Source organism: Hyperoodon ampullatus, assembly GCF_949752795.1.
Source record: "Hyperoodon ampullatus genome assembly, chromosome: 14".
Classification (NCBI taxonomy): domain Eukaryota; kingdom Metazoa; phylum Chordata; class Mammalia; order Artiodactyla; family Ziphiidae; genus Hyperoodon; species Hyperoodon ampullatus.
The window spans coordinates 37,711,805-37,783,893 of record NC_136927.1 but is presented as its reverse complement, the minus strand read 5'-3'; the positions used below and the strand labels follow the sequence as shown (position 1 = coordinate 37,783,893).

The 72,089-nt window shown below is 39.6% G+C and overlaps 3 protein-coding genes across 5 annotated transcripts; 2 read left to right on the top strand and 1 right to left on the bottom strand.

Moving 5' to 3' along the window:
• Positions 1–2,435: 2,435 nt before the first annotated feature.
• On the top strand, positions 2,436–4,638 carry DCUN1D3 (defective in cullin neddylation 1 domain containing 3; the record flags this gene model as incomplete). Its single annotated transcript, XM_079720126.1, has 2 exons — positions 2,436–2,866; positions 4,155–4,638. The coding sequence occupies 2 exons, from the start codon at positions 2,436–2,438 to the stop codon at positions 4,636–4,638; spliced, it is 915 nt and encodes a 304-aa protein (XP_079576252.1).
• An 8,631-nt stretch (positions 4,639–13,269) lies between these two features.
• Positions 13,270–55,601, bottom strand: REXO5 (RNA exonuclease 5; the record flags this gene model as incomplete). Of its 3 annotated transcripts, XM_079718320.1 has the most annotated exons (20): positions 13,270–13,312; positions 14,917–14,994; positions 17,896–18,014; positions 18,932–19,116; positions 19,363–19,579; positions 20,211–20,303; positions 23,495–23,632; positions 24,130–24,234; positions 34,661–34,781; positions 35,540–35,643; positions 38,277–38,379; positions 39,325–39,419; positions 39,562–39,700; positions 41,073–41,188; positions 42,360–42,448; positions 44,775–44,918; positions 48,133–48,229; positions 49,519–49,645; positions 50,617–50,726; positions 55,461–55,601. In XM_079718320.1, the coding sequence occupies 20 exons, from the start codon at positions 55,599–55,601 to the stop codon at positions 13,270–13,272; spliced, it is 2,364 nt and encodes a 787-aa protein (XP_079574446.1). The 3 variants fall into 3 exon arrangements, with proteins under 3 accessions (XP_079574446.1, XP_079574447.1, XP_079574448.1); XM_079718321.1 differs by lacking the exon at positions 13,270–13,312 and having other exon boundaries at positions 14,680–14,994; XM_079718322.1 differs by lacking the exons at positions 13,270–13,312; positions 20,211–20,303 and having other exon boundaries at positions 14,680–14,994.
• A 516-nt stretch (positions 55,602–56,117) lies between these two features.
• On the top strand, positions 56,118–69,496 carry ERI2 (ERI1 exoribonuclease family member 2; the record flags this gene model as incomplete). Its single annotated transcript, XM_079718323.1, has 9 exons — positions 56,118–56,155; positions 58,364–58,431; positions 58,518–58,601; positions 59,140–59,267; positions 60,168–60,324; positions 61,702–61,802; positions 62,271–62,352; positions 67,861–67,949; positions 68,165–69,496. The coding sequence occupies exons 1-9, from the start codon at positions 56,133–56,135 to the stop codon at positions 69,494–69,496; spliced, it is 2,064 nt and encodes a 687-aa protein (XP_079574449.1). The 5' UTR covers positions 56,118–56,132.
• Positions 69,497–72,089: the final 2,593 nt, after the last annotated feature.

Below are 72,089 nucleotides of genomic sequence, written 5' to 3'. Positions count from 1 at the left end.
AAATACTTTTTTCTGGCTTGAGACCACAACTTGCTTCAAAGAAAAGGACCAGAATGGAAGAAAGGGATCCAGCCTTCTGGCACTTGCTGATTGATCATCTGTCTAAATTGATTTCCCCCTCCTTTTTTTCATCTGCTGGGCAAGTAAAATGCCTTCAGGTTTCAGCTGGTACTGCTGTGCCAGGTCATCAAAGATGCTGTCATGTGGAGGGCTGGTTGGGTAAATGGATTAGGGCCTCTTGGGAGGCCCATCTGTTCTGTCCCTATGTGAAGGCCTTGGCGCCAGGATTTGGAGGAAGCTGATATAATGCAGCATCTGTCCAATGGGGCAGGGGTGAGTAGCCTGGGGTAGGTGGGTCAGTAGGAAACCAGGAAATCCTCTTATCCTGCCAGGTACCTGGGCTTCCCTCAGCAGCGGGAGCTGAGCAGCAAAGCCTGGTGAGTCAGCGTGCCTGGGAATTAGAGTTGCCAGTCTGTGAGCATGTGGGATCTGTGTAAGTTTGGGCCTTTTGTTTCTTTCAGCATTTTAGTCTTTAGAAACACAAATCTGGAAACCAGACCCTCCACATGGTATAGTCCTGCTTGTTTTGAGATAATTCAGCTTGAACAGTTGCTTCCCTTGTATGCTGGTCTTCTAAGAATTAACCCCTTACCTTTTAAAATTGTAACAAGTTGTGCTTATGGCTTACTAGCTATATTCTAAAAGCATAAAAAGGCTTTAAAAAACTTACTTGGGTCTGTCATTTTCCACACCAAAACCCTTCTAAGGGTTTTAGCGTGTTTTTGAAACCTAAGTGAAACTGCAAGTCTTTTTTTAAGGGCGTGTATAATCATGTCTGTCATGTACTCTTTGAAGGTGGACAATGGGACACACCCCGATACAGTGTGATTCCGGTAACTACAGGAATGATTCTGGTCTTCATTTTAAACTTGTACACTCAGAACATACCCTTAGAATTCCTTTTGAAGATAACTGAATTTATCCAAGCACTATTTGGAGGAAGCTCAAGTTCTTTAGGTAAAGTTTAAAGCTCCAGCCTTCCATTAAAAGCACCCTTCCGCCCCACTGCCAGTCTTCTTAGAGCTTTGAATTTGGATTGTTGAGGTCTCTGACCCTAGAGCTGGAGAGGCGTGGGACTGACATTGATTTGGTCTGCTTTCCCGACTATACTTCTGGCTCCTGGTCTAAATTTCTATTAACATTATAATTTCAGAGGCTGCAGTTATTATAGCAGGTAGCAAACCTTTATAAGTACTAAATTTTAGAGGGATCTTCTAGTGGACTAGTTGAAGGTAAGAATAAGAGTCTGAGTAGATAGAGTCTTCAGAGAAATCACCTCATCCCTGGCCCAGAAATTTCTAGCAATTCTTTAAAAAACACTTTTTCGTTACTTAAGTAATAAATAAATCACTGTGATGTTTGTTATGTATCAGTGCAGGCTTTTCTTCACCTAGCCGTTATTCTGTCATTTAGACTGTATTTGGGTAAATCAGCCCTTCTTTTAAAATGGAGACGCTACCTTGGAAGAGTAAGCCTGCAGGCCCTACAGGACATTCACATTTAGTGTGAACTTGACTTTCCTCTACATACCACCTTGCTGGGGGTGGGGGTTAGAAAAGAAGCTCAGCGATTGGGACCCTTGGCGTGGAGAACAGTCTTGGTGGATGGCTCCCATAGGTGGATAGAGGAAGGGCGGAGAAAGGGCATTTCACCTACTGTGTGGGTGGGTCCCAGAACGGAATTTGAAGAAATCAAGACAAATTTTACTCTGTTATTTGGCTAGGACTCTGCCGTTAGTCTTGACTCTGCAAATTCTTTATCTCATCTTTAGGCCATTATGAAACTATATAGTTGTTTTGGATGTGGCTACCCCTTCTTCCTACTCATCCTACTTAAAAAGAACATCTGAGAGTTTTGACATTAGAGACTAGAAGATGAACCTTTTATTTGTACCTTCTGGGTTAATACAGATCCAAATAACTTTCTTATGTGATGGCAAGTTGGCAAGACAAATTTCCTTTGGAATATTTCTGGCAAAACCGTAGTCTTCCTTGATGCATTCTGCACATGAATCAACTTCTTTGTGATCTATGTTACCTTAAGAATTTTAGGAATTTTCCTTATTGGTTCTCCATATGTGCTCTAACCACTGCATTTCCAAGGTGAAGGTATAGGCTTGCGAGGGAGATGATGATGAACTTGGGGTATTTCCCCTCGTTCATGGTTAGCTCATTGAAACAGAGTGGTGTTCCACTGTGCAGTCCCTGGAGGGAAGCTTGCATACTCCTGTCTCCCTGTCCAGCAGTGATTGCTCTCTAATTTCCTTCCAGGTTGGCTGGCTCCTCTGGCTGATGGCATGTTGAGGCACGTGGGCCAGTGGCAACAAGGGCATCCAATCCAGAGGGGGCCACTCTAGAGGCCAGGCCACCAGCATCATGGGCCAGTGTGTCACCAAGTGCAAGAATCCCTCATCAACTCTGGGTAGCAAGAATGGAGACCGTGACCCCAGCAGCAAGTCACACGGGAGGCGGGGTGCAGGCCACCGTGAGGAACAGCTGCCAGCCTGTGGCAAGCCAGGTGGGGATATCCTTGTCAATGGGACCAAGAAGGCAGAGGCTGCTACTGAGACCTGCCAGCTGCCAACATCCTCAGGAGATGCGGGGAGGGAGCCCAAGTCAAATGCCGAGGAGTCTTCCTTGCAGAGGTTGGAAGAACTGTTCAGGCGCTATAAGGATGAGCGGGAGGATGCAATTTTGGAGGAAGGCATGGAGCGCTTTTGCAATGACCTATGTGTGGACCCCACGGAATTTCGAGTGCTGCTCTTGGCTTGGAAGTTCCAGGCTGCTACCATGTGCAAATTCACCAGGTTAGTCACAAATACTTCATGTCACCAGGTGATCAGAGGAGGAAAGAGCACCATTGAGCAGTGGTGCCCAGCTATGATAGAACTAGGTTGACTTCATAGGGTTTTGGGTAAATCTTATTTTCTTTTTCTGACCAGTTTCTCTAAAGCTATTCAGCCTCTGAGGAACTGTGTACCAACCATCCTTGCCTGAAGTTAAATGAGGAATAATCCATGTTGCCACGCTGCTGCCCCGCCCCACTGCTGTTTGACTTTTATCTTTTCTTTCACTCCTGTACTTGTCAATTCACTCACTTCCTCACTCGATGTTTATTGTACACCTATCATGTGTTAGGCATTGAGTGCCAGTATAGTGAGTGCCACTGGGGATGTGCTTCAGTAACTGCATGAAGCCAGTTGCCCCTTCTAGCTCTCTGCACATTACCCTTAGCCAGCCTATGTGCCAACAAGGACAGCTGGCCCTAGTTATCAACTAGTAGTTGTGTACATTGTCATGGTCATGCATCCCTATAGAGGTTGTTTGTGGGAGACAACATGGCAGGGTCACTGCAAGGTGTGGTTTCCTGAGCACTGGGTTATAAGTAAGTAAGAAGAATTGACTTTGAGAACCCCTCGATACAATTTTTAGTCCCTGGGTAGGTTACTCGACAGACCTCAGATGTTCTATCTTCAGCAGTTGCAGAAATCTCTGAGGTGATGATCAATGTGAGACCATGTTGTAAGCTAAAAGTGTTATATAGATGTTAAAAATACATACTCAAGTTTTGTTTTTTAATAACGGAACTTTGATCTCTGGTGGCAGAGTTACCCAGGTTCATCCAGAATCTTTGGCTCCAAAAACTTCCCTTGGCAGTCACCAAAAATATTCCAAAAACAAACAACCCCTAGAGAATCAAAAGGAAAACAGGAAGACACTCCCTATCTTGGAGGAGAGTCTACAGCTTAATCACTGTTGCAGAATGGGAAGCAGAGCATGGAGCAGGAGACTTTGAGTTTAGCTTTGGAAAGATGAATAGATGAGTGAATGAACCATTATCAGCTGTCTACCATGTACCAGGCACTATTAGAAGCAGCTGACATATTAACTAGTTTAGTCCTCACCAGAACCCTATGAAGTAAGGTAGTATTCTCACCATTTGGCAGATGAAGAAATAGGACTACAGTTAGCGGAGGAGTTGGCATTCAAATCCAGACAGCCTCACAGCTACCCTCTTAATTATGATACTATATCGCCTCTCAGTAAATGATACCGTTTACAATTATTAATTGTGCCCCCTCCTTCCTGTTGCAGGAAGGAGTTTTTTGATGGCTGCAAAGCAATAAGTGCAGACAGCATTGATGGGATCTGTGCACGGTTCCCTAGCCTCTTAACAGAAGCCAAACAAGAGGATAAATTCAAGGATCTCTACCGGTTTACATTTCAGTTCGGCCTGGACTCTGAAGAAGGGCAGCGGTCACTGCATCGGGAAATAGCCATTGCCCTGTGGAAACTAGTCTTTACCCAGAACAATCCTCCAGTATTGGACCAGTGGCTAAACTTCCTAACAGAGAACCCCTCGGGGATCAAGGGCATCTCCAGGGACACTTGGAACATGTTCCTTAACTTCACTCAGGTGATTGGCCCTGACCTCAGCAACTACAGTGAAGATGAGGCCTGGCCAAGTCTCTTTGATACCTTTGTGGAGTGGGAAATGGAGCGAAGGAAAAGAGAAGGGGAAGGGAGAGGTGCACTCAGCTCAGGGCCCGAGGGCTTATGTCCCGAGGAGCAGACTTAGTGGCTCTGTCTCAGGAGCAGCAGCAAGGATCTGCCCGCTGCCCTGCAGCCAACCAAGGAATTGGACCTTTCTGGAAATTACTGAAGATCCGGATATTTTCTACTTTACACCTTTCTCTGCCTTGTATCTGAAAGGGCTCTAAAATGCTGTATCATGTTTTAGGCACTTTCTTCACTTTTTGGATATTTTGGTTATTTCTTTTTTGGGGGGAGGGTCCCCCAAAATATTTGAACCTGGCTACATGTTGTGTATCCCTTTTTTTTTTTTTGAAGCCTTCAGATAGACTAAGCCTGCCACTTCTTGCACAAATTAGATTTTTTTGGGGGGGTGGGGGAGGGTGTAGAGCAGGGAGGGGGGAATGGGACAGTTAGGTTGGATTATCATTACAAAACGATACAGTGCCAGATCTCAGTTTTGCATATTCTTGTTTTTCAGGGCAGGTCTGTACTGTGTGTAGTGCTGTTTACATCGTTGAATTTAGGTTGTAATAATTATTTTTAAAGATTTACACAGAGTTGAATAACAGTGTTAACTGTTAACCACATTGCATTAATTCCCAGGCGATTTAAAGCTCTTGGAGAGCCAAGGCCAACCAAGAGCATTTGTAGTCTGGTGACAACCCCCTTTTAAGCTAATTTATCTGGAACCCTTATTTTCCTCACTTCTTGCTCATTCCTTCTTTGACCTATTGCATTTCATGTTGAGTTTATCCTTCAACATGCTGCACCTGTCAGTCAAGTGAGCGGTTTTTTTAGAACACATTGTACTGAGAACCACTTAAGCATTGAATGCAGAGAAAGCAGTGCTACCTCAGTTTTGCTGGAAGTAGACTTTGATAGTTTTCTTTCTTTGATGAACTTTCTGTATTTTCACGTTGTAAGTGGAAATACTTTTTTTTTTTTCATTTGCCTTGGAGCCAAAGTTTCTGTTCCTGGTGGTCAGAAAACTGTGCCTGCCGGCCAACTGACTTGAAGGAAAACTGTGGTATGGAGCTCTGCTTGAATTTTTTTTTTTTTTTTAATTGAGTATCATCAGCTTACTTGTCTGGCAAGTGCAGAAGCCTGGGCTGGCTTGAACTCTGCCAAACAAATATAAAAATGTATTTAATAGTTAAAACATGTGCCCTTTCCCTTCTTGCTGCACCCATGTTGTCACTTAACCCCCAGAAGTTATTTATTTTCTTCTTTGTTAATGTCAGGCTCATTTGGGGTAATGTGATGACTGTTTAGGTTTACATGACCCACCTCTCCTTTTCCTACCCCCAAATATGTATATATACATATATAAGATATGTATATATTTTACCTATATAAAATATATATGTATACACATATATGTATCTATATTTCTTTGTTTCTTTGCCTGCTAAAACTGGCTATAAAAGGGAGCCTTCAATATATATAGTATAAGAAGAGTGCCAGGGAACATCATAATGGAGGCTTTTGAATCAGAATTTGGACCAGTTTCATTAAAGAGAAGATTAATTTTCTCAGCCTTTTCCTCACAAGAGGGAGTCCCAGTTCCCCAGACTCCTCTGCGTGATCGCTCCGTTAAGGCCAGCTTTGGCCAAACTGCCATACAGGAGCTGACTCTGGTCCTACCTGGTTTCAGTAGAGGGTCCTCTTGTTATTTTTCCATTAAAAAAAAAAAAAAAAGTCCTCATAAAACTGTACTGGAAGGGTGGGTGGCAGGAACTTGTACTGTTCAGCTTCCAACACTTTGGAACAGAGTGAAAAGGGAATCTTTTAAATAAAAAAATATTTACACTCTTGAGGTAATGAAGAGTTTGTCTATTGAACATTTGGAGTTTTCTCCCCCAACTTATCCCCATCTCCCTCCCAGGTATATGTTTCTCAGCCTGGGCAGGAATCACTTATTTTGAGTTCCTTTATTAGTAGCCTACAGCTCTGGGCTCCCATATTTACAAAAATGATTTAAGGAGTTTCTGCAGTCGATGTTTTTCTAAAATTGGTATTGACAATAGGAAACATACTTGGAAGTTAGATGTTCTTTTCTGAATCCTAACCCTGACAGTTGCCCCTTCTTAGAGGGATGGATGGGAAACTTTAGAGTCAGCCACAGTAGGTTGGCAGTACTGCTGGAAAGCTGACGGGGATCCCAGTCCAGATGTCTGGCTTTGTTCTAGCCTAAGACACAAGATCCTTGTATAAAGAGTTTCTAGAGGTCCTAGCAGGTTCTGTGGCTCAACTGTAGTCAGGGCATCTAGAGTGAGGTGCTAACAAGACTGCCTTTTCATCCAGCCAGTGTGCAACCCCCAGTTTTTCCCAATTCTGGATTGGGTAGAGGTTGAATAAGGGCAAAGGCAGGCTGCTCCTAGCCAGGTAAGGCTTTTTCTGTCTCAGATCAGAAGGGTGTATGGAGAGAAGGGCACAAAAGAGGTAGATGCTGAATATCCTGAAGACTGGAGGAACTGGATTCTTTCCCCAGCCTATAAGAAGGCATGATTCCATGCATTAGGTGTGCTATGATGGGTGGTTTTTTGTTTTAATTCAGCTCTTCAGCTTCCTCAACAAAAGAACCATTAAAAAAATTATTTTGGGTTATATATTTAATGGTCTGTTTGTTGCAAAAACGCAAATTAGAAGCCTGAAAAGAGAATGGTCAGGGAGGGAGTTTCCTTCCAGGTTTGAGTCCTTAATGCAAGGAATTCAAGCTTCTACAGTATCCTGGGCCAGTGCTTATTAACTTTCTCATGAAAAGCAGTTTTCTGCAAAGGGATCCAAGGTAGTATGTGTGTGTAGGGTTTGCAGTTGCACTTGTGGGAAATGCAAGGTCCCTGTTCCTCTTCACCTAGAGATAGGTTTGCTGCTTAATGAGTGAGCAGTAATTGCTCACTCAGTGAGTTGAAGAGGTCAATGCATGCCCCTCAAGTAAGCCAGTGCACCCTTCACTTTAGCAATATGACACCAGAGTGGTGTGGTGGTGTGGAGAGGGGCAGGATGTGGATGCCAGTTTGAAAATAGGCAAATATCAGAGTGGCTACAACAAACTGAATATGTTGGGAAATTGCTTGATTTTTGGCAGTGGTTTTGTGTGTGAGCTTCTGTGATATTTCTTTAGCAATTGATTAGAAAGCTGTATGAGATGAAGTGTGCCTCATTGAATTGCTCTTCCCCTATCCCTGCCAAATTTGAATGTATCATTCTTAGCCCTGCCTCCTGTAATGACACTTTGCTATGCTTCAGCTAGTTGCCTCAGCAGTTCTCCCTGCCAGATGTGCTCACATGTGTGAGTTGGGTCCAAGATCCCATTTCAACCCTTCTGATAAGAAAAAAATCTAGAGCTGGGTAAAGATCCAAATTTCAACCAAGCCCTCAGGCCCAAGGAAATCCAATAGAAAACGTACAAGGCAGTGTTTTCAATATTAAACTTCCCTAAGGAAGGCACAAACTAGCCTTCTTGGAAAGGAAGAAAGATTAAGCCACACATTATTTTTGGTCCTTTAAACAGTACGGATCTCCCAAGGACTGGTGGCAAAATTCAGTCCTCAGTGCTGGAGCCTGCAGGGTGTGGGACTCCACAGTTCACGTGATGGCCTCATATACTATATACCATGCCAGATTTAAACAACGGTAGGAAATTACTGGGATAAAGACCTGGTATAGGTTTAAAAAACAAAACAGAAGATCTGTATTTAGGACTGTGTTTAGTTTGCCGCATTTAAAGTAAAGTCTTCAGTGCAGTGAAGCCCAAAGGTAGACCCAATTACACAATTATAAGGGCTGGAAGAAAGCTGCTGTTTTGCTGTAGTAGCCCGCTTTGCTATTTCTGTCTTATGTTTGGTTAGTGATGACCTGAATATCTTGGTAATTGACAAGGTCTTCCTTGGGGGACTCCAGCAGTATCTTGTTTAAAGAAGATGGACTAAACGGACTATTAAGTCATTAAAGTGTTAATTGGGACTCATTTGAGAACACGTGACGTTGATCTTCCTCTTAATCCACAGTCTGTTTTCTGATTCATATAGAGGGGTTCCCACCCACTTCCCCTTCAGAGTTTACTCCTTTGCTAAGCTGTAATTATAGCATATATCCAGGTTCACCTTGACTGGCACTGCCTTACAGTGAGGATCTGCAGTTGTTTTTCCTCACTGAAAGACAAAATTGAGTAACCATCAGATTCTGCTTCTGATTCAGGTGCTAGGGCATCACATCCTCCTCCCTATTTCTCTTCTTGGAAACTGAGCCTGCTCTTCCACCACCCACCTTCCCTAGTAGAAACTTTCAACACAAACCTTGGATATTGCCAAAGCCATTCAGCAGCTGCTGTGGTTTTATTTCCAACACACATTTATTCTGGGAGAAGTGTCTTCCCTCTGACCCTGGTCCCAGCCCCCTGAGTCTGTTATTAATTGCGCTTACCTGTTGCACTAACGAATATGATTCTAGGTTTCAAAGGGGGAATTTGAAGCAGTAGGCAAATGGGGCTTGGATAAATTGGTCCTACAAATAAGATACCCTGCCTTAACCCACTGAGGTGATGAGTCCACTACTCATGTGACCCTCCACCTTTGTAGATTCCTCTTGGTTTGTGACCAATGTGTCTGTTTCTTGAAGTTGTACTAATTTGTTGACAAAAGTCAATGCTTTGATTTTTATTCTCTGCACTGTTGCACTCTCCAAATGGCTCCTTGAATTTTTTTTATTAACTTGTTACACATATTACTGTCACTTTTTTATTTGGAAGGTAATCTGCTATTGGACTTAATAAATTTGTTTACTTGACTATTGACAATTCTGCAAAAAACAAAAACAAAAAACCAACCCCCAAACAAACAAACAAAAAACAGTGACTTCATTCTGGGGTGAGCTTTACCCACCAGGAGCCTCTTCCACCAACCTACTGGATGGCAAATCCTGTGCTTTGTAAAATAATCCAGATGGTACAGGATCCCCAGCTACAAACATGGATTGTTGACCTCCCACTCACCAAACTTAATGGCTTTTGGAGTCCCAGGACTTGTAGGCAAGAAGCAAATGAGTCCTCACAGGGCCACTACCTAAACAGTCTTACCTTAGCAACTGATGTCGATTCCCTCGAAGAATAAAAAGTGAACACTGTTCTAAATGGTTCGCTCCTACATCTATTAGGTTGGCAGTGATTAAGGCAAAGGAGGCAAGCTGAAAACTGTCAAGTGCTACTGCTCTGTGACCTTTGGCAAGTTAAATTCTGCGTTTCCTTTTAGCCATCTGCAAAATCAAGAGACTTATTTCTATCAGTGTTAGGATTTAGAAGAACATCTGTGATTTATAAAGCACCTAAGACACATAAGTTTAAGGTTTCCAAAAGGCTGTTAGGTGAGTAATGCAGGGACTCCAGAGAAGAAGGTTGGCATGGTCACACACAACCCTTCACAAGTCACTGCCCCTCTTGGGGGCTCAACTTCCCTCTGTGCCACATTGGGAGGATGGGGGGCTTAGACTAACATGATCCCTGATGGCTCCATCTGGCTCTTACATTCTGGAAGTCTAATTGTGGTACATCTTAGCTTCCTTTCATTGTATTTTTCTGTCTAGTTATTGTTTATGCTCAGGAAAGCTATTGGCTAGCCATCTTAAAGGCTAGGTAGGGCCTTTGATGCAGGCCCTAGTGGCCTTCCCAAAGATTCCCAGCCAGCCTCATATAGGTATCTTCTAAAAATAAGTACAGTGGTGGCATGAGATGTGCTTTTATTTTTCTTTTCAGTTGGAAAGGGCTTAGGAGTCATGACTACCTCCTCTTTCTAGCTAGGAGAGGGTTATAAGGTTTCCTCAATGAACTGGAATTTTTCTTTTCTTCTCATATTACCAAGGTCAGCATCAGATGGAGGCTGGAAGGAAATCTAGGGGGTGACTTTCCTCACTTAAAAAAGTAAACCTTCAAAACATGTACTTATTTTCCCAGTTGGCTCTTGGGCTTGTGTCTTCTTTGGCTCTTCTGAGCTACTGAGCCCAGCCAAGGCCTTACAAATAGAGGTGTGGGGAATAATAAAGTGAAGATTACTGATTTGGGTGCTTATATAGAACATGGAACTATTCAAAGTATTGTCTTGGTGCTGTATGGCTAAAATCCAATTTTTGACTAGATGAGGGATAAGCAATTAATTCACACTATCACCAGATAAACATAACAGTAGTCAACTCAGCACTGGCCTCTTCCTTCCTCCCAAATCCAGCTGCCAAAGCACATGGCTGGGTTAGCTCTAGAAGTCATTCTTTAGCTCTGGATTTTGACCGAGGTCCTAAAGAGTTAGTCTGCCTGGGAAGTTAAGGCAAGAGAGCCAGCCTAACCCCTCTCCCACTTCCTTTCCTTTGCTATGACTTCTGAGGATGCCTGTCTTATGAAAGCCATAAGGCTCTTATGTGGGTTTAACAGTCTTCCTATGTAATGTTCCAACCTTGATTCTCTTCTTACCTTAGGGGTGCTAAGAAAGCCCCAGTGGAATATGGCAGCAATGCAGGGAGCAGCAGAGCACCTAACTCTGCATAGTGTTCTCTAATCCATGCTGATGAGGACTTTATGGGCCCACGTTTATCTGGGGTGGTGCTGCTGAAATTGCTAGTATATTACAATACAGAGCTACAAAATAAAATGGTACTAGTGTTAACACACGACAGAAGAACACATAGACACAAGGCTCTTGTGTACACAGACTTACATAAATAATGCAGCCTCCTTTACTGAGTAAAGATAGATAATTGGATAAAATCTAAATATTTGGGGGAAAGTTACATATATCAAAATAAGTTCCAGGAGGAATAAGGTATATGTGTAAAAAATCATTAAAAAAACAATATATGTATGTGATATATATTATCAATGGGTATTAAGTTGATCTCTGGATCAGTCAAAATGTTTTAAGCATAAAAGCAAATAGAAAAAAATGAAAGACAAGAACAAACTTCTAATACTACCTTAAAAAACTAGAAACACTTTTGCAATAATTGACAAACGGACACTATACTTAATGTGTAAAGAGACCTTAAAAATTCAGAATGGGAAATTCATTATGGAAAAGACAACAGAAACATGAGCAAAGGATATGGACAACTCTCTAAAGAAAAACAATTGGCCAAAACCTTCTGGAAAAAATAGCAGATGACAATCTAAAGGGTATTCAAATAAACAGAAATTAAACCTATAATGAAAAACTTTTTTAATCTGTCAAATTAACAAAGATTTGAAACAAATTGATGCTAGCAAACACAAGGTAAAAACTTTCCTGGAATTAAAAAATCCTTCAGTGTTCATACTTTTTAAAAAAGCCCAGTAATTTCACTTCTAGGAATTTTTCCTCAAGAAATAATTATCTGCCAAAGATGTATGTGCAAGGATATGATTGGCAGCATCATTTGGGAACAACTTAGTGCCAACCATAGGGGACTGTTTTAGAAATTATGGCACACATCAACATGTTGGAATATTATGCAGCTATTAAAAACTGCTTTTGAATAATGGAAAAAGTATGATAGAAGATTGTAAAACAGGGGCAGTCATTGACTGAGTGGTGGGATTAGATATGGTTTTAACTTTTCTAGATTTTTCAAGTTTCCATTAATGGATTTCCTTTATAATAGGGAAGAGAATTTACAAAAAGGGGGACAAAAGGAAATGAAAATGACATGGCTGAGTGTCCTACTAAACAACCCCACTATGAGTGAGGAGGCCAGAAAGTTGGGGAGTAATATGTTCAAAGCCTAAACCAAGTGTTCTGTGAAAACCCTTCAAGTTGCCTTTCCCCCCCCAAATGAGAGGCTGCTCCTGCAGCTGCCTTGGCAGCTCTGCATTGGCTGCCTAGAAGGGTGTGGGAGGAAAAATGCACAAACGCACTTATGAGTGGAATGTGTGTTTTGCAAGAGGCCAAGTTGGCAGGTTTGGCTTCCAAAAGGTGGGAGCATCAGCTGAAAGAACAGTGTGTGCAGACCGGGGCCTCAGAGACCTTATGGTCCAGGCCTATCTCTGTAGATTTCTAGAGTTGGGGGCCCGTGGGGAAACTTCCACCCCCACCCATCCAGGAAAAGGAATGGCCTTGGCTGTTCCTAGGAGCAAAGGGAGTGCTCTTGGCACAGGGAACCTTCATCTGCTCTGTGAATATGCAGTTGGAAGATGATCCTCAATAAAATGTAGGCTTTCCCTAATTTAATGCTCACAACAACCTTATGAAGTAGGTACTCTTGTTGCCATCTTTAAAATGAGGAAACTGAAGGGAGCTCCCTGGTGGTCTAGTGGTTAGGATACCAGGCTTTCACTGCTGTAGCCAGGGTTCAATCCCTGGTCGGGGAACTGGCAAGCTCAGTGGCATGGCCAAAATAAAAAAAATAAAAAATAAAATGAGGAAACAGGCTCAGAGAGGGCAAATAATTCATACATATCCCACTATTTGGTCATTTTCCACAAACTGAATCTTTAAATATTCATAATAATCCTTAAAAGTAGATACATCCTCATTTTATACAGCTGTAGAAATGGACTCAAACAAGGTTAAGTGACTGGCCCAGGAGCACAGCTGAAGTGCCAACGTAGACAGACACTTATTTTGTCTCAGGACTGGAGTCTCAAGAGGTAAACAGCAGCTGAACTCCCACAGCTTTGGAGCTCAGCTGCAGGGGGAAAGAATCCAGCAACATTGTTTCAAGATGTTCTCAAGGCCTTGCAGCTGAGGTCAGCAGTATACCTGGGGAACTTCGCTCTTTACAGGGGAACTTCATCCAAAATCACAAAATCAAGAGCTTCAGTTCTGGCTCCTGGTTCCCAACTTCCAGATCGTATAGAAGTTGCATTTAAAGGATTAAACACTGCCTCAAATGCCCAACCTTGAGAGTTATTTTATTTTTTTCTAACTATGAAAGCAATATATGATGACTTAAAAAAAAAAAAACGGCCTATATACAGAAGAGCATTTGGTAAAATCGAATCTGCCAATCCCACTAGCCAGAGACAAATACTGTTCATATTTTGGTATATAGCCTTCCAGGTTTTGTTCCAAGGCTGTGCATATCTTTGTATAGTTTTTTCTGCTCAAACTATACAGATTATCCTGTAACTCTCCGTGCTTTATACAACCTATAATATACTATAAATGCACAATCTCATCTTCACAACAATCTTATAAGATGTATACCATTATTTTGTACCAAGCACAGAGATGTTAAATAATTTACAGTAATTCAAGCTCACCTAACTAAAAAGTAGGAAAGCTGGAATTCAGAGTCTAGCAGTTTGGATCCAGAGGTCTACTGCTGCTTCTTGTAGATCTCTTTCACTAGAGATTTTATTTACACACACATGTGCATGCACACACACATAATTTTTAAAAATAGCTACCTAGAATTCCATTGAATAACCCCATGACATCTCCTCCATACATGTTTTTGAGGATATTACTCTAGGAGTGGAATTGCAGGGTCCCAGTGTAGACAGAAATTTAACAAGATTTTTTGTAATGATACATACTACACGCCAGATTAATTCATCTCTTCTGGAGGGCAGCTAATATCTCTATCAGTTTTGGAACTGTGTGTGCCTGTGCCCATGTCCTTTCCAACACAGAATGTTGACAATTTGAGAGTTGATAAAAAAAAAAAAAGCAAAGGCTTTTACTGAAATTAAAGCTTCTAAGGGGGAGCTCTGGTGTGATGGAGGCACCTGTTGGTAAAGGGTAACACTGCAGTCTCACTCCGAAAGGAAGGAAGCATTCCTGAAAACTGAATTGAAAGGGGGCTTCCTGGATTGGTTAAAAGCTAAAAGAGTCAGTCTTCAACTTTGCTCTGGTGGACCTGCCAGATTCGCAGTCAGCCTATCTTTTTCCTTCAATGTTATAAAAGCCATTAAGAGAAAACAGTTTGCCTTACAGAAATTTGCTTCACAGATGTTACCACTTTGACAAACTACGTAATACCTGGGTTTTCTCCACAGAGAAGTCACTCCTCCTGGTTTCCTTACCTATATACGGTATACCATTTAATAGGAGTGCTACATGAAATAAGCACCTGCTGTAATACCTGCGTATAAACCCACTGACACAAAGAAAGTACAAACTGGTTTCCTCCCCTCACCTTGTCTTAAGATGAGGAATGTCTGAATTTTAGGCATTTATTGAAAATTTGTACATGTCATATAAATGGACTAGACTCCTTAAGCTGGTACAATGTTTCCACAAACTGTCTACTATATAGAGGTCTGGCAGCCTCTGGAGTGCCTGCAGCCTGACCAAATTCTCTGCCATTGCCCATGAGGGATTAAGAAATGTGGCACATGGAAAATGGTGGGCAGACTCACAAACACTTGTTTGGGGTGTTGCCTTCCTCTTCATCTTTTATTCCCATCAGTCCTAGGCCAGAGAGTGATCCATGAGTGCTGCAACAGATGAGGAGTAACGATAGTTTTTGTCGACAGGGTTGAATGAATAGTTATAGACTAAGAGGAAAAAGGTGGTTTTTTTGATATGCGTATGTGCCATGGGGCAGGGGGCAGGCAGGTAGACAGCTTATGGAAAGCTGCCTGCTGAAAATGGTCCAATGGAAAGAATATTGACTAGTCCCAGATGCCTAGAATCAAATCATAGCTCTGCCACTTAACAGATGTGAGGCACATCTCAACTAAGGGTGAATGATCTCAAACTAAGACTCAGTTTCTTCAACTATAAAGAAATATTAAATATTTAAATTACTATCTCACAGGGCTTTTGTGAGGACTACAGACAATAATAGCTAACATGTTAACATATATGGAGCACCTACTGCATGTCAAGCAGTTAGGACTCTGTATGTGTTCTCATTTAATCCTCCAAACAGCTAGTGTACCTTATATAGATACTGATATAGATACAACTGTTACATCCACTTTTCAAATAAAAAAAGAGGCTTATAGGCATGATATAACTTGCTCAAGTCACACAACCATTAAATGACAAAACCAGGTAATAATGGCAGTCTGTCATCAGAATCCTTTTAAACTGCTATTAGAATTTTGTTTGCTTTACTTAAAACACTTTTGTAGCACCTATCACGTGCCAGGCACTGTTTGAAAAACTTTACAAGACGTTAACTTTTAATAATGTATGTTGTAAAACACCTAGCACAGTGCTTAGAATTTAGGAGTCATCCGGTACATATTAGTTCCCTGCCACCATGTAGTGAATATTCTTGGAATTGGGTTAGAGCGCTGAGGTGCTCTCCAAGGCAAAGGAGGCAGAAATGAGCAAAGACAAACACAGAATCTGTCTCCACCTGATGTCTGAACTTAAGCTAACAAGCCACAGGCCTTTTGGCTATGGAGGACTGGAGCTCTAAGTGCTGGAGAGTGGCTCTGGACCTAGAGACCATCAGAATTCAAATATTAATTGTGCACTTACTAGCTGGGTGACCTTAGGCAAGTTGCTTAATCTGAGCCTTTTTCTCATCTTGTTAAATGGAGATTCAACAACCTTAACCAAAACCGCATACAAAAGCACTTAGCAGTACTTGACACATTAAGGGTTTAATGAATTATGGCAATTATTAATATTTTCAGTATTAATTTTAGCAGTCGCCAGAAGTATAAGGATTAAGAGCTGAGTCAGGCTCCCAGCACGAGGAAACCTTCTACTCTCCTTGCTACTCCTTCTTCCTGAGCCGCTTTTACCCTTTCCCAAGTGTTATCTGCTGGCATCATGGAGAGAGGTGCACAGATGAGGCCCAGAGAAGTCAGTCACACAGCAAGCTTATAGTCTGGGGAAATGCATGCTCCTGCTGCTGGGTTTGATCATTATGGCTATGGAAATCAGAGTGCAACTTTTAAAACAAAGGAGTAACAGCAGGTTTTGTTACTACAGGATTTGCTATTTCCAGAGTTTTCTCCTGACTTGTCAAAACATGCCTTAGGACCTCTGCCTCAGTCAGAACCTAAGCCTTTTTTGCTCCCTGACCCAATGCTCCTTCCTCTAAGCCCTCATCCCCTGAGAACATCCCAGCTACTTCTGGAAGAAGAAAGCTTTGGCGCTCTCTTGGCTTAGTTTACCTACACAATGGGGAACTACACGCTAAGTATTCCACTAGGTACACGAAAACCCGTATTTTACCCCTACCTCCATACACTGGCTCTGAGAAGTTTTATCCAGGCAAGTTTGCCCCTCAGGGTCCAAGCTCTTAAACAAAAAGCTTTCTTTTTTCTTTCTTTGGCAATTTTTGGTCACTTTTAAACCTCTTGCTGTTAAGTCTACCCATAAGCCTGTTTGAAGTATATCAGTCTAAGATTTTTTTTTTTTTGCTGTAAAACCTAGTACTTATTTCTGTTTCTCAGAGACTGTAATTCTCTCAAGCTGCCCAGCAGGTAGCCTGTTTCACTAGTGGCCCTAATACATGTTACAAGAATTTTATGACAGGAAGTTAACTTCTGATCCAGGCTTCAAGGCCTGAGGCATTCATGTTTTGCCACCTGGGACCTTGGGCCTGTGAAAGAATCCTAGAATGTCAGAATTTTAAGGGACTTTAGAAATAATACAATCCAGTGATTTTCAAACTGTGCTTTTGTCAGAAAAAGCACTCTTTCCCTCTCTCTCTCCTCCCCCAGCATACACATTCATTCATATACCTACTCATCCATTTCAGAATTGCTCATCTTTATGCCTTAGTAAAGATTTAACATCAATTTTTCTTTTAAAGAAAGGGTTTTATAGTTTCAAGCATTTGAAAATTACTGATTTACTCCAAATCCCTCATTTTACCAAAGGGAAATTGAGATCCACAGTGGGAAAGTGGCTTGGCCACTACTTGTCAGCAGAGATAGGTGATACAGCTGTGACTGGACCCAGAGTCCTGCTCCAGTATTCCTCAGGCTTAGAAACAGAAAAACAGGCCCTATCTCTTAAAAGTTAACAGAAAAGGTAAAGGGGGCAAGGGCAGGGAAGGCAGGAACACACTCCTGATATGTGGCAAAGGTAGGTTATAGTCACATCTAAGCCTGGGCCTTGCCCTAGAACTTCTTGACCATTTTTACTCAAGTGCCTCTTGTTCCAGAGAGGCTGCAGGACCTAAGACTTCTGCCTTTAAACTGGGATGAGCTGTCTCCTTGAGGGACCACTAAGTGTAGTTATAAGAGCAAATATGAGTAACATGGGGATACAGTACCTCTCTCTTAGAGCTGTGAGAGTTAAGAGATGATTCATTTCAGTTTTCGTTTATGTGCCTGGACGTCAACAAAAGGCTTTTCTCCAAGAAAAGCTTAAGTCCAGAGAGTCCAGAGGTCAGAATCATGAAGGGGCAACCCTTCAGTCCTTACCTCTCAGTTCCTGGCAGCAGGATGAGGCAGAGGGTGCCTGAGCACAGGCTGTGGTAGAGCTTTCGTATCTTCCTGCCCCAGTGCCAGACTGCTATCTTTGGGTGGTCCACCTTCAGCATCTAGAATCAAAGCCAGGTGTTGACACTCAGTCGGAGTACCCACCGCTGACCTTTGGAGGGACTGCAACATTCCTCCTCAGGCTCCCGGGAAAGGCTCTGTACAAATCCTCAGTCTGAAGCCAGAGTCTATACTGCAGGGTTCCTTGTCCACTCCAGCATCCCCAGACCTCCAAGTCAGTTTAGGGTCCTGAGTTAGGGAAACCAAATCACTAAGGAGAGCTCTAGTCTGGCCTCTGACATTAAGTATCTCTGTGACCTGGACAAAGTCACTCACCAGCTCTGGTGTCTATTTCTCATCTGCTAAGTGTGGGACGTTAGACTACGGCAGGGCTTCCCAAACTTAAATCATTCACCTTCTATCTTCACCCTTCTGTTGCATATTCCCTAATGGTTTTCTTTATCAATTTCTTCCTTAGCTTCGTCTAAGTAATACTATACATGAAATCACGCATTCAATGTGGTGGTTGCATACTTTAATGAATGTTAGAAAAACAAGTTCGTAACAATAAAAGTGAAAAAAAGAGGTCCATCTATGACCACCAAAAATCATATTGTGTATGTATGTACTCAGGAAACCCTAGATCACTAAAGACTTGTCCAGCTCTCCAACTTCCTGTATTAACCTCGCAAAGTCCCTTGGAGAGACACCTGGAAAACCTGATTTTAGCAAGTTTGGAGGGCACAAAAGTATAAGAGATCTTGGAGAAAGAAAGGTGTGTCCAGGGCTGGAAGACACTGGAGAGTGAAGTAAGACTAGTGGCAGGGCAGGAAAAAAAAGATTGAAGGCTTAAGTGTTACTTGAGCAGGACTATCCTGTCTAATTTCCATAAACATCAGAAGGCCAACCACCAGAGCCAGCAAACCAAGGTAGCTAGCTACCTTTCCCCGCTAACCCCAGGATACATTTAATCACTCACCTGCAAGGCCTCCTTCTCCGAGGGGGGAGGTATGACACGAAGCCCTGGGGGCCTTGATTCAGGAGGTAAGCCCCTGAGCCATGAATGGAGGTGCCTGGGGGTTAGGGCATGTCTGCCTTTCAGCTTCCAGTTCTTGCCTGTGAGAATGCCAAGGGCCCTCTGGGCATTGCCAAAAGTTTTGAATCCTGAAAACAAGAATACCCCCTTCAGTTATTAAGGACCAAAACCAAAACCAAAACAAAAACAAAAAAACCTGATCACCATCCAAGCTGGAGCCCATCCAGAGCCAGGGGAGAAGGACAAAATCAGGAGATGTTGACCTGGTCCAGCCCAGGAGGGATTACTTGTTGAACATTTCCTTTCTCTGACCTCATGTTACCACCATCTCTAATCTCTTTCCCCAAGGCTATATTCGATGGCAATAGACTTACTCAAGAAACAGAATTTTTTCTGCTTTCCATTTTTAAGATCTTTAGGCAAGATCGCAGCTTCCAGGCCCAGGAAGAGGCTGGACTGTTGCAACAGGTGTTCCTTGAAGGTTTCACTCACTCCAGACAGGTATATAGTACCTCGGTTCTCAGAATCTTGTTCCAGCTCATTCACAAGGGTGTCACAATCAAGGGTGAGCTCTGTCACAGGCCTCTGTACCTAACCAAGGAAAGATGGCATTAATGGTAGAAAAGTCACCACTTCAAACCCCAGGCCTGTTACATACTAGCAAGTAGCTTAATTCTGCAGCTTCCTTATCTATACAAGGAACCTAATGATAACTGCCCCAAAGGACTATGGTAGAAACTTAATAGATAAATAAATACAAAATGTAAATATTTTTGTGTAAATAATACTCTCTTCCCTTTCCTTCTCTCCCCCACCAACTGCAATCAGTTCTCTGCCTTCTACACCAATGAAATTGTTTAATTGCATAAGAAACATCAAAATACCATTTGATTCCCCTGAAAGCTAAAGGGCAACCACAAAAAAACCACCCTGAACAAACCATTTGGGGCCTAAGTAGTGATAAAGAGTACATGGAAGATGTAGCCCAGGCTGATTTTGACAAAAATGAAAAGCTATCATGTCTTAGGTCACCACTATAAGAATGCCGGCCTTGGCTGAAGGCTTTCCATAACAGAAAATCTTGTGTCTTAAGCCTCTCGAGGGTGCTTGCCTAAGCTGTTATGTCTTAGGGTGCTGTAAATACAGGCTTGAGTAAATACAAGTATTGAAAATACAGGATTGAGTGAAGTGTACTACTTTATGCTTTCTCTGGCAACCCTACCTTGATGCAGGTACCTTCTACCAGGCTGCCATCCAAAGACTCTATGGCCAGCTGGGCACCTTCCAGGACTTCGTATTGTATACAGAGATGTGGCTGCAGAAAAATCAAGATTTCCTTACTTTTGCTTTCCAGGCTCAAACTGCCAGAGACGGGGCTAGGAACGGGGCCCACCTAAATTACAGTGGCCAGAGCCACGAGAATGGATGTTCTTGATGTGTTGGGCTAGACAGTGATCACAGACCATCAATTTTAAGTGGAATCATCATGGTTCAGGGCTTGGTTTCTCAGAAAATAATCTTGTCACTTAAAATTGAAGGCTTCTCTCCCTAGGTGGTATGGGGAAAGCACTAACAAATTCTTTACTACCCAACTTGCTGTTCATACCATTTATTATTATTATTATTATTATTTTTGCGGTATGCGGGCCTCTCACTGTTGTGGCCTCTCCCGTTGCGGAGCACAGGCTCCAGATACGCAGGCTCAGTGGCCATGGCTCACGGGCCCAGCCGCTCCACGGCATGTGGGATCTTCCTGGACTGGGGCACGAACCCATGTCCCCTGCACTGGCAGGCGGACTCTCAACCACTGCGCCACCAGAGAAGCCCCCATACCATTTATTATTAATCACTAAAGTTACCGCTGCAAGTCACAGGTAGAGATTCCCATTTGCCTTATTAGCTTAATTTTAGACAAGCAGCTTTCCTACAAGCTTGGGGAGGTTAAGTTCTTCCACTGGATTTGCATCTTCAAATTGACTGCTTTTGCACTTGATTAACACCAGAGTATCTAAATCTATGTGACGGTCTGAGCCACAGCATCATCATGGAGATTAAAGTGCTCCCATAGAAAAGCTTCATCTTATTGGATTTGGCAATGATTTCCTGAATATGACACCAAAGGCACAGGCAACAAAAAAAATATGAGAAGTTAAACTTTATCAAAATTAAAAGGTGTATCAGAGAACAACCATCAACAATGTCAAAAGGCAGCAGAAAGAATGGGAGAAAATATTTGCAAATCACGTATCTACTGAAGGATTCAGATATAAAATATATAGAGAACTCCAAAAACTCAACACAAGAAAATCAACCCAATTAAAAAATAGGCAAAGGACTTGCATAGACATTTCCCCAAAGAAGATATACCAATGGCCAATAAGCATACAAAGAAATGCTCAACATCACTAATCATTAGGGAGCTGCAAGTCAAAACCATGAGATACTACTATTAATACTTCACATTCATTAGGATGGCTACTATCTAAACAACCCCCCCCAAACCAAAAACAACAACAAAAAAGCCAAGTGTCAGGGGAATTCCTGGCGGTCCAGTGGTTAGGACCCCCTAGCTTCCAACGCAGGGGGCACAGGTTTGTTCCCTGGTCAGGGAACTAAGATCCCACATGGGGCGCAGCCAAAAACAAAAACAAACAAACAACAAAAAAGACAAAAACAAAAGAAACCCAAGTGTCAGCTGGAATATGGAGAAGTTGGAACCCTTGGCGTTGCGGGTGGGAATGTAAAATGGTGCAGCTGCTATAGAAAACAGTATGGCAGTTCCTCAAAAAATGAAATGAATTATCATTTAACCCAGAAATTCCACATCTGTGTATATCACCCAAAAGAACTGAAAACAGGGACTCAAACAAATACTTGTACATCCATGTTCATTTCATAGTAGCATTATTCAGGATGGCTAAAATGTGGAAACAATCCAAATGTTCATTGATGGACGAATACATAAACAAAATGTGGTATAATCATACAATGGAATATAATTAAGCCTTGAAAAGAAATGAAATTCTGATACATACTACATCATGGGTGAAACCTGAAGACATTATGCTAAGTGAAATAAGCCAGACACAAAAGGACAAATATTGTAGGATTCCAATTATATGATATACATAGAGTAGTCAAATTTATAAGACAGGAAATACAATAGTAGTTAATAGGCCTGGGAGAAACGGGACTGGGGAGTTACTGTTTAAAGGGTACAGAGTTTCAGTATGGGATGATGAAAAAGTTCTAGAGAGAATGTACTTAATAACACTGAACTATATGTAAAAATGGTTTAAAAGGCAAATTTTATGTATACTTTACAAAAAGAAAGAAAAAAAGAAAGAAAAAAAGACAAGACGACTTACAGGAAGGAGTTACAGTCCCTTGAATACCCTTTCCCATCCCTCAGTCTATGTTCCCAGGGATGATCTTTTTATTTCTGTTTTTAGGTGTAGGAAAGACAATAAAAGATTTGGGGAAAGCACATTTTAAACATCTAGGATTCTGCAGTTAGATCGCTTTGGAGACTTTAATTTTTGCTTCACTTTAATAGTTACTAAACCTAATAGTTATTAGTTATATTATTAGCTATTACACATAATAGTTTAATGCACCAGATTAATAGTTGCCTATATCAAAATTCTAAAGGTATAAAAAAATTTACAGTGAAAAGTCTTCCCCTAACCCCTGTTCCCAGTCACCTCCTCTCTCCCTGGAGGCCTTCATTGTTACCAGTTATTGAATATCATTCTACAGATATTCTGTTATAAGTTTTTATTTTCAATTCTTTTCATGGCTTCCTGTCTCATAGTGTTTATAATGTTGTTATTGCTTCATATAGTAACTTTAGTCTTTATCTGACTTCCTGCTATGACCATGAAGATAGAGGCTTACTCATTACATCCTTTTAAAAAGTATGAATTTTTTAAACCATATACAAGTATTATTTCTTAAAAAGTAAAAATAATTAAACTCTTTATAGGGTTTTTATGTAAGTAACAAACTAATAAACAAAACTTACTCCAAGAGATTGGAGAGCTAACAGCAACAACAACAAAAAGTCCTACTCCTCTAGTATCTTAACCCAGCTATGAGCCTACTTTGGATTTAAGCCCTACAGACTTCCTGGCACATGGAAGCTACTGCTGTTTTTGAAAGGGCATTTTATCATTTAAAGCTGAAGTCACAAGCATGAAGCCCATAAACTACATTAAACCACTAGACATATTTTTTGTCTGGCTTACATAATATTTAAGAAAATTGGAGCCAACAACATGAAAATTGGCAGATTTCTCGATTCTCAAAACAAAAAAATCAGAAGATCTGGCAATATGGGGCACACATTCTTATGGGTCAACACTGTTCCCATGAGACAGAGCATGTCTCACATTCCAGTTGGTGACAATCAAGCTCAAATCACTAATACTTGAAGGACCCTAGAAGGCATCTGACTTTCCCACACTAGATTAGAAGGTCAAAATCTAAGTTTTCTTGTCTCATTACCTGGTGGGTTTCAAGAATAAGAGTCACTGACCGGACTGGACCAAAACTCTTAAACAGCCTCTTCAGAGCAATAAGGTTACAGTATTTGCTAAATGGCCCAGCATAGACTGTTGACATCTCCATCCACTTGATCTTCATCTATAAGAAAAACAACAGAATATAGTAAGGAGGTGGATGTGGAAAGAGAATTAAGTCAAATCTAAAGAAATCATGAGTCAAAACATGGGATAATTCCTTTCAAGGAATTTCTTAACACAAACACTTGCCAAATGTACAAGGATTTGTATACAGGGATTTCATTGCATCATTATTTGGAATAGCAAAAATTTATAAAGTGCAAATGCTGAAAATAGGTATATCATACAATGGAAAACTATGCAGCACAAGGGAAATAAGATTATATAGTGTTATGAACAGATGTGTAAGATATACTGTTAAAGGAAAAAATAAAGTTGCAAAACAGTATATATAGTCTGATTCCCATTTTTATAAAAATGAAAATGGTAATATATTGATACATACAGAAAAAATTTAGAGAAGTATACAGTAAACTTAATGAAGTATGTATTACTTTCCTTAATGGGGGGAGATTATAACAGGTCAAATAAATCATCTAGCAGAACCCGTTCACTTACTGTTTTGCTCATCTCCTCACTGAGGTTGGGTGGAAAGGGTTCAAAAGAGAACTGCACGATGCTGAAGGTAAACAGGGGGATTTCCACTCTAGCCTGCTCAAGAACCTGCAGAAAACAGCACAGCCTGGATGAAGCAGGAACCTAATAGTCTACTGTGGCTCATGGAGGTGAGCCACAGTAATATAAACAATGGTTGTCTTTTTACCCATATTAAAAAGCAATATGAGGCTGACTTCAACGTCCAGAAGAAAATGGTGACACCACACAGCCTTGTAGAAAAACCATATAATCAGGAAAGAGAATAAACAGAATCACATATGACCCAGATCTTTAGCATTACTAAGAAGCAGGCTACTACAATCTTCAAATTACCTCTAAGTAAAGAAACAAGTTAAATTCTGCAAGCCTGTGAATAAAGAGAGGGAGGAGAGATGCAAGAGACTCTGGGGGGGAAAAAAAAATCAAGGGGCATGGAAGACTTGGATGAAACAAACAAAATCAGCCACAGAAAGTACGACAAAATGCCAAAATAATGAACACAGGTCACAACTTTGATAGTTCAAGCACTTAACTACAAGGAAGAGACTTGACAGCCTCAGAGAAGCAGTGCTTCTGGGGAGAATCAGATATACAGAGAAAAGGCAATACCCTGCTGGAGACACTGCAGTGAAGGAAAAGAAGGAAATAAAGAAATCAGGAGGGAAATTAAGGATCCTGCGGGGGAAAAAAAAATAAAACAAATACCAGTCCCTCCCAAGAGCATTATAAACTTATTTTTCCCAGCACATCTTTCTCAAAAAAAACCCCAACACTTTAAAAAAAGAAAAAGAGAGCATGACATCAGCAAGATAGAGTACAAGGAAGCTTTAAGCCCTCAGTTTTCCATAGACACCGAGTTAACACTATATAGACCAGAATACCTTTGCAACAACTCTAGAGACCAGTCGAGAAGTTACAGCACCCAGAAACAACAACAACAACAACAACCAGAAGGGACTCCAGCAAAAGGGAAAGGAAAATATGTAGTTTTGTGTACCCATCTGTCCCTTCCCCTATCTGACCCAGCAGGGCTCGACACAGAGGAAATTTCCCACACTGGGGATCTTCCCTCTGGACAGAAACAAGAGTGGACCACGCAGCCAATGTCATGGCTAGGCTGGGCACTGCCTGAGAGACTAGTTTCTGTCTCACCTGACTCAGAGCACTGATAGGACTGGCAGCCTTGTTTGGAAGCCACTGAAAACATATGCCAATCACCATAGCACATTAGAGCTGCAGTTACAAAGGCAGATGTCAGGAGGAGCAACAGATTGCAAGCTCTGAGGAGAAACAGGGACAAGCTGCTCAGGGAATATGAGACAACTAAAAGCACCTGCACAAGCTCAGAGAAGACACATCCTCAAAGTATGTTTGAGAGGTCCTGAAACCTCAGGCTGAGCTGATTAGTGAAAGTCTACCCTTCCACCATGCCAGGCACTAACAATTGGAGAGGTAGTTGACAAAAAAAAAAAAAAAAAAAAAAAAGAACTAAAAGAGAACAAAGATAGACAGACAACTAATGAAATCAGAAAATTATGCATGAACAAAATGAGTATTTCATTAAAGAGACAGCAACTATAAAAAAGAATCAGACACACACTGTGGCGGTGGAGGCAATGGCGGTGGGGCGGAGCGGCCGGCCGAGCACGGGCCAGCAGGGCCACGGGCTGCCAGTGTGCAGTGCCACCAATCCGCCTGCCTGCCCTCTCCTCTTGGAGTGGTGGTGGGGAGGTGAGAAACAGCTACTATTATATGTTGTAAAATGGATGTCTCCTAAAAATTTCCTGAGAAGATGGTGGAGTAGAAGGACATGTGCTCATCCCTCTTGCAAGAGCACCGTAATCACAACTAACTGCTGAACAATCATTGATAGGAAGACACTGGAACTCACCAAAAAAGATAACTCACGTCCAGTCCAAAGACAAAGGAGAAGGCACAATGAGATGGTAGGAGTGGCCCAATCACAATAAAATCAAATCCGATAACTGCTGGGTGGGTGACTCACAAAATGAAGAACAATTATACCACAGAAGCCCACCCATGGGAGTGAAGGTTCTGAGCCCCACATCATGCTTCCTAACCTGGGGGTCTGGAAACAGGAGGAGGAATTCCCACAGAATTAGACTTTGAAGGCTGGCGGGATTTGACTGCAGGACTCCGACAGGACTGGGAGAAACAGAGACTCCACTCTTGGAGGGCACACACAAAGCAGTGTGTTCATCAGGACCCTGGGAAAGGAGCAGTGACCCCATAGGAGACTGAACCAGACCTACATGCTAGTGTTCGAGGGTCTCCTGCAGAGGCGGGGGGGTGACTGTGGCTCACCCCAGGGACAAGGACGCTGGCAGCAGAAGTTCTGGGAAGTACTCGTTGGCATTAGCCCTCCCAAGAGTCGGCCATTAACCCCACCAAAGAGTCTGTAGGTTCCAGTGCTAGGTTGCCTCAGGCCAAACAACCCACAGGGAGGGAACTCAGCCCCACCCATCAGCAGACAAGCAGATTAAAGTTTTACTGAGCTCTGCCCACCAGAGCAACACCCAGCTCTACCCACCACCAGTCCCTCCCATCAGGAAGCTTGCACAAGCCTCTTAGATAGCCTCATCCACCAGAGGGCAGACAGCAGAAGCAAGAACTACAATCCTGCAGCCTGTGGAATGTAAACCACACTCACAGAAACAAAATGAAAAGGCAGAGGACTTTTTACCAGATGAAGGAACAAGATAAAATCCCAGAAAAACAACTAAATGAAGTGGAGATAGGCAACCTTCCAGAAAAAGAATTCAGAATAATGATAGTAAAGATGATCCAGGACCTTGGAAAAAGAATGGAGGCAAAGATCAAGTAGATGCAAGACGTGTTTAACAAAGACCTAGAAGAATGAAAGAACAAACACCTAGAAGAATGAAAGAACAAACAAACAGAGATGAACAATACAATAATTGAAATGAAAAATACACTAGGGCTTCCCTGGTGGTGCAGTGGTTGAGAATCTGCCTGCCAATGCAGGGGACACGGGTTTGAGCCCTGGTCTGGGAAGAACCCACATGCCGCGGAGCAAGTAGGCCCGTGAGCCACAACTACTGAACCTGTGTGTCTGGAGCCTGTGCTCCGCAACAAGAGAGGCCGCGACAGTGAGAGGCCTGCACACCGTGATGAAGAGTGGCCCCCACTTGCCGCAACTAGAGAAAGCCCTCGCATAGAAATGAAGACCCAACACAGCCAAAAATAAATAAATAAACAAATAAGTAAATTTATATATATATAAAAAAATACACTAGAAGGAATCAACAGCAGAACAACTGAGGCAGAAGAACAGATAAGTGACCTGGAAGACAGAAAGGTGGAATTCACTGCCACAGAACAGAATAAAGGAAAAAATAATGAAAAGAAATGAAGACAGCCTAAGAGACCTCTGGGACAACACTGAACGCACCAACATTAGCATTCTAGGGGTCCCAGAAGGAAAAGAGAGAGGGAAAGGACCCAAAAAAATATTTGAAGAGATTATAGTTGAAAACTTCCCTAACATGGGGAAGGAAATAGCCAGCCAAGTCCAGGAAGCACAGAGAGTCCCAAGCAGGATAAACCCAAGGAGAAATATGCCGAGACACGTAGTAATCAAATTGACAAAAATTAAAGACAAAGAAAAATTATTAAAAGCAACAAGGGAAAACCGACAAATAACATACAAAGGAATCCCCATAAGGTTAACAGCTGATTCCTTAGCAGAAACTCTACAAGCCAGAAGAGGGTGGCACAATATATTTAAAGTGATGAAAGGGAAGAACCTACAACCATGATTGCTCTATCCAGCAAGGATCTCATTCAGATTGACGGAGAAATCAAAAGCTTTACAGACAAGCAAAAGCTAAAAGAATTCAGCACCACCAAGCCAGCTCTACAACAAATGCTAAAGGAACTTCTCTAAGTGGGAAACACAGAAGACAAGGAGATACAAAAACAAACACAAAATAATTAAGAAAATGGTAACAGGAACATATCGATAATTACCTTACATGTGAACGGATTAAATGCTCCAACCAAAAGACACAGGCTCACTGAATGGATACAAAAACAAGACCCATATATGCTGTCTAAAGAGACCCACGTCAGACCTAGGGACACATACAGACTGAAAGTGAATGGATGGAAAAAGATATTCCATGCAAATGGAAATCAAAAGAAAGCTGGAGTAGCAATATTCGTATCAGACAAAATAGACTTTAAAGAATGTTACAAGAGACAAGAAAAGACACTACATAATAATCAAGGGATCAATCCAAGAAGAAGATATAACAATTATAAAATATATGCACCCAACATAGGAGCAACTCAATACATAGGGCAAATGCTAACAGCTATAAAAGAGGAAATCAACAGTAACACAATTAACAGTGGGGGACTTTAACACCTCACTTACACCAATGGACAGATCATCCAGACAGAAGATTAATAAGGAAACACAAGCTTTAAATGACACAATAGACCAGATAGATTTAATTGATATTTATGGGACATTCCATCAGAAAACAGGAGATTACACTTTCTTCGCAAGTGGATACGAAACATTCTCCAGGATAGATCACATTTTGGGTCACAAATCAAGCCTTAGTAAATTTAAGAAAATTGAAATCATATCAAGCATCTTTTCTGAGCACAACGCTATGAGATTAGAAATAAATTATAGGGAAAAAAACGTAAAAAACACAAACATGTGGAGGCTAAACAATACGTTACTAAATAACCAAGAGATCACTGAAGAAATCAAAGAGGAAATCAAAAAATACCTAGAAACAAATGACAACAAAAACACGACGATCCAAAACCTATGGGATGCTGCAAAAGCAGTTCTAAGAGGGAAGTTTATAGCAATAGAAGCCTACCTCAAGAAACAAGAAAAATCTCAAATAAACAATCTAACCTTACACCTAAAGGAACTAGAGAAAGAAGAACAAACAAAACCCAAAGTTAGTAGAGGGAAAGAAATTGTAAAGATCAGAGCAGAAATAAATGAAAGAGAAACAAAGAAAACAGTAGCAACGATCAATAAAACTAAAATCTGGTTCTTTGAGAAGAAAAACAAAATTGATAAACCTTTAGCCAGACTCATCAAGGAAAAGAGGGAGAGGACTCAAATCAATAACATTAGTAAGGAAAAAGGAGAAGTTACAACGGACACCCCAGACATACAAAGCATCGTAAGAGACAACTGCAAACAACTCTATGCCAATAAAATGGACAACCTGGAAGAAATGGACAAATTCTTAGAAACATGTAACCTTCCAAGACTGACCGAGGAAGAAACAGAAAAAATGAACAGACCAATCACAAGTAATGAAAGTGAAACTGTGATTAAAAATCTTCCAACAAACAAAAGTCCAGGACCAGATGGCTTCACAGGTGAATTCTATCAAATATTTAGAGAAGACCTATCCTTCTCAAACGCTTCCAAAGAACTGCAGAGGAAGGAACACTCCCAAACTCATTCTACAAGGCCAACCATCACCCTGATACCAAAACCAGACAAAGATACTACAAAAAAAGAAAATTACAGACCAATATCACTGATGAATATAGATGCAAAAATCCTCAACAAAATACTAACAAACTGAATGCAACAACACATTAAAAGGATCATACACCATGATCAAGTGGGATTTATCCCAGGGATGCAAGGATTCTTCAATATATGCAACTCAATCAATGTGATACAACATATTAACATACTGAAGAATGAAAACCATATGATCGTCTCAATAGATGCAGAAAAAGCTTTTGACAAAATTCAACACCATTTATGATAAAAACTCTTCAGAAAGTGGGCACAGAGGGAACCTACCTCAACATAATAAAGGTCACATACAACAAACCCACAGCAAACATCTTTCTCGATGGTGAAAAACTGAAAGCATTTCCTCTAAGATCAGAAACAAGACAAGGATGTCCACTCTCGCCACTATTATTCAACCTAGTTTTGGAAGTCCTAGCCACGGCAATCAGAGGAGAAAAAGAAATAAAAGGAATACAAATTGGAAAAGAAGACGTCAAACTGTCACTGTTTCTAGATGACATGACACTCTACATAGATAATCCTAAAGATGCCACCAGAAAACTAGTAGAGCTAATCAATGAATTTAGTAAAGTTGCAGGATACAAAATTAATGCACAGAAATCTCCTGCATTCCTATACACTAACAATGAAAAATCAGAAGAGAAATTAAGGAAACAATCCCATTCACCACTGCAACAAAAAGAATAAAATATCTTGGAATAAACCTACCTAGGGAGACAAAAGACCTGTATGCAGAAAACTATAAGACACTGATGAAAGAAATTAAAGATGATACCAACAAATGGAGAGATATACCATGTTCTTGCACTGGAGAAATCAATATTGTGAAAATGACTATACTACCCAAAGCAATCTACAGATTCAATGCAATCCCTATCAAATTACCAATGGTATTTTTTATGGAACTAGAACAAAAAATCTTAAAATTTGTACGGAGACACAAAAGATCCCGAATAGCCAAAGCAGTCTTGAGGGAAAAAAATGGAGCTGGAGGAATCAGACTTTGTGATTCAGACTATACTACAAAGCTACAGACATCGAGACAATATGGTAGTGGCACAAAAACAGAAATACAGGTCAATGGAACAGGATAGAAAGCCCAGAGATAAACCCATGCACCTACGGTGAACTAACCTATGGCAAAGGAGGCAAGGATATACAACGGAGAAAAGACAGCCTCTTCAATAAGTGGTGCTGGGAAAACTGCACAGCTACATGTAAAAGAATGAAATTAGAAAACTCCCTAACACCATACACAAAAATAAACTCAATATGAATTAGAGACCTAAATGTAAGACCAGACACTATAAAATTCTTAGAGGAAAACATAGGTAGAACACTCTGACATAAATCACAGCAAGATCTTTTTTGATCCACCTCCTAGAGTAATGGAAATAAAAACAAAAATAAACAAATGGGACCTAATGAGACTTAAAAGCTTTTGCACAGCAAAGGAAACTAGAAACAGGATGAAAAGACAACCCTCAGGATGGGAGAAAATATTTGCAAACAAATCAATGGACAAAGGACTAATCTCCAAAATATATAAATAGCACATGCAGTTCAATATTAAAAAAACAAATAACTCAATCAAAAAATGGGCAGAAGAACTAAATAGACATTTCTCCAAAGAAGACATACAGATGGCCAAGAGGCACATGAAAAGCTGCTCAACATCACTGATTATTAGAGAAATGCAAATCAAAACTACAATGAGGTTACCACCTCACACCGGTTAGAATGGGCATCATCAGAAAATCTACAAACAAATGCTGGAGAGGGTGTGGAGAAAAGGGAACCCTCTTGCACTGTTGGTGGGAATGTAAACTGATACAGCCACTATGGAGAACAGTATGGAGGTTCCTTAAAGAACTAAGGATAGAATTACCATATGACCCAGCAATCCAACTACTGGGCATATACCCAGAGAAAACCATAGTTCAAAAAGACACATGCAACCCAGTGTTCATTGCAGCACTCTTTACAATAGCCAGGTCATGGAAGCAAACTAAATGCCCATCAACAGACGAATGGATAAAGAAGATGTGGTACATATATACAATGGAATATTACTCAGCCATAAGAAGAAACGAAATTGGGTCATTTGTAGAGAGGTGGATGGACCTAGAGACTGTCATACAGAGTGAAGTAAGTCTGAAAGAGAAAAACAAGTATCATATATTAACGAATATATGTGGAATCTAGAAAAATGGTACAGATGAAGCAGTTTGCAAGGCAGAAATAGAGGCACAGGTGTAGAGAACAAACGTATGGACACCAAGGGGGAAAAGCAGGTGGTGGGGATGTGGTGGTGGGATGAATTGGGGGAGCTGGGGATTGACATATATACAGTAATATGTATAAAATAGGTAACTTATATAAGAACCTGCTGTATAAAAAAATAAATAAAATAAAATTCAAAAAAAAAAAAAAAAAAAAGAACCAAACAAATTCTGCAGCTGAAAAACACATTAAGTGAGTTGGAAGATTCACTAAAGGGATTCAACATCAGACTTGATCAGGCAAACTTGAAAACAGATCTTTGAAGTCATTAAGTTAAAGCAAAAAAAAAAAAAAAAAAAAAGAATGAAGAAAAGGAAACAGAGTCTAAGAGCCTTTGGGACACCATCTTTAGGACCAATTTACAAATTATAGGAGTCCCAGAAGAAGAGAGAAAGGAGCAGAGAGCTTATTTGAAGAAATAATGGCTGAAAACCCTCCATATCTGAGGAAAGAAATGAACATACAAATTCAATAAGCTGAGAGATCTCCAAGAAAGATAAATCCAAAGAGACCCACACAAAGACACATTACAATCAAATTGTTAAAAGTCAAAATTAGAGAATCTTGGAAGCAGGAAGAGAAAAGCAAATCATCACATACAAGGAAGCTTTCATAGGATTATCAGTGGATTTCTTAACAGAAACCTTGCAGGCCAGAAGAGAGTGGCATGATATATTCAAAGTGATAAAATAAAAAAACCATCAACCAAAAAAAGAAGACAAAAACAAAAAACAACCATCAACCAAGAAAACTGTATCCAGCAAAACTATGCTTCAAAAATGCAGGGGAAAAAAAAAGTTGAGAAAGTTTATTATCACTAGGCCTGCTCTTATAAGAAATGCTAAAGGGAGTCCTTCAAGATGAAAGGATACTAGACAACAACATGAAAAAGTTTTCCGGTTAAGGTAATACATGGACACATATAATAACCTGTATTAATGTAACTTTGGTGCCTAAATTCACTTTTAATTCTTATTCAGAACTTAAATGACAAAAACATGAAAAAAATAACTATATGCCTATGTTAATGGGCATATAACATATAAAGATACAATCAATGATATCAGTAACAAAGGAGGGGGTGGAGCTTATAGGAGTACAGTTTTTGTATGCAATTAAACTGCTATCAGTTTAAAATGGAATGTTATAATTTTAAGATGTTTTATGTAACTGCAATGAAAATATCTATAGAACATACACAAAAGGAAATGAGAAGGGTATCAAAGCATGTCTCTACCAAAAAAAAAAAAAAAGTAAAACTCAAAGGAAGACAGTAGAAAGGAGAGGAGGGACAAAAAGCTGTAAGACATACAGAAAACAACAAAATGGAAATAGTCCTTCCAATCTAGTGATTATTTTAAATAGCAAAATGTCAGCAAACTGAATTCAACAGCACATTAAAAGTATTATACACCATGACCAAGTGAGATATATTCCTGGAATGCAAGGATGGTTCAATGTATGAAAACAATTCCATGTAATATACCACATTAACAGAATGAAAGACAAAACCACATGATCAATGAACTGATGCAGAAAAAGCATTTGACAAGATTCAAACTCTTTCAAGATAAAAACACTCAACAAACTAGAAATAGAAGGAAACTACCCCAGCATAATAAAGGCCATATATGAAAAGCCCACAGTTAACATCACACTCAAAGGTGAAAAGACTGAAAACTTTCTCTAAGATCAGGAACAAGGATGCCTGCTCCTGCCACTCTATTCAACACAGTATTGAGAGTTCTAACCAGAGTAATTAGGTAAGAAAAGGAAACAAAAGTCGTCCAAATTGGAAAAGCTCTCTCTGTTCACGTAGGACATGTAGAAAACCCTAACAATTCTACAAAAGCAATGTCAGGACTAAACAATGAGTTCAGCAAATTTGAAAGATTCAAAATCAACACACAAAAAATCAGTTGTGTTTCTACATACTAACAACGAACAATCAAAAAAGGAAATTAAGAAAAAAATCTCATGTACAATAGCATCAAAAAACAATAAGATACTTAGGAATAAACCGAACCAAGGAGGTGAAACACTTCTATGCTAAAAACTACAAAACAGGGCTTCCCTGGTGGCGCAGTGGTTGAGAGTCTGCCTGCCGATGCAGGGGACACGGGTTCATGCCCCGGTCTGGGAAGATCCCACATGCCGCGGAGCGGCTGGGCCCGTGAGCCATGGCTGCTGAGCCTGCGCATCCGGAGCCTGTGCTCCGCAATGGAAGAGGCCACAACAGTGAGAGGCCTGAATACCACAAAAAAAAAAAAAAAAAAAAAAAAAAAGTACATATATATATATATATATATATATGAAAACCAAAAAGATATAGTCAGGCTAAAAACCAAGATAAACATCTCCATGAACCAGAAAAAAGAACAGAAATTCAAAGTGGTGTGCAAGGGCAAAGCCACAGGCCTGCTGGAATCTGGAAACAGACACTGGCAGCTGACAGTTCTGTTCCTATGGGGTAATTGAGACTAAAAGTGCTCCACACAAAATTTGAGATAGAAGCCAGACTGGCTAATGGTAGCCAAGGTTGCTGATGAAAAAAAGCTTGATACTTGCATGGGTTGCAAAGGGTTACATTACCCTCTACTCTGAATGCAACCTTCAAAGAGATCCTGGGTCACTCACCTCTTTATTTGAAAAGCACTTAATAGTTTGACAGTTTTTGGAAGAAGAAAGTTCAGTAGCATCTGCCTCCTGAGTCAAGAAAAGGAGCTTCTGGCCCATTGAGTCCAAGCATTCTAAAACACTGTAAAGAAGGAGAAGAGATCAAGGTAGAAACAACAGTTTTCCCTAACCCAAGAATTACTTCTCTATACTTGCACTGTCTAACCTGGTAGCCATTAGCAACGTGTGGTTATTTAAATTAAAATTAAATAAAATAAAAATTCAGTTCCTTAATTGCACTAGTCACATGTACTATAAGGTCCACATGTATGGACCTTATTAGACAGCAGAGATATAGAACATTTCCACCGTTACAGAAATCATATTGAACATTGTTGCTCTACATTTAGGGAGTGGAAGGATAAACAAAAAATATACTCAAAACTCTTTATCAAAATTTAGGCTAGATTCTAAGCATCTGATACATTTACTATGGTATAAAGACAAACCTCTTCTGAGTCTGTTTTTTGTTTGTCTTTTTCCCAATCTGGGCAATACATCAAGGCTATAGCCGACTCTTCTAATCAAAATACTCACTAGTCTATCATCTCCCCTAATGCCACTTAGTTCAATGTATTCCAATGTCTTACCTTTTTTGTAAAATGAGTTATTTTAAGACCAATCAATAGATTCAGAAAATTAGAAAAACAGATGGTATTTAGGGCAGTAGGTGGTATTTTTCCATCCATGGTTTTTCTAATGCAAGAATGTTACTCATATTATTGGTAACCATTTCTCAATAGACTCAAAAGAGGAAAAAAATATTCCAGGTTTTGTTGTTAAATAAGAAACCAGATACTCCATCTGTCTTTGCAACTATTTAGAACTGAAAAATATTACCTTGTGTTTAGCTGCTGAACTACTTCTGCTGTATCTCTCGGCTCTAGGCCTGCTGCTTCTAGTGCTTGGTGACTAGCTAGTGCCTCCAGATTTAGTTCTGCAATCTGAAGGAAAATAAAGTGGTAAAATCATTTAATATCTTGCAAAGTATTTGAGGCTAAAAAAAAAAAAAAGAAACCAAACAAACAAAAAATCACCCAAACCCCCCAAAAATCCAAGAAAAACCCACTCAAGCGGTGTTCTCTGTTTCTGTAGACAGTGACTTTGCTGTTGCCACGGTCCCAGGCTGGGTTCAATAGTTACCAGATGGTTTCTGCCTGCTTAGCCAAGAATGGCAATCTGTTACCAGCTGCTGATGTTGTGACATGAATATGGGAAAGGGCCAAGTAGGGCTAAGTGAAAAGCAATGGCAATTTTGGCTCATCATTCATTCCAAAGTCACTTAAAACTTACTTCTCTGCAAACATGCAACTTTTGGAAATTAGAAAAGAATGGCTTTCATGGCAATATGAAAAAAAGACTTTATTGGATTAACACAAAATCATGAAAAGTATTCTAGTTTATTCTCTTTCCATAAAGTGGGAGCCCACTTGGGAGTTCTGATGTGTAGAGATACAGGTATTTTTTTTACTTAGAATCATTTTAGATTTGCAGAAAAACTACAAAGACAGTACAGAGTTCCCACATATATCCAACTACCATTTTCAACTATTATTACCATCTTAATTAGTATGGTGTATTTGACTCAATTAATGAACCACTATTGATATGTTATTTTTTTTCTTTTTAAAATTTTTTATTGGAATATAGTTGATTTACAATATTGTGTTAGTTTTTACTGTACAGCAAAGCAAATCAGTTATACATATACATATATCCACTCTTTTTTAGATTCTTTTCTGGTATCTTATTATTAACTAAAGTCCATCCTTAATTCAGATTTCCTGAGATTTTACTCAAGTGAGATGCAATTTTTCCTGGAAATCAAGTGGCAGCATAATAGAATGCAACTGTTCTCAAAGTGTGGCTTGAGAACTCCTAGGGGTTCCAGAGACCCTTTCAGGGGGAAGTTTACAAGGTCCTGTCTTCTCCAACTACATAACACAACAGATTGGACGTAAAAGCAGATATGAGAGAGTCACTAGTCTCCTTAATAGGAGCTTAATAGCTAGACATTAAAGAGATTTGCAAAATATGTAAAACAATGATGCTCTTCCCATTAATTTTTTTGAAAATGCTTTTTTCCATAAAAATACATTTTTTATGTTAACATGTAATGATTTTTAAAAATATTTTCAACAAATTAGTAAATATAATTTTTCTCATATGTGATTTCTAATATGGTAAATGTTGATAGATATGACCCACAAAAACAAAAGCTCTTTGAGGATAAATGGGTCCTGAGACCAAGTTTTTAGAACCTCAGTGCAGTCATTTAGAGCAGGGGTTGGCATATTACAGTCATTGGATCAAGTCCAGCCCAATGTCAGTTTTTTGTAAATAAAGTTTTACTGGCACACAGCTGTGTCCTTTTACTGACATACTGTTATAGCTGCTTTTGCACTACCAACAGCAAGTTGAGTAGCTGTGATAGAGACAGTATGGTCTGTAGAGCCTAAAATATTTACTGTTTGGCCTTTACAGAAAAGGTTTGCTAATTCCTCATGTAGAGAAAAGACAGGCTTTAGAATCTGACAGACCCTGTTTTGAATCCTGGTTCTGCCTCTAACTGTAGGACCCTCAATAAGTTATTAACCTTTCAAAACCTCTGAACGATCATATATATAATAATATCAATAGTTAACTTATAGGGTTGCTATAAGGATAAGATAACGTATATAAAGCATTTTAGAATAGTACACTTCGTAAGATCTCAGTGAATGTTGGCCATTATTCACATGCCACATAAGATATTTTACAATGTCTTTCTATCACCATGACACAAAATACTGTTCTGGCTTTTTATTATTCTATATGGACTACCATTTATTTCATAATGGGGTCATGCTAGAAAATATCACACAATGGGACAATCTAACAGGTTAGAATGTGTTATAACACAGTCTGTCAGAAACTACATCCTCTTCAATGCCTCCTTTATGTGCTGTTCTAGTCCAGGCCCACTGAACTGCTTTTGAAACAATGATATGCTACTCACGCCCCAAGAGAGCAAAAATCTATCTAGATTTTTATAATTATCACAATTATTAGCATCAGCTACAATGAATTAAAAGTGGCATGCGGGATCTTTAGTACCCTAACCAGGGATCAAACCTGTGCGCCCTGCAGTGGAAGTACAGAGTCTTCACCACCGGACCACCAGGGAAGTCCCTCAGCTACAATGATTAACACCACATTATTTATTATTATTAACACCACATTATGGTACTTAATATATTCATGGCACTGTGCTAAGAGCTTTATACTACATAATGTCTCATTTACCCCCACCAGTATCCCAGAGAAGTGTGCTCCCATTTTATAGATCTAGAAACTAAAGTTGCTCAGAGAAATTGCCCTAGATATCATATAGCCAGACCTATTTAAAAACAAGGAAGTCCAACTTCAGAGACTACATATTTAACCACTACATGATGCTAGTGATACAGGTCTTAATTTCAAATACATATTCACCTTGAATTACACTGCCATTTTTGTAAAGAAAGGTAACAGCAGGATATGGTGGTCTGTGACTCTGTTCTAGTCTCATAATTTTAAGGAAAGCAAAGGTACTAACCTTCTTTGGGCCATATTTGAGGAAATACCGAGCCAATTCAAGGGTTGTTCTAGCATCTTCTGTGGCATCATGACCAAACCTATCTGGACACTGTATATCCTTCCTGGAAAGTCAAGGTAAAATTGACATACCTGGGAGCGTTTTTAATGATAGATCCTTTCATCCCAAATATTCTGGCTACATGTAGAATTTCAGCATTCTAGTAATTAGATTTGAGTCACAACAATCAAGATTCCTTTATTACTTAGTGCCAGGACCTGAGAGGTACTGAGGGTACAGAATGATCAGGAATGGCTTTGTTTACAGCAAGCATATCATCAAAGGCTACTCAATAAAAAGTCTCTGGTTCACTCCCCAGCCAACCCCTTGTCTCATTTTTTAGACGTAGCTGTTGTTTTAAAGTTACCCTCCAGAAATTTTCTATTATATACAAGTGTCTATTATATATTTAAAAATCCTTTGTTTTTTAAAATCTTAAAAAATACATATGTTTGTCTATAGATATATCTAAATCTAATCTACATCAATCAATATCTCAGTATCTACGCATCTTGTTCTGCATCTCCATTTTATTCTCAGTAGCATCTCAGAGGTCCCCTTATTAGCACATAAAGATCTCATATTCAGTAACAAAGTATTAGTCACGCAGATAACCATAATTTATTTAACTAGTCCTGTAGAATATCTGAATTCCTTTGGGCTATTTTAAATCATACTGCAATGAATATCTTTGTACAATATGTGTTTGTACATGATACATTCAATATAGGAACGTTATTTCAAAATTTTGGGTAACTTTTCTGCCTTTTCTCTGTCCAGTTCTATCCATCAACCTTCAGCTATGAATGCAACTCCTTTTTGTATTCCCACAGTTTTTTCATTTCTGAGTCATACTTCTCTCTGAAGTTAGGATCTCAGAATTCATAATGTTTATAAACTAAGAGGGAAAGGAGAGAGGCTGAACGTTGCAATATGCATTAAATAAGATACAATATTCTAACTATGTGCAGTCTATCAGGACAATATTATAATATGCAAACAAACCTACCCCAAAATAACTTTGGCTAAGAACTTGAGCTTAAATCTTCTGCCCTGCTCTCTGACATAAAGCAATGATGTATCAATAACATATGGATGTATCATCTGAGAAGGAAAGAGAATAGAATGAGTAGCATCCTATGCTGAAGGAAAAAACAGGTGGGTTGGGGGACAGAAGGTTTTAGATCTGAGATTAATGAAACAGGCACATATGCTAGAAAAACTAAGTCCTAAATCAGATACTCACTTTCAGTGCTCTGAGATCTAAGTCTAAGGAGTGGCCCACTAACACAGCGTTGGGAGGAAGCAGTGCTTTTAACTGTCTCTGTACATCTTTGAGTTTGGTTGTCACTGGGTTAAGAATCTCCTTTGTGATTCCTGAGAAACTTTCAATAAAAAAAGAGAAATGGACAGACCACGATATTAATAAGCTTTCCTCCCCCGAAAGTCATTTCAAAAAGAATATTTTATACCACAGAGCGGCTAGGCCCGTGAGCCATGGCCACTGAGCCTGTGCGTCCGGAGCCTGTGCTCCACAATGGGAGAGGCCACAACAGTGAGAGGCCCACATACCACAAAAAAAAAAAAAAAAAAGAATATTTTAAAAAATTAATAAATGCTCAGTGTAACAAGGTTGAAAATCAAATAACAAAGAAGAAATTAAAAACTGCCCATAATCCCACCACCCGGATATCATTTTTTACACTTTAGTAAATACTCTATCATATTTTTTGATACATATGTATTCATGTATATGTTTCATTTTTATAAAAATGTAATCATGGGACTTCCCTGGCGGTCCAGTGGTTAGGACTCCATGCTTTCACTGCCATGGGCCTGGGTTCAATTCCTGGTCAGGAAACTAAGATCCCGCAAGCCACATGGTACGGCCCAAAAAAAAGCAATCACAATGCCTATGCTACTTTATAATATGATCATAACATGTGCTATATATCATGAACAAGTATTCACATCAATAAATCTATTTCAGCACATCCTTTTAAATGGTTAGAGTACTCCATTAGATAAATATAACATTCTAACCAACCCCCTACTTTCATTCATATTCCCATATTTCTGCAATAGTATGACAAATACCCTTATACATACAACTTTGTTACATATGATTGTTCCCTAAAAATATTGTCTAATTGTCATGTCTGCCAACAGCAGAGTCTTTATCACCATCACGCCTCTCTGTGCCTAAGTAAGCATGAATGGATAGGTGCAACTACAATGGTCAGGAACGGTAATGTTTCACTGGCTTTTCTTTGCCTAATCACTGTAGTGTGTACATTCTGAAATTACTTGCTAATCTTTGGAAAGACAGAGAAAATTTTTTGAGCTTCAAATTTCTTAGTTTTGTTTTGGTTTCTGAGGTCAAGGCAGATTAAGCTCTAAAATCATTTGACTGCCAGAAGATGATTTGCAGATTTTTCAGATGGGGTCTCATCAGAGAGCAAAGCTGTTTGGCAGTTGCTAGATAACGATTACAACTGTCAGATTCTATGACAAGGAAGATAATATTCTGGTTATACTTAGGTCACAGGAAGATTAGAGAGCAAGAAAGGTAAGCATTATACAGCGACATTGTGCAATTTCAGTATTAAAATTTCTAGTTGTGGCACCCCAGCCTTTTCTTTGATAATAAATAAGTAGATAATACCTAACTAAACAGAAGCTACAGGCTATTCCTGTTAAGTCTCATTCCACTCTAGTCTGACAGCTATAGCGAGCTGGAGGCAGGGTGAAAAATACCTGGTGAGGTAGTCCACAATCTTGTTGTCAGGTTTAACAAGTTCATCCATAACACAGCAGCCTCCTTCAGCAACCAATGAGATTCGTGTTAGTTCTCGCCCATTGGATGTCAGGCACTGAAAGACCAGGATGTAGATAGGCTGCTAAACTGTGGAAACTCTTGCTTCCTCCCATTATTCAAGACTACATCAACTGCCATCTACTCTAATCTACTCTGTGACAATGGCACAGCATTTTGCTGACTAGAGAATCCAATATGAATGAAACTAAAGCTAAGCAGGCTGTTGAACATTACACTTAAAGTAACCAACACAGCACAATTTCTCTGGGAAGGATGTGCCCCAGAGGGACAGAAATAATAACATCAATTATAATTGTACTATTTACTGTGTACTACAACCCAGTATTATGCTAAGTACCACAAAAAATAATTTTTATTAGCACGTTCTATTATTTAATGCAATACTAAGCATTTTATATACCACCTCATAATAACCCCATGAAATAGCCTCTAATATTATCCCTGCTTCACAGAGGGAGAATTACGGAATTTGTCCAAGATGACAGGCAAGGCCAGGATACACATCCTGATACGAGAGACTCCAAATCCTTAGCTCTTAGCCACTCTGTTCAGTGCTGAGAAACTGTTACTTGAGTACTAAGTGAGAGGGGATACACTGCCTCTGAAAGGAGACTTACTAATTAGACAAAGTAAAACACAAGGGGAGCTTAAGCAGGAAAATCCTACTTCTGATCTTAAATGTGTAAAACTAAGCCAAACCAATGGTAATTCAGGCAAAGTCTTCAAGGCAATAATAACAAAACACTTGTTCAAAAGACAGAAGCAATCAACTTCTAGTAATATTCAAAAATTAGATTAAATATATCAACTAGGGGCTTCCGTGGTGGCGCAGTGGTTGAGAGTCTGCCTGCCAATGCAGGGGACACGGATTCGTGCCCCGGTCCGGGAAGATCCCACATGCCGCGGCGCGGCTGGGCCCGTGAGCCATGGCCACTGAGCCTGCGCGTCCAGAGCCTGTGCTCCGCAACGGGAGAGGCCACAACAGTGAGAGGCCTGCATACAACAACAACAACAAAAAAATCAACTAGTTAGAAAACTTATGTGATATTTATTTCTCATCCTGGAGCAAAGATCCAATTTTTCTAAAATGTGATTAAATGGGTCTACTTTCAGTTATTTAAACTGAATACTAGAAGTGAACGCACTCAAGAAAACTAGACCCTAGTTTGCAACACTCCAGCTGAAAAATCAAAAGTAGTACTTACCATTTCACAGTCAAGCCCAAAGAGAGGACTGTTGTCGGTTATAGAACCACAACATTTTGTAGGCACAAAGTTTTCACAGTCAGGAAAACCTAGGAGGAAAAGGAATAAAATATTTGCCTTTAGAACTAGAAATGGTAAAAAGTACTCCTATATTTATCCAGGTGAAACTGAGATACCACATTTGTGGGGCACCTTCTCTATGTTAGACACTTGAAATATAAAATTAAATAAGACAATTTCTGTCCTTAATTTTTTCTCCATCTACTCATTTTTACATTTTGGGAGAATAATGTAGGCTGCTGTTATTGGAGATACTAGGGCCTAGACTTCCTTGCAGTTACCAAGTAACAATTTTTTCCTCCTTATTAGAAATTATAATTAAATTGTGGCTAAATCCAAAGTCACTGGACCTTTCCCATGTAGGCACTAAGGAAGGATGAATAAAGTATGCAAATGACTGCATGTGGCATCTTTCTTTCCTAAATAAAACAAGAAAAAGTAGGAATGAGATTCCACCATAGCAGAGATCTAAAAGGATTTCATGGTAGGCAGAATGTTTAACATTCACCATATGCACTCTTGTACTCAACTCTTAAAATTTCTCCAAGATCTCTCTTTAGAAACGTGCCTCATTTTCTGGAATCATAGCCTGAAAATTCCCTACAGAGGCTCAGATATAGGCTTAGGGTACCCCTTCCATTGTGTACCCTAAGTCAGTAACCAGGTACATTCAGCTCAGAGGCCCAAAAGTGTCTGAATCATTGAAGATTCCTACCTTCAGACAGAGGCTGAAACAGTAAAGGTAGGTAATACCTAGATCTTATTTGACAAGAAACTAAGGGGAGTATGAAAAGCTTTGACCAGTTTCTATGTCACAGTACCCTGAAATTTCCAACTGATTACAATTAAAAGAATCAAAATACAGTCTAGACCAGAAAGGAGTACCCCCAAATCCTGGAGACATTATACTTGCTGCCCTCCTTATCTATATTATTAGTACCAACAATAACAAAGAGTAACTTTTTTAAAGCACTATGTGCCCCATGCTAAGCTCGTTTTGTACATTAACTCAATTAATCCTCATGGCAATACTATGACATATGAACTATTAACTCCCCAAAGACAGCCCAATTAAGAAACGGACAAAGGATCTGAAAAAATATACAAATGGCCAATAAGCATATAAAAAGATGCTCAATATCATCAGCCATCAGAGAAATGCAAACCAAAATCACAATGAGATACTACTTCACACACACTAGGATGGGTATAATCAAAAAGGCAGAGCATAGCAAGTGTTGGTAAGGATGTGCAGAAATTGGAACCCTTATACATTGCTGGAGGGAATGCAAAATGGTGCAGCTGCTTTGTAAGACAGTCTGATAGTTCCTTAAAGGTTGAACATAGAGTTACCATAGGATCTAGCAGTTCTACTCCTAGGTATATACTCAAGAAAAATGAAAACATATGTCCACACAAAACCTTGTATCTGAATATTCAAAGTAGCATTATTCATAACAGCCCCAAAGGGGAAACAACCCAAATGTCATCAACTGATGACTGGATAAATAAAATGTATAACCATACATGGAATATCATTAGAATGAAAATAAATGAAGTAATGATACATGCTACAACATGGATGACCCTTGAAAATTTGATGCTAAGTGAAAGAAGCCAGTTACAAAAGACCACATATTGTATGATTCCATTTATATTCACAATAGGTAAATCTATTAACAGAAAGTAATTAGTAGTTGCCTAGGGCTAAAGGGCACTGGGGGGAAACGATAGTACAGGGTTTCTTTTGGGGTGATGAACATGTTCTAAATTGATTGTGGTGATGGTTGAAAAACTCTGTAAACATACTAGAAACTACTGAAATTGTATACTTTAAATGGGTGAACTGTATGGTAGGTTAATCATAACTCAATAGGGCTTTTTTTTTTTTAAGGAATTTTAACATGACTGCTGTGATTAAGAGGTAATAAATAAAAGAATTTTTATTAAATTCTTGCTACATAACGGACCAAGGCTCTGAGCCTAGACTTGTCCTATTTATTAAAGAAAATGGGGGTGGGATGGGTGGGAGGAGGATTAGAAGTACCAGAGAAGTGTTAAAGTTTTAAAGACATATTGACTTCTTTTCAACATACTAAGGAATGAAAGAAAAATGAAAAAGGAATAATTTTCCCACAATATTTAAGGTCATGTTCACGTACTACCTAAAATCAATAATGGTACACATCCTACACTTTAGGAGACATTGCACTGCAAGTATTTCCTCTTTAGTAGAAGATAGAATAAATCACTTGGAAAGCAGCCCATAAAAATGAACTTTCAATAGTAATATTTTTAAATAAACTGATAGATATTCTTCCATTGTTACCAACATCAGGTTAAATCTAAACCAACCTTGTAATGGAAAGTGGTATGTTTTCATTTCCTCCTTTGTGAGAAGGCATCTGGTCAAGCTTACTTTCTTAGAGCCATACTTTTTAACGATGGGGTCATTCTGCAGGTTGATGCGGACTTCTGTGCTGGAAGAAGGTAAAGACCCTGAAACAAGGACAATCGTACATATGTTAGAATCTGTGTTTAAGAGGCCTCAGAGGACATGTCCTTTTAATGTTGTATAGGGTAAGCATGATGAAGATCAAAAGATTTTTAAGACCCAGCCCCAACTTTAAAGGAGCCTGCACTCTCATACACTTATAAAGAACACAAAGAGAAAATAAGTCTCAAATGGGTTATAATAATAAAAGCTATAAAAGGGAAAGGGAGAATATACTGGCTGAGATGGTTAGAGATGGTTCAAGAGAAGATTAGCTGAGTCTTAAAGAAAAGGCAGAATTCAGATATTTGGTGTATTAGACCAGTCCGTTACAGTGTCTGCCACTCCTAATAGCCCATTCTAGCTAAATCTACTGCACCCCTAACCACTTGCTCATGCACCAGCAGGGGTGCTGGTTCTTTAAGCAGGGCTGGTTACTGATTGGATTAAGAGTGGGGACTTGGCTAAAGAGGGAGCCATCTATAAAATGACCAGTGACTTGATATTCCTTGTCAAGACATGCTCAAAAGGGACAAGGGTAATTAGCTAAGCTGATCAGATTGCTTGCTTCCAGAACTGAACTAGGAAATAAAGAGAACACACCAGTTAGAACAGAAAACAAAGAAGCTAAGATGCCATGAAAGGGATGGAGAACAGCTCTTCACCAGAGGCACTTAGATTCTTGATGACTTTCTAGTCCACATGCATCCTTCAAATAATACCCTCTCACTTAAGGTGGCCTCAGTGAGTGCCTGGTCCTTGCAACCAAAAATGCCAAAGAATCAGAAGTAAGGAAAGAGGGCATCCCAGGTAAGATAGAAACGTACAAAGCAAACTTGGTATGGTAGTGACTAGACCAGTTGGGGAGAAAAAAAGGTCTCTGTAGAAGAGCAGTATAAGAAACAAGGTTGAAAGAGGAGGATAAGAGTAGACCACTGCGAATGCCAGACTCAAGAGTTTGAACTTTAGTCCATCATTCCATTTATAAGATGGAGCAACAGAAAGTTCCTGAGAAGGGATGTGGCATAACCAAACAGTACTTTAAGAAAGATCAACCTCAAAGATATGTGGAAAATGAAGTAGAGAGAGAAATGAGAAATGACTTTGCAATAATTCTGGCAAAAAAAAAAAGAGTCTGGATTAAGATGATGGACGGAGGAAAAAGGTTATAAGAAAGAAACATTACACAAGAAAAACTGGTAGAGGGACTTCCCTGTTGGCTCCTAATGCAGGGGGCGCGGGTTAAGACTGTGCTCCCAATGTAGGGGGCCTGGGTTCGATCCCTGGTCAGGGAACTAGATCCCACATGCATGCCTCAACTAAGAGTTCGCATGCCACAACTAAGGAGCTCCCAAGCCACAACTAAAGGGGCCCTCCTGCCGCAACTAAGGAGCCCACAAACCGCAACTAAGACCCGGCGCAAACAAATAAATGAATATTTTTTAAAAAAGGAAAAACTGGTAGAGCATAGTGACAGAGTAATTCAGTTCAGTCAACAAAATATTTACTGAGTACTTATATGCCTGGTATTGCTCTAGCCAGTAGATTCCCCAATGAACAAAATCAACTAAATTCTAGGTGAACTTAAATTCTAGTTGGGAAGATGGACAATAAACAAACAAGTACATAATATAGCAGGTGAGGATAAGGACTATGGAGAAAAGTAAAGGAGAAAAAGGAGGAAAGGGAGTGCTGGGGCAGGAAAAGGGTTAATGTCATATACTTTATAATCAGGGAAGGTCTCTCTGATAAAGTAACATTTGGATAGATTCTTAATAGCAAAGGGAATGAGCCATGAAGATTGGGTATGGGGAGCCAAAAGAAAAGTAATTCTAAAATTCAATACTGGTGGCTTAGAGAAAAACAGTACCAACAGAAAAGGGGATTTGAAGTTGGGAGTCTGTTATTTAGGGATGAGAAAAATGCTTTTATATATGCTATGATTGAGGGTACAGTGGAGTATCCAGGTAGCAACATCCAGCAGGCAGTTGGAAATGCAGGCCTGGAGTTTGGGATATCAAACCTAAAGACAGAGGAGTTATCCACAGAAGAGTGATGGATAAACTAGGGAAGAACAGATGAATATTTCAAAAGAGAACTGAAGAAAGATCAAAGTGTATGGACTATATCTTGGGGACTTCGATATTTATTTAGGTTGGGAAAATGAAGCAAAATCCTTCGGAGGACAGAGAAGTAGCTATAACCCTCTAGCTCCTCAATGCTTACAGGATAAAATCCTAAGTCCTTAGCATGGCATTTACAGCCTGCAAGACAAAGCTTTAACCTACCTCTAAGCCTCATCTCTCACCACTACCTGCCCTCTTATTCCATCCCCACCCCCTAATCATCCTCAACAATCTATATTCTTCGGTCACATCAATTTCTTTTTTCTGATTACATCCTTTCTTTTACAGCTCAATGTCTTTACCTGAGTTTTGAATCTCATAATGACTACTCTGTGATTCACTCAAAGATGTTTAAAATACAGTGGATGTCAAATTAAACAAAGCTGCAGGTCCGATATGGACATCTATTAGAAGGAAAGGGGAACAGTGGAAAGGTAGGAAGTTAGATGCTTTTGAGACAGAAGATAACAGGAAACACAGTCATGGAGGATATGGAAAGGAATCACTAGTTATCCCTCACCACTTTTTCATGTCCCCTCAGTGTAACTATTCAATAATTTAATTATTTCTGAACAAACCTACAAAAAGCATTATTGAACAATACTTACCTTACTATGTGCAATGAATGAACTGTTAAGGTCTATTCCATCACTCACCTCCTCTCCCCCCAAAAGAGAAGGTCAGCTATAACTTGCTAACAGGACACAACCCAGTTTGAAAAACACTGCTATCATGGATATTTATACTTTAGCTGGCCAGCATCCAAATCTGCCTATTCCCCCCTGTGAGTAGTATTAGTGAGTGTCCCCTACATTAGTCAAAGGCAAGATCTTCCTTCCCATGTGTACACTTGTGGGTACAAAGACCTAGTAACAGTTTGAGTCCAGTGTCAGTGATATCCAGGGAGCAGACTTAGCTATCTAACCTAACCAAATGATTTCTGAGGCATGAACCCTGGTTATGTTTCCTGCTATCTAATCCCCCTTGGTACTTACCCATTTTTTCCTTAAAACACACACACACACACACACACACACACACACACACACACACACATAAATTGCTTTTCTGCTTAAGTTACTTATAGTCATACCTTCCATTCCTTTAGGCAGATCCCCAATTATTTGTTTCTTTTGCAGCCCAATGATATCAGCTAGGAAATCAGATGATGGGGGAGGCAAGCAGAACTTCTGAAAATACATAATAGGTTTTTACAAAAATGCTTGAAAACAGTTAAGATACTGTCAGACCTAGACTTTTATTGTCAGCTCAGTGCTATGAAAGATCTGGACCTTAATTGTTTGCACTGTAAAATGAGGACTGTTTCCTTAAATTGTAAAAGTGACTAAATAAGTGAAGCCACATTTATCCTACCACAGAAGTTTTCTTTGCTTCTCTAATTACACACTATACAAAAGAAACAAACATTACAAAAATGTATAACTTAGAAAAGCAAAGTTCCTTATATTTTTCAAAGCACTTTCATATCTATTACTTTAGTGGATAACATGCCAGGTGGATGACACAGAAAAGCAAAGAGATTGAGAGCTTAAGTCTCAAGCTCACCTGGGCTTCAATTCCAGCTGTAAATTCCACTTACTAGCTGTAACTTGGGTGCATTACTAAGTTTACTTATGTATAAAATGGGAATAAAAAAGTATCTCTTGGGGCTTCCCTGGTGGCGCAGTGGTTGAGAGTCCGCCTGCCGATGCAGGGGACACGGGCTCGTGCCCCGGTCCGGGAAGATCCCACATGCCGCGGAGCGGCTGGGCCCGTGAGCCATGGTCGCTGAGCCTGCGTGTCCGGAGCCTGTGCTCCGCAATGGGAGAGGCCACAACAGTGAGAGGCCCCAAGTATCTCTTATAGGACTATTTTAAGAATTAAAGATGATGCATACAGTATGATTAATATAGGGCCTAGCACATAGGTAGTGTTCAATAAGTGAAAGCAAAAAAGAAAATGGAGACCCAAGGGGGTTAGGTTAGGGCTCACCAATTCAAATGCTCTCAGGGGTAAATGTATGAAACAGTCTGATAAAGAATGGAGGAGGCTATGGTAAAATGGAGAGCACATGCCCTTTCTAAAGACAGCTGCTATTCAGCTCCAGGTACTGTTTTAAGGGAACCTAATCTTGTGATGTTGTCAAGAGAGGCCAAAAAATATAGATTTAATGTAAATTTTACAATTTTTGAAAACACCAAAGCCCAAATAAAATGTGACAATATCAACTACAATCTGGGAACTAAATTGCAATCTGGGATTAAGGGTTTTGCCTAGATTACCAAAGAAAAAAATGAGAGATAAATCTAATTTCAACAATCTAATCTCAGGTATCAAGCATAATCTTTTTAGCTTTCTACAACTTCTATTGCTTGTTCAATCAGGTTGCCAAGGAGCACAATTTGAGACACGTGCACTAATCTCTGAGTGTGAGGACCCGACTCAGGTCCGAATACAATACAAAGTTTTCTTAACTTACGTGTCTGAATGCCTTTCGGAGAAACCCAAATTCCAAATAGAACCTGTAAAAGTGTAGCTGACTCATTCCCTGCAGTATAAAAACCACCACGCTGTTCAGGTGGTTTTGGTGAAAAAGCCGGCACCAGCTGTTGAAAAATCAAACCAACAAAGCTAAGACTGATACCGTCAAGTCAGTTACAGACATACAGAAGGGAAGTGTGAAAAAAGCACTGAGCAAGATACTGGAGTTTATCATCACTCACTGACTGCCTGGAAATGGAGAACAGTTATTACTGCACAGAATTCAAATAAAGATCTCTTGAGATAATTATTTATTCCATTCAAATCAAGTATAATACCAAGTGAAACACAACGCATTCAAATCCAAAATCCTATTAAGATTTGTTTTAAATTGGAACTAATTAAGCTCAGTTTACAAAGGCATATCTTCAAGGTCCAAGTCTGCTCTACAGTCCTTCCTAAGCCAGTAAAGTGACCGGTTTCCAGAAAGCCAGTTCAGATAAAATGACAGAGCAATGATAGTATCTGTTAAGGCAGAAGCGGGCTTTCGAGGTATGTAGCCACTCCACCCGCAGACTGAAGTGTACATATGAAAATCTCTCTACTGTGTATTGGTACATACAGAAATGCAATTTTCATTAGACATTTAGTAATGGCACTGAGAATATCAGAATAGTAAAATTCTCTTCGCCCTTGATTTGTAAAAGAAGAAAAAAGATTGGGATTCTTAATACATGATCATGTTATTTCAATCAGGTCTCCACTGGAGGTTATAAACCAAAATACCTATAGCAGCCAGACAGATACTGTAAAAAAGGGAGGCAGGCCAGGTGGGACACTGAAGTGTACATCTATAACAGGAGGCCACTATTCAGCTTCAACAAATTGTTGCCATAAGGACAGTTGCCAGAGTTTTTCGAAGAAGTAAAAAACATGGATATAAAGGGATTCCCAATTTAAATTGTTGGCAACTTTGTAAAAAAAAAATTTAGTAGGACATTCTGTGTGGCAAATAAAAAACGTCAGGTAGACATGGTCCTCTAGATACCAATATGAAACCTCAGGTCTATACCCACCATTTACGTACTTCTCATACCTAGGTTTAGGAACACTGGATTTGCCCAGAACTGCATACTTCAGCAATTCACATAGCTGGCCATGAGTTATTTCACGGTTTTCAGCAAATAAAATGGTTAAGCGGGCTTTCTGCAAAGATAAATCAGAGTATAACAAATTATGATTATAAAGAACATCAACAAAACATGGCAAATTTTAAAATATTCTAGTTTCTATTATTTTAGCATACTCTAAACATAAGGAGGGCTCTTCCTAATTAGAAATGAAGGTCTAAAACAACAACCTGTGATATGACATTATTAATAGGATATTTAATAAACACTGATACAGAACCTTAATTATAGACACTTGGTTAAGTGCTAGAGATAGCAGGATGAATAAAACATGACTCATGCTCTCAAGAAGTCCATTCTACTATGGGGAAAAATGCAGAAACAGGTAATTCCAATATAATGTGGGTGCTACTATAAAGGTAAGGGAGCAAAAGAGGCTAACTAACTGCCTTGGGGATTGGAGAGTTTTGGAGATAGCATCACTGAGATGAAAATAATGGAGTTGAACCTTGAAAATAATGAGTCAGCCAGGTAGGAGGAAACATTGTGTCTAAACACTTAGTTTGGTTTGGCTGGAGTCAAGACTACATGTTGCAGTGCAATAGAGATATGAGAGAAGAGAGAAGTGGGAGCCAGTTCATAGATGATCAATGTGGTCTAACCTAAGGAGTCAGACTTTAAGCCTCTCCTTAAAATAGCTTTGTACTTAGATATAGTTATTAAAGTAATTCATGCTTGTTTAAAAAGTCAGATAATGGAGAAGGGTAAAACAGATAAAACACAACAGATAAGTGAAAATAAGTCACCTGTATTTGTACAATTCAAGTACAAGTAATACCACTTTCATTTTGGTCTGGAAGGCAGCAGAGTAATAGTGGTTAGGAGCTCAAGCCCTGGAGTCACGCTACCCGAGTTGAAATACCAAGCTCTACCATTTTTTAAAAAAATTTAATTATTTGGCTGCGTCGGGTCTTAGTTGCAACATGCAGGATCTTCGTTGCAGCATGCGGGATCTTTCATTGTGGCGCACGGGCTCAGTAGTTGCGGCACACAGGCTCTCTAGTTGTGGCGGACAGGCTCTAGAGTGCACAGGCTCAGTAGCTGCAGTGTGCGGGCTTAGTTGCCCCACAGCATGTGGGATCTTAGTTCCCGGACCAGGTATCAAACCCATGTCCCTGCACTTGAGGGCGGATTCTTAACCACTGGACCACCAGGGAAATCCCCCAAAGCTCTACCATCTTAAGTGCCTTAAGATGTTAAGAGCTTAGGGACAAGTGCCTTGACCTCTCTAAGACTAAGGTTTTTTCATTTACAGAATAACTACAATTCTACCTCATGAGATTACTGGGAAGACCAATGAGGTACATTGTAAGTGCAATGTACTGAGGCCAGTGCCTGACATACCCTAAGATAAGTACTTAAACACCAGGTATTATTATTATTATTATTATTGCTATTTTCCCCTGTGACTGTTTAAAGCTCATGTTGAACACTTATTATTAGTCATTTACAGTTCTGATCACTTTATATCTATTAAATCATTTAATTCTTAAGTCTTCTCAAGTGGGCACTACTGTTATCCCCATTTTACAGATAAAGAAATGGAGGAACAGATAAGTGGCAGAACCAAGACTAGAATGCAAGCTACAGATAAAGAAATGGAGGAACAGGGGCTTCCCTGGTGGCACAGTGGTTAAGAATCCGCCTGCCAATGCAGGGGACACGGGTTCGAGCCCTGGTCCGGGAAGATCCCACGTGCCGTGGAGCAACTAAGCCCATGCACCACAACTACTGAGCCTGCGAACCACAACTACAGAGCCCGTGCACCTAGAGCCCATGCTCCGCAACAAGAGAAGCCACTGCAATGAGAAGCCCGCGCACCACAACGAAGAGTAGACCCCGCTCGATGCAACTAGAGAAAGCCCGTGTGCAGCAATGAAGACCCAACACAGCCAAAAATAAAATAAATAATAAAAAATAAAATAAAAAAAAAAGAAATGGAGGAACAGATAAGTGGCAGAACCAAGACTAGAATGCAGGCTGCAAAGCCCAAACTCTTTCATCTCTACTTTATACGTTTCCCAAGGGATTATACTTTACATTGTTTTGTAACCAACTCTGGCCACCAAGAAAAAAAAAGAGAAAAAAAAAAATTGGGGCGTTCCCTAGCAGTCCAGTGGTTAGGACTAGGCGCTTTCACTGCCATGGCCCAGGTTCAATCCCTGGTCAGGGAACAGAGATCCCGCAAGCTGCGTAGTGTGGCCAAAAAAAAATAATAATCTGTAAATATCTTTCCATATCGGTTAAACATAACAAAAGTCAATTTTAATAATAGTCCACTCTTTAAATTTACTTAAAACTTATAATTTATTTGAAAAAATTCCCTATTGATGACACTGTTGTTGTTTTAAAAAATTATGAACAATATTATGATAAGCATCCTTGTACACCTATTTTCTCAGGATAAATTCCTGGTCAAAATAAGCATGTATATCTTATATTCTGACCATATTGCTAACTCCTGAAAGAATATACCAATTTATATTTACCAAACAAAACTGTATGATATTGATAATGTATGAGTAAAGAATCTATATGGCAGTGAGTAATCATGGTTGCCGAACATGCGATGTCAGAGGCTGAGCAGGGTGAGGAGGGCATCCTATAGGGGAGAAAGCCCAGGACTAGGGGTAGGAACCCAGGATATATATGCAGGACAGTGGCCCAATGTGAAGTGTCAAAGCCTGAGCGGTATGAGGAGGGCATCCATGCAGTGGCAACTGGAGAGCAGTGAGGCTGGCATCAGATGTCAGAAATTGTTTACAGTAAGGAGGGCATCAATGCTGAGGGACAAAGAGAGCTGTCACCAAATTCAAAGCCTGAAAAGGGTGCGGGTGTCCATGTGAGAAGGGTGAGGGTAGTAGCTTGTCACAGCAGCAATGAAGGCATTCAGATTGGAGAGTGACCTGGTATAAGATGCAGAATGACAAGGGCCCAAGCAGGGTAAGGAAGGTGTAAGGGTATGGGGCAATGGCAGCAATGGGGGACTGATCAAATATATTGAAGATAATGGGAGTCAGGTTTCTCACTGTTATATAAGGAAGTTATAAATATGAAAAGGGAGAAAACTAGAATGAACCCTGTGGAATTGGATTGGAAGTAGAGATATTGATATGAATTCATAGTTTTTCAATATGTATACAGAAAAATATTTAAATGTAAACATACGTGTGTGTATAAACATATACACACATATTTCCTAGCTCTCTTTTTGGGAGTAGTGACATACCAATAGCAATAAACACATCTAGCACCCAGACCTTGATTTCTAAATGTCACTCTCCACTAAAAAGAACTAAGTCTCCTGGAAGAAGTGACCGATTCCAGGGCTGGGGCAGGGAAAGGACAGAAGAGTCTGGAACATCTTTTTGTGCCAGAAAAATAAGGAAATGCTCAAGCATGTTAAAGGGACACAGAAGCTAGCTTAATGGCCAAATCTGGGATATTTTGAGCAGCAAAATAAATACAGTAATGGATTATAACTCAATGAATAAAATAGATATCCACAAATTCATACTAATAAAAAAAAGAATAAACTGCAAGTTTAATGAGGAAGCATCTCCCCACAAAATAACAGAGAAAAAGAGTAACTTTAGAGAAGTTTAGCACACACGTTCTTAATCAAGTTATCAAGGTTAACATCACCAGTAATGGGACAAATCAAACTTGTGTACAACCTGATAAAATACAAGAGAACAGAATATCACTTCTGTGATATTCCTGCCAAAGATGTATAATCTGAATCTAATTAATGAGGAAACAAACAAACCTAACTTCTACAAAATAACTGGTCCAGGATTCTTCCAAGGTAGTAATGTCACAAATGTCAAAGAAAAGACTGAACAGTTGTTTGGATTGAAGGAGACAAGACAACTAACTGTAACACGTGATTCTAGACTTGATCTTATTGCTACAAAGGACATTTTTAGAACAACCGGAGAAACTTGAATGGGGTCTGAGTATTAGATGGTAGCAATATATCCATGTTATTTCCTGATTTTGATGGTTGCATTTTAGTTATGTAGATTGTTTGTAGGAAATACGTAAACACTAAAATATGGGTGGGGGGAGGCATTCTGTTAGCAACTACAGTACTTTCAAATGTTGGCTGGGGGGTAGTTTTTGATACTGTCCTTGCAAATTTTCTGTAAGTTTGTTTCAAAATAAAGTGATGAGATTGTCAACTTCCTTCGACTTTCTACCACGTTAACCTTTAAAAAATTGCTTTGTCAATCGGATAGGCCAAAAAAAAAAAAAAAGAAAAAGGAATCCCATTTAAAAAGCGTTTCCATAGCACTAATACCCTTCTATATAACTGATTTATCATTATCTATTGTTTATCTTCTTTCTCTCTCCACTAGAAAGGTAGTAGTGATCTGTTTATTCACTGATGTACCTCAAGTGCCTAGGAAGACAATAGAAATCTGATGACTAAAGGGATGAAAGGCATTATTTAGCTCTCAATAAATGACAGAGATGATCATCAATCTTATTCCCCTATGGGAATGTAAACTGCACGAGTGCAGGGGATTTTGTGCTTTTATGCACTGGGATACTTCCAGAAGCTAGAGCAATTCCTGGCATACAGAAGACTTCAATAAGTATCTGTTGAACGAACATTCTTCTCGTGTGCCAGGCACAATACCTGTTTTAAACCGCCAATATCAGCCCTAAGGTATGTGGTATTGTATTATCATTTGGGAGCTCCAAACTGCCTCGGGCCGCCCATTCGGGATACCCCGTTGCTCACCTTGGTCTCGGGCTGCTGCCTCTCCTCAAGATCCCAACGGTCTCTCAACACCTCAGACGCCCCGACCAGCTTATTCGGGACCCGTCTCCTCTTCCTGCCCTTCTTGGGGGTCCTCCCGGTCCTTTCCTTCTCTGGCTCCATGAGCCTGTGGAGAAAGATCGGTTAGAGATGAGAAAACCACGACGCCCAGATGTCTCCTGAGTGGGGAGCGCAAGGGCTTCGACAGCCTACAACCCTCCTCAGATCCTCTGCCTAATTCAGTTTACGAAGCGCTCCCCGCCCGCCGCGGAAAGGGAGGGTGCCAACGGTCTTCCCCGTTAACGCAGCGCAGAAAACCACGCCGCACCAAGCCAAACGGCTTTACAGTTGACGCCGGAGGCCGGATTCGATACGCTTCCCCAACCGCAAACGCGCCTCCGCCTGTTGGAAGAGAGGGAAAGGGGTCGCTGTCTAGCTGCTTCCCTGCCAAAACCACTCCCCACGCCCCAGATTCCCCGAAGACGCCGAAGAGAAGCAGGGCGGACAGCACCGACAAGCACCGCTGCTGCCTCAGCCTCGGGCGGAGCCGACTGTGTAGCTGCCTCCTCAGCGGCGCGAGGCGTTTGAAAGGGCCGGAAGTGGGAGTACAGCGACTTCCGGCAGTTGGGCTGTGAAGAGAAAGGAGCGTCGGGAATGGCGACCAAGAAGCTTGCACGGTACGCTAGGGGGCTTCGGGCGGCGCGGGGGTCGGTCCTGGTCCGGCGCTGGCCTCCGCGTCAGAGTCCGCATTGTCAGCCTCCGTCCTCTGCAGCTCGGGCGTCCCAACCTGTACTGGCCAGCCCAGGCTGAAAGGTCTCTGCCTGGACCTCAGTCTCGAGCCTCAGGCAGCCCTCTGCGCGAGCGTGGAAGGACCAAGGCTCTCGACTCTGTGCCCTTGAGCCGCAGTCTGCCTATACCAGGCCTCGGGAAACTATTAAGAACGACCCTGGAGGGCCGTTCGGAGGTCGCAGGGAGGCCCGACCGCACTCATCAAGCCGTTCACCCCACCACTTACTCGTGATCCGTTTAATTCACAATGTGAATCATTGTGGCCTTTTTCTTGATTCTTGGACACGCTGTTCACGTTTGTGATTAATAGAAGCAGTATAATGCATTAGTGAATAGCATGGGTTTCACAGTTGGATGATCTTTGGTTCACAGACTAAATATGTGTTTTCTGGCAAATTGCTGTGTTCGTTTTCTCATCCATTAAATATTGGTAGCAAAAGTGACTACTTTGTACAATTGTTGAGGATGAAAGGAGATCACCATCTTAGTTCAGTGCCTACTATGTAGTGAGCAGTCAGTAGGTGTTACCCATTATTCTCAACTCCCCATCACAGGTCAAACAAAAAACTAGAACAGGAGGTGTCTACCTAGTTAAACTCTACTTAGCACAGTAGTTTTGTCTCAGGGCACTTAGGACCTCAGTAAGCATGTAAGCAGTTAGGGTAGGGGTTTCCTGGAGAAAGAGAACCAGGCATGGCTTTCTTAACATAAGAGAAGCTATTTTTGGCCGAAGCCATTTTGTAATCTAAGCCTGGACACAATGCTTGTCCTTGAAGAGGTCTCAGTAAGTAATGATCTTAAAGGAACAAAAGAATGCAGAAACAAACGACTGTTAGGCAAGAGAAGCAACAGTGGCAAAGATAATATATTAGTTGTAAAGACCGCTGGTTCTGGGAATTCCCTGGTGGTCCAGCGGTTAGGGCTTCACGCTTCCACTGCAGTGGGCACGGGTTCGATCCCTATTTGAGTAACTAAGATCCTGCAAGACACGTGGTGCGGCCAAAAAAAAAGACTCCTAGTTCTGTTTCAGTGGTAAAGATTAGCCTGAGGCGCTCAACCACCTTTTTGACCCTCTTGACTTGTATCAGCTAAAGCTTGGAATCTTTCATGAATATGCATGTACCCTTAGCTGAAAACTTCCCCAGTTTTGCAGTTGGGAGAAACACTGCTTTGGAAAGGATCCCCGCTGTTCTACTTACTTGCTGCAAGTAATAAATCCTTCCGTCTCCTGCTCTTTTTTTAAAAATTAATTTATTTTATTTTATTGTTTATTTTTGGCTGCGTTGGGTCTTTGTTGATGCACGAGGGCTTTCTCTAGTTTCAGAGAGTGATTGCTACTCTTCATTGCGGTGTGCGGGCTTCTCATTGCTGTGGCTTGCCTTTGTTGCGGGGCAGAGGCTCTAGGCGTGTGGGCTTCAGTAGTTGTGGCACATGGGCTCAGTAGTTGTGGCTCACCGGCTCTAGAGCACAGGCTCAGTAGTTGTGGCGCACGGGCTTAGTTGCTCCGCGGCATGTGGGATCTTCCCGGAGCAGGGTTCGAACCTGTGCCCCCTGCATTGGCAGGCGGATTCTTAACCACTGAGCCACCAGGGAAGACCCCGTTCTCCACTCTTTGCCTTGGTTGTGTCTTTTGGCTTGACAGCCACCAAGAGGGGAGCACAGTTTCCAGGTAACAAGCTCTTCCCTTTCTGTGGACTTAGCATGTTGCCCTTAAGGATCCTGTATCATATATTACCTTTCAATAGTTTGCTATGGATACCTAGTTTCTTTACCCAGATATTTTAAGCTCCTAGAAGACTGGACCTGCCCTGTCTCCTCTCAGCTGTGCTGTACACATAGCAAGGGCTTGAAAAATGCAAAAGCAAAAATAACTTAGCTTTTCAATGCATCTTTAAAATCACTTGAGTTCCTCAGTATTACTGTAAAATAAGGGGAGCACAAAGAATTGGTCTAAGTTTGCAGATATGCACTTTGAGGCCCATGCAGGTAGAAAGATTACTAAAGTCAAAAGAGTGCAAAGAACCAGTTTGTTAGCTTATACAAGCAGGAGTATGAATGAGTTTGTTGAGCATACCTGGATTGTTTTACATTTTTAGGCAGCTTGGATTAATTAGGAGAAAGTCAATTGCACCGGCAAATGGAAATCTAGGAAGAAGCAAATCTAGTAAGTAGTGTGCTTCATTTCTTTATTTTCTGTAGCCTTGCATTTTTAACACTGGTAAAACATAAGGACACTCTGATCTTTTGCAGAGCAGTTGTTTGACTACTTAATTGTCATTGATTTTGAGTCGACTTGTTGGAATGATGGGAAACGCCACCGTAGCCAGGAAATAAGTAAGTCTGAACTTGACTGCAAATGGCCAAAGGTAACACTAGATAAGTTACTTTAAAGTTTATAGATATAAAACAGTTAACAGTTAAAGAAAACAAAATGATCTATGAATTGGTAATTTACTATAAAATCTGACTTGACAAAAAAACCCAAAAACCTAATACCTAAATGTGTCATCATATAAAATAATTGTTTTAGGATTATATACAAAATCTCAATTGCATAGAAACTGAAAAAAACATAATGCCTTTGCAAAAAGAAGTGTGCTTCAATTTTCATATGGTCTTCATATTTAATTATGGAAATATATTCAAGAGTTTTAAGTAGATATACCTGTAACTTTAATAGTTTGACTTATTGTTTGTCATAACTTTAACCATTACATTACACTGCTTTGGTCATTTTAATATGCTTTTACTAAAACAATGATTGTTTAATAATGAATGCTATATGATGGTAATATATATTTAATTTAGAGTGATTGCAGCATTAATTTAACAACTGTATATTCAAGTGTCAATTGATGATTCTTTCATGTAGTTGAATTTCCAGCTATATTGCTAAACACATCAACTGGAGAGATTGAATCTGAGTTCCATGCTTATGTTCAGCCTCAGGAACATCCAATTCTTTCTGAATTTTGCATGGAACTAACAGGCATAAAGCAGGTATGCCCTTCTCTTTTCCTCACTTCTCTTCTCATCCTCCCACCCCAACGAAAAAAAAGCAGGCAAGATGCAGATATTAAAATTCAGAAATCAGGGGCCTCCCTGGTGGCGCAGTGGTTGAGAGTCCGCCTGCCGATGCAGGGGATACGGGTTCGTGCCCCGGTCTGGGAGGATCCCATATGCCGCGGAGCGGCTGGGCCCGTGAGCCATGGCTGCTGAGCCTGCGCATCCGGAGCCTGTGCTCCGCAACGGGAGAGGCCACAACAGTGAGAGGCCCGCGTACCACAAAAAAAAAAAAAAAAAAAAAAAAAAAAAAAAAAAAAAATTCAGAAATCAGTTTCAAAAAGAAAATAAAAGCTATATGCCATTTGGAATTAGATTTATTCACTGTTAGGAGAAATAATGTCCCCTCCAGAAGCCCATTGGAATCTTTAAAAATTAGAAAGAATTGGACTTCCCCATGGTTAAGACACTGTACTGGCGGTCCAGTGGTTAAGACTCTGTACTTCGAGGGCACAGGTTCGATCCCTGGTCAGGGAACTAAGATCCCACGTGGTGTGGCCAAAAAAAAAAAAAAAAGAAAGAAAGAATAGCGTTATAAAGATGTATATCAGTTTCCATATTTTATGGAAATTAAGTGACATCAAATTTCTGTCGATCGAGATATATTTATTGTATTTCTGTGTGATTTAGATTGATCAACTGAATTTTTCTTACCTTGCCGAATTCTAACCATTATATTATTTCTCTCCCATGTGTTTTAACATCTTTTCACTAGATGAACTCTTTGCCAGTTAGAATTTCTTCTTCTTTGTTGTATATCCCCCCCACACTGCCTACTTATGTGCTCAATAATTATGGAATTCAGTTGTTGAATTCAGATTTTATGACTCTATTCAGGCTCAAGTTGATGAAGGAGTCCCTCTGAAGATTTGCTTATCTCAGTTCTGTAAATGGATTCAGAAGATTCAGCAACAGAAGAAAATTATTTTTGCTACTAGGGTTTCAGATATTTCTACTTCTGAAGTAAAATTATGTGCATTTGTTACTTGGTCAGGTAAAAAAAAAATTGTATCTATCAATCATAAATGAGTAGTGTTGCCACTGTGTAATTCTTTATCTCTGGTAGGAATTATACTTGTTAGCTTCCTGGGCCATGAAAAGAAATCTAAGTGTCTAGCAGATGTTAACCAAGAAAAGTAAATTTATTCATATTTAAAATTTTTTAAATGCCTTAAAAATTTAAGCCCTAACTTTAAAGAGTCTTTCTAGACTGCTCCTCTCTGTCTGTTCTCCTGAATCCAGGCAAAGACTGGTGAAAACTCTTAGCATGCTATTTTCTACAGCTTTGAAAAAAAAAGAGCCTTATTCAACTCATAACCTTTGCTTTTATACTTTCACACTTCTAATGTAGACATCAAGGAAAAAATGGGCCATTTAAAGTAGACCTTTTCTATGCCCATGTTAGAGCATTCCCGTTAATAGTCATTGATAGCAGTGCTGTGCCATTGATAGCATAGCACTGATAGTCTTGGGTCTGTATGATCAGGCCACTCAAGATGGCTGTTCTCTTGTTCTCTGTACATCCCCTGATTGACCAGTCCCTGCTTTACTTACACCCTACTCACATGACTGACCTCCCCTCTTAATACATACTTGCCCCTGGCCCCAGCTAGTGATTGTTCTAATCTTTAGATCAGAATATCTCCACCATGATAGCTTATCAAAGGGGCATAAGGGCTTGCTCCTCAGCTGGTTTCCCTGGGAACTCATGAGCCAACCTGATGTCAGTTCCCCCTGTGACTGGTAACGCTTAGCAGAAGACTGCTGCCATCTGCTTCACGTGGTGGAGTGTCGCTCCAAGACCTTGCTTCAGACATGTATGATCCCCCTGTTCAGTAAATCCTTGATGTCTGTGTCACTGATTCAGGTTCTTTATTCTGTCTTGAGGTTGGGCAAGTACAGGGCTTGCAGGCCTGTGGGGTATAGCCCAAAAGGGTTCCTATAAGATGTTTGGTTTCTCAATTACATTAATATTTTCTAGAATGTTGAAAGCAGATCATCTTTTCCATCTAGGCCTTGTAATGTGACACCTTACTCTTCTTTCTGAAGTATCTGTGTTTTAGTGGGTTTTTAAGAAATCGTTTTGAAACTTAGTTACCAACCTAATTTCTTAATAGTAAGTTATGAATAATTGTTAGATATTACCAGGACAATTAAATCTTACTCTTCTTTTATATATTATATAGTATGTTATATATACCATATGTAGTATATATTTAAAATATAGTATACTATTATATGCTTTCATATATTATTCTAAGTCCTGCTATTCTGTTTTATGTCATCTTTCACCATTTTATTTGTAAATGATAGCGTAAGTAAAAACTGCTGGCATCATTGACTTTGTTCTATTTTAATATACTTAATGCAGACTGGGACTTGGGGGTTTGCCTGGAGTATGAGTGTAAAAGAAAACAGTTGTTAAAACCTGTGTTCCTTAATTCTTGGATTGATCTCAGAGTAACTTACAAGGTAAGGGTCAAAGATGGGGGCATGTTCACTTTCTTTCTATTGAAAAATGATTAAACTTTATCCCACACATGGGTATGAGTTTCTACAAACAAAATATTTTGTTTTGAAACATTCACATAAATACTTTTCTTAAAGTATATAGAACAACACAAAAATAAGCACATTCCAAATCTAATAGAATAAAAATTATGAGAAGTAAATGGTTAATACCTAGTCCCTAAGGGACCTCCCTGGTGGTCCAGTGGTTAAGACTCCACACTCCCAATGCAGGGGGCCCAGGTTCAATCCCTGGTCAGGGAGCTAGATCCCACATGCCACAACTAAAGATCCCACGTGCTGCAACAAAGATCCCACAACTAAGACCCTGCGCAGCCAAATAAATAAATATTTTTAAAAAAAACTTAAAAAAATACATAGCCTTTCAAATAGTAATCATTTTTTAAGACATACTGTCTTTTATTTGACTAGATTTTCTATAGGAGAAAACCAAAAGGACTAAGTGGTGCCCTGCAGGAAGTGGGAATAGAATTCTTGGGACGAGAACATTTCGGTTAGTATAATTTAAAATTTTATTATGTAAGTCATTCTATTTTTATACAGTCTTTCATTTGAACCTCATTTTTTGATGATGTCATTAACAAGGAATATCGTTCAGCCTGAAAAAAGCCCTAATCTATACAATTCAAATTGTCTCCAAGATTTTCAAATTACCACTTTCTTAAACTATTGTAAGATAAAGACTGTCATGTAGTGGCTTTCTACTTGCTGAAAAGAATTAGCCAAATCAAATGGAGATTATAAACAAATGCCCAAATAATACAGTGGACTAGGAAAAAAACTGAGCAAGACTATTAGATTACTCATAAAACATGGTCCCTACAGAATGTTGGTCATATATATATTTTTAATTTTAATTTTATTGGAATATAGTTGATTTACAATGGTGTGTTAGTTTCAGGTATACAGCAAAGTGATTCATATATACATATACATATATTCATTCTTTTTTAGATACTTTTCTCATATAGGTTATCACAGAATATTGAGTAGAGTTCCCTGTGGTATACAGTGGGTCCTTGTTGGTTATCTGTCTTATATATAGTAGTGTGTGTATGTTCATCCCAAGCTCCTGATTTGTACCTCCCCGCAACGTTTCCCCTTTGGTAACTGTAAGGTTTTTTCGATATCTGTAAGTCTGTTTCTATTTTGTAAATAAGTTCATTTGTATCTTTTTAAAAAAATTAGATTCCACATATGACCAGTATCATATGATATTTTGTATTTTTCTGTCTGACATACTTCACTTAGTATGATAATCTCTAGGTCCATCCATGTTGTTTCAAATGGTATTATTTCATTCTTTTTTATGACTGAGTAATGTTCCACTGTATATATGTACCACGTCTTCTTTATATATTCCTCTGTTGATGGACATTTAGGTTGCTTCCATGTCTTGGCTATTGTAAACAGTGCTGCACTGAACATTGAGGTGCATGTATCTTTTCAGATTATGGTTTTCTCTGGATATATGCCCAGGAGTAGGATTGCTGGATCATATGGTAGTTCTATTTTTAGTTTTTTAAGGAACCTCCATACTGTTCTCCATAGTGGTTTTACCAATTTACATTGCCACCAACAGTGTAGGAGGGTTCCCTCTTCTCCACACCTTCTCCAGCATTTATTGTTTGTAGACTGTTTGATGATGGCCATTCTTACCGGTGTGAGATGATACCTCACTGTAGTTTTGACTTGCATTTCTCTGATAATTAGTGATGTTGAACATTTTTTCATGTGCTTTTTGGCCATCTGTATGTCTTCCTTGGAGAAATGTCTATTTTGGTCTTCTGCCTATTTCATTTGGGTTGTTTGGGGGTTTTTTGACATAGAGCTGCTTGAGCTGTTCGTGTATTTTGGAGATTAATCCCTTGTAGGTCGCTTTGTTTGCAAATATTTTCTCCAATTCTGTGGGTTGTCTTTTTGTTTTGTTTATGGTTTCCTTTGCTGTGCAAAAGCTTTTGAGTTTAATTAGGTCCCAATTGTTTATTTTTGTTTTTATTTTCATTAGGAGGCAGATCAAAAAAAATATTGCTGCAATTTATGTCAAAGAGTGTTCTGCCTAGGTTTTCCTCTGTTTTATAGTATCCAGCCTTGCATTTAGATCTTTGATCCATTTTGAGTTTTTTTTTGTTTTTTTGTTTTTTTGTTTTTTTGCGGTACACGGGCCTCTCACTGCTGTGGCCTCTCCCGTTATGGAGCACAGGCTCCGGACACGGAGGCTCAGCGGCCATGGCTCACAGGCCCAGCCGCTCCGCGGCATGTGGGATCTTCCCAGACTGGGGCACGAACCCGTGTCCCCTGTATCGGCAGGCGGACTCTCAACCACTGCGCCACCAGGGAAGCCCTTGAGTTTATTTTTGTATACGGTGTTAGAGAATGTTCTAGTTTCATTCTTTTACATGTAGCTGTCCAGTTTTCCCAGCACCACTTATTGAACAGACTGTCTTTTCTCCATTGTATATTTTTGCCTCCTTTGTCATAGATTAATTGACCATAGATGCGTGAATTTATTTCTGGGCTTTCTATCCTGTTCCATTGATCTATATATCTGCTTTGGTGCCAGTGTAATACTGTTTTGATTACTGTAGCTTTGTAGTATAGTCTGAAGTCAGGGAGCTTGATTCCTCCAGCTCCCTTTTTCTTTCTCAAGATTGCTTTGGCTATTCAGGGTCTTTTGTGTTTCCATACAAATTAAAATTTTTGTTCTAATTCTGTGAAAAATGCCATTGATAATTTGGTAGGGATTGCATTGAAACTGTAGCTTGCTTTAGGTAATATAGTCATTTTGACAATATTGATTCTTCCAATCCAAAAACACAGTATATCTTTCCATCTGTTTGTGTCGTCTTTGATTTCTTTCATCAGTATCTTATAGTTTTCTGAGTACAGGTCTTTTGTCACCTTGGGTAGCTTTATTCCTAGGTATTTTGTTCTTTTTGATGCAATGGTAAATGGTATTGTTTCCTTAATTTCTCTTTCTGATCTTTCGTTGTTAGTGTATAGGAATGCAAGAGATTTCTGTGCATTAATTTTGTATCCTGCATCTTAACCAAATTCATCGATGAGCTCTAGTAGTTTTCTGGTAGCATCTTTAGAATTTTCTATGCATAATATCACATCATCTGCAAACAGTGTCAGTTTTACTTCTTCTTTTCCAATTTGGATTCCTTTTATTTCTTTTTCTTCTCTGATTGCTGTGGCTAGGACTTCCAAAACTATGTTGAATAGAAGTGGTGAGAGTGGACAGCCTTGTCTTGTTCCTGATCTTAGAGGGAATGCTTTCAGCTTTTCACCATTGAGAATGATGTTAGCTGTGAGTTTGTCATATATGGCCTTTATTATGTTGAGGTAATTTCCCTCTATTCCCACTTTCTGCAGAGCTTTTATTATAATGGATGTTGAATTTTGTCAAAAGCTTTTTCCGCATCTATTGAGATGATCCTATAGGGTTATTTTTTTAAACTTTTTATTTTATATTGGAGTATAGTTGATTAACAATGTTGTGTTAGTTTCAGGTGTATAGCAAAGTGATTCAGTTATACATATACATGTGTCTATTCTCTTTCATATCCTTTTCCCATTTAGGTTGTTACATAATATTGAGCGGAGTTCCCTGTGCTATGCAGTAGGTCCTTTTTGGTTATCCTTTTTAAATGTAGCAGTGTGTACATGCCAATTCCAAACTCCCTAACTATCCCTCTCCCCACTCACCCCTGCCAATCATGTTTGTTCTCTAAGTCTGTGAGTCTGTTTCTGTTTTGTAAATAAGTTCATTTAGTATCATTTTTTTTAGATTCCACATATAAGTGATATTTGATAATCATCTTTGTCTGACTTACTTCACTCAGTATGACAATCTCTAGGTCCATCTATGTTGCTGCAAATGGCATTATTTCATTCTTTTTAATGGCTGAGTAATATTCCATTGTATATATGTACCACATTTTCTTTATCCATTCTTTTGTTGATGGACATTTAGGTTGCTTCCATGTTTTGGAAACAACACTGAACATTGGGGTGCATGTATCCTTTCAGACCATGTTTTTCTCCATATACCTGCCAGGAGTGGGATTTCACGATCATATGGTAGCTCTATTTTTAGGTTTTTAAGGAACCTCCATACTGTTTTCCACAGTGGCTGCACCAATTTACATTCCCACCAACAGTGTAGGAGGGTTTCCTTCTCTCCACACCCTCTCCAGCATTTATTGTTTGTGGATTTTTTGATGATAGCCATTCTAACTGGTGTGAGGTGATATCTCATCGTAGTTTTGATTTGCATTTCTCTCTTAATTAGCGATGTTGAACATCTTTTCATGTGCCTCTTAGCCATCTGTATGTTTTCTTTGGGGAAATGTCTATTTAGGTCTTCTGCCCCTTTTTTGATTGGGTTGTTTGTTTTGCTGATATTAAGCCACATGAGCTGTTTGTAAATTTTGGAGACTAATCCCTTCTCAGTCACATCGTTGGCAAATATTTTCTCCTAATCTGTGGGTTGTCTTTTCATTTCGTTTATGGTTTCCTTTGCTGTGAAAAAGCTTTTGAGTTTAATTAGGTCCCCTTTGTTTATTTTTGTTTTTATTTCCATCATTCTGGGAGACAGATCAAAAAAGATATTGCTGCGATTTATGTCAAAGAGTGTTCTGCCTATGTTTTCCTCTAACAGTTTGATAGTGTCCAGTCTCACATTTAGGTCTTTAATCTATTTTGAGTTTATTTTTGTGTATGGTGTTAAAGAATGATACTAGAGACAAATGAAAACAAAAGCACAACGATACAAAACCTATAGAATGCAGCAAAAGCAGTTCTAAGAGGGAAGTTTATAGCAATACAATCTTACCTCAGGAACCTAAAGCAACTAGAGAAAGAAGAACAAACAAAACCTAAACTTAGTAGAAGGAAAGAAATTGTAAAGATCAGAGCAGAAATAAGTGAAATAGAGACGAAGAAAACAATAGCAAAGATCAGTGAAACTAAAAGCTAGTTCTCTGAGAAGATAGACAAAATTGATAAACGTTTAGCCAGATTCATCAAGAAAAAAAGGGAGAGGACTCAAATCAATAAAATTAGAAATGAAAAAGGAGAACTTACAACTGACACCACAGAAATACAAAGGATCATAAGAGACTAGCAACTGTATGCTGATAAAATGGACAACCTGTAAGAAATGGCCAAATTCTTAGGAAGGTACAACTTCCCAAGACTGAACCAGGAAGAAATAGAAAATATGAACAGACCAATCACAAGTAATGAAATTGAAACTGTGATTTAAAAACTCCCAACAAACAAAAGTCCAGGACTAGATGGCTTCACAGGTAAATTCTATCAAACATTTAGAGAAGAGCTAACACCTGTCTTTCTGAAACTGTTCCAAAAAATTGCAGAGGAAGGAAAACTCCCAAACTCATTCTGTGAGGCCACCATCACCCTGATACCAAAACCAGACAAAGATACCACAAAAAAAGAAAATTACAGGCCAGTACCAGTGATGAATACCTGCTCGTGGGTCTCCTATGGGTGACTGCTATTCACACACTCCCAAGACAGTGGTGGCAGGGCTTGGTGCCTGCTCTCAGGTCTTATATGGGCAGGTGGTCTCTACGCATTCCCGGGACAGCAGGGGCAGGTTTGGTGGCTTCTTGTGGATTTCCTAGGGGTGAGGGCTATCCGCACACTCCTGGGACAAAAGGGGCTGGGCCTGGCATCTGCTTGTAGGTCTCCTATGGGCAGCCACTCTCCGTGCACTCCCAGGACAGTGTGTGCAGGACTCGGTCATATATTTTCGAACTAACAAAATTTCACCTCCTCCTCTGTAAATGTGGGAAATCTTTCATTGGTAAGGCTGCCACAGCTTTCTACAAGACCATTTTTCATGATTAAAATTAATAGATGATCAGAAAACCAACAGTATGTTCCAATTTCTGCTTAAGTGGTGGTATTTTTTGCTATATTTCTTTACACTGGTACCACTAAATTCAATGTTTGATATCTCTTTCCTCAGGGTTGGATGATTCTAGGAATACTGCCCTTCTTGCTTGGAAAATGATCAGGGATGGTTGCTTAATGAAAATTACAAGGTCCTTGAACAAGGTTAGTGGTGTCTTACCTCTTTATTCTGTTATTTCAAACTCCAGAAGTAATCATAGGCAAGTTGAAATGTAGATGTCATGTATGATGACATTTATAAATCAATCATTTATAAATCAATCAATGATGACATTTTTCTTTTTTGTCATACAATGTGTACTAAAGAAATTATGAATGCAGAATGTCTAAAGCTGTTGGATTTGTCTGTGAAATCATAGGTTCCCACTAAGAGGAATCCTAACATTTTCACCAGAAATTTGAATATGGATCAAGTTGAAGAAATAACAGCCTGCAACAGTAGCATTCATGATCCCAGCATATATGGTAGGGAGCCTAAAAATACAATAAAATCCTACAAGAAAGTGCAAATGAAGTCAGTTGGTGTGAATTTTCCTATAAAGGTACAGCAAGATCATTTACAACTAAAGGACAATGTAAAAGCAGGCTGTCAGAATGTCAAAAGCTGTTTATCTGTTTTTAATACTAAGTCGTGGACCTCTCTGGGGCAGTTACAGTCTTCCAGTTTGAATACACCTATGCAGAAGCAAAACCAACATCTTGCATTTAATACCAATTCTGAGTCTTCAACAGTTGGTTCAGAATTGATACTTGTTTCAACTACCATTTCATCTGTTAATAATGTTTCTGATATGGAAATGAGTTCTGCTCTTGACAGTTTACCAATGTTGGCTGATTGGGAGGATGTAGCTTTACTGCCATCATCTCAACTTGAGCAGAATATATATTGTATGCCTCCCATTAGTGACTCAAACTTAGACACTTCATTTAATTCTGGAGAAAGATTAATGGTTTTAGAAAGATCTGAAATGTTAAGTCAAGAAAACTTTGGAGGCACAGAAGAAACTCCTCAAAAATCTGATACCTCTAAGTCTATTGTATATAAGAGTCCACATACTACTATTTATAATATAAAAGAAGCCAAAGATCCAGGTTCAGATGCTTTTGACTTTAAGTTACCTGAATGTAAATCAAGTCGCTTCAACAGTGTTAATGCCAATATGTCTCATCCTTTAGTTTTGGGGAAACATCCTCTTCATTTAGGTGCTGCTAAGAGGAATCCATCCAGTCCCCTACCTTTCCCACCAGCAAAAAAACAGACCTTCACTATTCATGAAGAAAAGCCTACATCATCTAATGGCTCCCCAGGGGGAAGTTCTTCCAGGAAGGTTCTCCCTTCTGTCTTAACTTCTACAGTTAATGTACAAGATCCTTGGAAGGGTGGGAAAATAACACCTCCTTTATGCAAGTGTGGCCGAAGATCTAAGAGACTTGTTGCTTCTAATAATGGACCGAACCATGGAAAAGTCTTCTATTGTTGTCCTATTGGGAAGTACCAAGAAAAGAGAAAATGTTGTGGTTATTTCAAATGGGAACAAACACTTCAAAAGGAGACAGCCAACAGCATAGTTCTGTCTCATTCCCCAGGGGGACTCACTTTTAACTCTCCAAAAACAAGCCGTATTTGTAACAGAAATGTAGATTTTTCTACTAAAAATTCATTGAGACTCAGACCTTCAATGAGGAGTTGACTTTTTTTACATGTAAACTATGTTTTTACCTCAATGTGACTTTTACTGCAGTAAAGAGAAAAAAATTTGTATAGGGCTACAAGTTGTGAGGACATAGTGTATCTGAGCTCTGTAAGCTACACTGGGGCTATTCAACACATTCTCACACACACACACACACACACACACACTGAAAATAGAAAAAAATTTCACAGGCTTCTAATTTCATTCACCATTTATCTAATTTGTCTTCTGTTCATGTATGAATCCTTATTGCCCCTTGAATTCCCACACATAATGAGTATTCTGATAATGTCTTACACTATTTTATTTATATTTCACATATTAACCCATGCCAAATTTATCATACTTTTTTGAAGAGCCACAAATGAAATACTTGGTAAACTGTATTTATTAGATTAAATATAATAAGCAGCAATACTAGTATATGATATCCTTGTTTCTTTTTATTGAATTATAATTGCGATGTGATATTATATTGGTTTCAGGTGTGCAACATATCATATCCTTCTTTTACAGTTAGACCTTGAAACAAATTTTAAACTATTTTTAATTGTTTGAATAAAAATGTGACCAATAAAAATCACTAGACTGTTTTCAGGTAGATACTTTTGTACTTTGAGAATTATGATAATCTAATATTTTAAGTTTTTCTAAAAACTTTTATAACTTGTTTAGTTTTATTTCAACCCTTGAAAATTGGTTCTGACTTGTATGTCAACATATCAGAAGAATTATTCAACTAAGATTTGAAATCCAACAGGTCAGAGATTTGGTTCAGAAACGCTTCTATACTATATGTTTAAAAATTCCTCAGCAGCTGATGGTATTCTATTTATATTACCAAATTATAAGAACATTGACACTAATGCAGAGGAATTTACTGAATATTTTATTTCAGAATTCAGCCTATGATGTTATAACCACAAGATATTTTAAATCAATTAGTTTATAAGCATACTGTCACATTTTTAAATCACCTTTTCATAATCTTGTGGTTTTACAGAGCCTTATTTTATGGATACCATGATAAGTAATGAATTTAAATTGTTTCCCATTCTTTCTTCCTCAGTTCATTTCTTTTTATCTTCCCACTAATAGTCTTTGGCAGCTCTTGAATAAATTCTACCTGTAGATATCAAGGGAAGAAAATTAGCCCAGAAGTTTTCATCTTTAGACAAAGTCAATTATATAAAAGTTCTATTATGAACTCTAGGTGAAAGAATCAGGACACCCATTGGGGTGGGTTTTTGGTAACAACCAAAAAAGGGAGAGGGGTATTGTTGAGGATATTTTTCTTGATATTTCTTCAACTCCAACTCAAATGCCTTCATATCTACCTTCAAAGGAGGGCCCTATATGGGCACCTTCCAGAGCTGACAAGACTGTTGAGGGATTTTCTGATAAACTGCTAAGTTGTTCCCTTAAACAGCCAAGGGAAAACTAAAATTAAAATTAATGAAAAACTTTGCCAAATTTTAGTAAATATCAGAGCTACACTCTCCACTTTAAACACCACTCAGAACCTGCAGATGGGATCCTGGAAAAACTGGCAGAAGCCGGCCAAGGTTGAGAATTCTTATCAGAGTAAGTTCTTTTGAATCTGTCTGTAGTGCCCAATTAAGAGAGGGAAATAAAATTTCATGCTGTTCCTTCCCTTCCAAATCCAGACCAATTGGTTATTAATCCTTTCTCTTCAAAGGATAACTATTGCTTTCTTGCTTGTCTAGTTTTATGTCCTAAAAGCTTGGCTTGGCTTTTTGCCTACCTGGGACATGCAGGTGGTTGGTTCTTTCTTTTGGCTATCTTTGAGAGTGACTCTAGATCTTGTGAAGATAATATATTTTGCACCCTCCTTGGGGACACCTCTTGAGTCAAATTGTTACCGAATTAAACTTGGGTCTGCTCGTCCATGCGCAGTAAAGTCAATCTACTGACACTAGGTTGTGGTGAAGGAAAGTGCAGCGCTTACTGCAGGGTGCCAAGCAAGGAGTCCAGGACATAGGGAGGGTGGGAGGGAGGGAGACGCAAGAGGGAAGAGATATGGGAACATATGTATATGTATAACTGATTCACTTTGTTATAAAGCAGAAACTAACACACCATTGTAAATCAATTATACTCCAATAAAGATGTAAAAAAAAAAAAAAAAAAAGTCCAGGACAGCTAGTGCTCAAAAAGCCTGAACTCTCCAATGGGTTTCAGGAAAGCATTTTTAAAGGCCTGGTGAGGGAGGGAAGTCACAGAGTGTGTAATCAGCTTGTGCACAATTCTCTTATTGGTTGATGGTGAGGTAATACGGCAGTGTCACAGGGGTTAACGTTATCAATCTTTATGCTCCAGTATGCCTGCTGGCTATGTGCTCATGGTCATCGAGTATTTAATGTCTTCCATTTGGTGGGGGTTTTAGCATCTGTAAAACAACTCAGGAAATGTGCATCAGACACTGTTATCTAGGTACTTCAGAGAGGAGCTAAAGCAGAGGGTATGGGGAAAACGTCTGTCCTGGGAAGGCCCCATAGGGTCCTACTCGGTGACACAAGAAGTTGTTCAATATTGTCAGAAGTATTCACTGCTTGTCCCAGCTGAAATC